The 60,948-nt window shown below is 36.7% G+C and overlaps 1 protein-coding gene across 1 annotated transcript; it reads right to left on the minus strand.

Annotated features, from left to right (window-relative positions):
• Window positions 1–6,514: 6,514 nt before the first annotated feature.
• Window positions 6,515–60,588, minus strand: PPP4R2 (protein phosphatase 4 regulatory subunit 2). Its single transcript, XM_058726216.1, has 9 exons — window positions 60,318–60,588; window positions 59,226–59,307; window positions 24,687–24,857; window positions 14,857–14,950; window positions 13,006–13,043; window positions 12,049–12,123; window positions 11,669–11,812; window positions 10,669–10,958; window positions 6,515–10,414 (listed from the first exon to the last, which is right to left on the minus strand). Exons 1-9 carry the CDS (start codon window positions 60,349–60,351, stop codon window positions 10,095–10,097), a joined length of 1,248 nt encoding a protein of 415 aa, XP_058582199.1. The 5' UTR covers window positions 60,352–60,588; the 3' UTR covers window positions 6,515–10,094.
• Window positions 60,589–60,948: the final 360 nt, after the last annotated feature.

Consider the following 60,948-nt stretch of genomic DNA (forward strand, 5'->3'; position numbering starts at 1 on the left):
TCGTGGGCCATACAGAAACAGGCAGTGGACCTGAAGTGGACCCACCCTTGAGTTAGAAAAATAAAATAGATAATGCACTCAGGAGCAAACTTAACAAGAAAAACACACAAACCTGTATGAAGAAATTTTTAAAAAATTTTAAGTCACAAAAGTAAACTTAAACAGAAAGATAAACCATGTTCTTTATTTTATCTTTCATTGTAAGTGTACTCTTTGATCCCCATCATGTTTCACTCATCCCCCCCAACCCACCTCCCACCTCCCCTCCGGTGACCAGGAGTTTGTTCTCTATAGTTAAGAATCTGTTTCTTGTTTGCCTCTCTTGCTCTTCTTTTCCCTTTGCTTGTTTTTGTTTTGTTTCTTGAATTCTACATATGAGTGAGATCATATGGCATTTGTCTTTCTCTGACTTATTTTGCTAAGCATAATACATTTTAGCTCTGTGTTGTTGCAAATGGCAAGATCTCATTCTTTTTTATGGCTGAGTAATTTTTCAGTGTGTGTGTGTGTGTGTGTGTGTGTGTGTGTATACACCACATCTTCTTTATCCATTCATCTATCGATGGACACTTGGGCTGCTTCCATAGTTTGCTACCGTAAGGCTGCAATAAACCTAAGAGTGCATGTATCCCTTTGAAATAGTGTTTTTGTACTTACGGGGTAAATAGTGCAATATTTGGATGGCAGGGTAGTCCTATTTTTAACTTTTTGAGGAAACTCCGCAGTGTTTTCCATAGTGGCTGCACCAATTGACATTCCCATCAACAGTACAAGAGGGTTCATTTTTCTCCACAGTCTTGCCAACACTTGTCTCTTGTATTTTTTGTTTTAGCCATTCTGACCAGGGCGAGGTGGTATCTCATTGTAGTTTTTATTTGCATTTCCCAGATGAGGAGTGATATTGAGCATCTTTTCATGTGTCTGTTGGCCATCTGGATGTCTTCTTTGGAGAAATGTCTATTCATGTCTTCTGCTCATTTTTACATGGATTATTTGGTTTTTGTGTGTTGAGTTGTATCAGTTCTTTATATACTTTCGATATTAACTCTTCACCTATGCCATTTGCAAGTATCTTCTCCCATTCAACAGTCTGATTTTAGTTTTATTGTTAATTTCCTTTGCTGTGCAGAAATTTTTTATTTTGATGTAGTCCCAAAAGTTTATTTTTGCTTTTATTTCCATTGCCCCAGGAGACATATCTAGAAAAAATGTGCTCTTTTCAAAGATTTTTATAGTTTCAGGTCTCACATTTAGACCTTTAACCCATTATGAGTTTTTGTGTATGGTGAAAGAAAGTGGTCCAGTTTCATTTTTTGCATGTGGCTGGCTGTCCAGTTTTCTGGGGAAGAGACAGTCTTTTTCCCATTGTGTATTCATTCCTCCTTTGTCAGAGATTAATTGACCATGTAAGTGTGGGTTGAGTTCTGGGTTTTCTGTTCTATTCCATTGATCTCCTCCTTTGTCAGAGATTAATTGACCATATAAGTGTGGGTTTAGTTCAGGGTTTTCTGTTCTATTCCATTGATCTATGTGTCTGTTTCTAGTGTCTGCCAGTACCATGCTGTTTTAATTACTACCACTTTGTAATATAACTTGAAATCTGGGATTGTGATACCTCCAATTTTGTTTTTCTTTTTCAAGATTGTTTTGGCTATTCAAGGTCTTTTGTGGTTCCATACAAATGTTAGGATTGTTTGTTCTAGCTCTGTGAAAAATGCTGGTGGTATTTTGGTAGGGATTGCACTGAATCTGTAGATTGCTTTGGGTCATACAGACATTTTAACAATATTTGTTCTTCCAATCCATGACCATGGCATGTCTCTCCAGTTTTTTGCATCATCTTGAACTTCTTTCATCAGTGTTTTATAGAGTACAGGTCTTTCACCTCTTTGGTTAAGTTTATTTCTAGACATTTTATTGCTTACAGTGCAATTGTAAAGGGACTGTTTTCTTAATGTCACTTTCCATTGTTTCATTATTAGTGTATAGGAAACCAACAGATTTCTGTACAGTGATTTTGTATCCTGTGACTTTACTGAATTGATTTATCAGCTCTACACCATGTTCTTAATTGGGAAGATTCAACATCATAAAGATGCCCTTCATTCCACACTTAATTTTAAAACGTAGTATGATCAAATTAAAGTACCGACAGATCATTTTTCTGGAATCACACCAGCTGATTTTAAAGTTCACATGATACAGCTAACAACTCTGTATTATATACTTGAAAGTGGTTAAGGAATAGGTATTAGATGTTCTCAACATAAAAAAAGAAAATGGCACAAATGACATATTTAACACAAATGTCATTGCAGAGACACCTGATTTAAAATAGAACTACCCTCCTTTATTCCCCATACTCCTCAGCTCCATAGCCTTCATCACAGTCTTACATATATTTCCACTTACCTTGTTTCTCTGTCTTGATTGCTGTACTCCCAGGCCCAGGCTCATCAGCAGTCTCTTAATAAACGCGTATGGATGACCAAAGAAGCAACAGATCGCCGTCTGGATTGATTGATGGCTGTTTCTGCGATGTTTGATGCTGGCCTGCCCTCGTCCGCTCAGAGCTCTGAGTGCATCCATCTCTCAAGAGCCCTGGGCCAGTGTGGTGGTGGCAGTGGTCACGAGACAGCATATGCAAAGTGGCCATCACCATTTCATACCGTTGTCACTCCAACTGAGCTCTGTGCATTTCTGGTACACGACATGGGTTGAAATTAATTGCTGCTGAAAATATCTTTAACTGACACTGTGATTCTACAATGAGACAAAAAGTTATCATGTCCCTTCAGGGGAAAAAAAATGTCGTGAAAGTCACAATAAAAGAGCAAGTAATTAGTAAACGACAGCAATTAGTAAAGCGAGTATTTGTCATTGTGGGAGACTAATTCCCTACTTTGTTGCCAAGTGACAACCAAGAGCTTAAAAAATGAAAATACCCACAAAGAGGTGGAGCTATGTTTTCCTTCATTACAGGATTGCCCATCACAAGCCAAAGCAGTACAAACAATGGAGAAATTACAAAATTCATCAAAAGAGATGAAAATGTCAAGCCAGGAGAGACTGTTGTGACCGACCCATGCCCTGTGCAGGAATATCACGAAGCATGTGTCATATTTCAGTGGGCAGCTAACGTCTTACTTCACGTAACAGTGTCTCCTACTATTTTCGATGGCTGGCAATTACAGCATGTGGTTTGCCTAACAGGTAATCCCCCATCCTCTCTTCCACCACATCCCAGGGACGAGGGCATCTATTTCACACATTACTTAATGATTCTTCTAAGGAATACTTCAAGTTCAGTGGCTGGTTGGCTATTTCTTCCCAGGGTGGGGGTAAGGAGAGAAGCTGACTTCATACGTCCCCATGTCAAACCGCTCAAACTGGGTGAACAGTGGCCACAAGTCAAAGCTTCGTGAGGTCTCTTAAAGGGAAGCTGGTTAAACTAAGCATGGTTCATCTATAGGCTCACGTACTAATGCGGCTGTTAAAATGACTGGGGTGGCTTTCTAGGTACTGATGCAGACATATTACAAAACCGTATTAAACAGGGCAGGAAAGTGCCTCTCACTGTGGACAGGAAGTCAGGGGAGACCACTGGAGAGTGAGGATCTCTTGTAGTGGTCACACCCTGAGGTTGGGACCTCATTCTCGTCTTAGAGATGCGATGTGCGATCACACAGACAACATATGGCAGAGCTGGGATTCAAATCCAGGCAATCTGGCTCCGGGATCTTTGCTGTCAAGCACTATGGCCCACCTAGTGAGAGCACTTACCTCAGGGTTGAGGCGGGAGGATATAACTGAGAGGTATGGGAGCAAGGGTGGTAGGACTAAAACAATTCAGTATATGCTATTTTGTTTGAATTTTTGCCAGGTGTGCATTAACTTTTAAAATAGTGTACTCAAAACGTCTCGTGGAAAATCATGGGTGATAGAAAAAAATAAAATGAACAGAAAACAGTGAAGTACATGGAGTGTGAAACCAAGTGCTTTGGGTCTGTTGACTGGCAAAGCCCTTTGATGCATCTGAATGTGACAGTCTAGGTGGATCTGAGAATCCTTGGACACCTGGAACAGCTCCCTTCCTGGCCTTCCAAGACTGGAAGGGATCTGAGCATAATGGTAAACAAGCAAACAACAACAACAACAACAAAAACCACTGTTTTTTTTTTTTAGAGTCAGAGCCCCTAATTCTCATTCTGACTTTCTACTTTCAAAGGGTCCCTGGGACTCTTGGTCTATAAAATGAGGATATTATTCCACACCTCATAGGGTTGATGGGAATGTTAAAAGAGGTGACATGTGCTGAGGATAAGGAGGGACATAAAGTAAGTGCTCAATTAGTGCTTGCGATTATTATCCTGTTATTGACCAGGATTGAAACCTCAACTTCGATTCTGGTAAAACGGTTGTCATCCCCAGGAACAATACAGAGCTTCCCCTCCATGTTTCTCCTTAAAAGAAATGTCAGATCCTGAACCAGATCTAGTTTTATACCCCTAATTGCAGTGAATGCCCAAAGAGTACTGCCAGGCAGATATTATTTCCCCATTTCAACAATGAGGACACTACGGCTCAAAGAAATACTGTTACCTACCCACAGTGCCTCAGCTGGGCTTAACGCTTATCACTGCCAACTCCTATGCCCTTCTATTCTGACCATTACACCTTGCTACCTCCCTGTCCTGTTCCATCTTTCGAGGCCAAATCTGAGAAGCCTTCCCACACAGACACAAGTGCACTCAGGTATCTCTCCTGTACATCTCAATTCTCAGACCACCTTGAATTAAAAACTTCTTCTCCAAAAGTGACTAAATCCCTCAAAGGTCACAAAAGGGCTGAGTCTACTCTGTTGAGCCTCCCCCTCTCCCCGCAAATACACAGCTCACACAAGTTGCCACCCAACTTAATTTCAGGTACCTAATCAAGTTGAAAAGTGGAAGGTTGTGTGCATTCCTAAATGCAGATGGCAATTGTTGGGTCATCACCTAACCTGACCTTTCCATGCTGTAGCACTGCAAGCCAGGCAAAGAAAAACATCTGAAGATAGCCCAATACCACATATCTCATCCTCAAATTCTCAGCAAATATAAGCAGCATTAACACTTGCAAGCCTATCCAACTGCAAACATTTCTTGATAGAACTATTAGTTACATTTAATATTATTTATTACTAATACCAGTAGTAACCAAATATCAAGTCCCGTTATACCACATTAAAGCAGGACTGGGCCTGTTTGACTACTCAACGTCCGGGTCAGAGGAACACTGTCCCCTATTCAGGTGAGGGTGTGTTGTTCCTTGCTCTAGGCCAGGTCTTGCAGACACCAGGTCTTGTGTCATCAGCATGCTTATCTCCTGGTGATACAAACTGCTCGTGGAGCTCCAGTCAAGAGCGTCCAACTGTGTGTACTGCTCCCAATACCATAAGCCTCACTGCAAAGACAGGTTTCAGGGATGAACACAGAACCCTTCAAGTGGGCAAAGAGTAATCAAAAGATTAGTAAAATTTAGGAATCTCACAGTGGACTGTGTAGACAGTATCCACAAGCCCAGTTGATTTCAACTGTCCACCACTCGGCAAGCACAGGACTAGCTTGTCCAAGTATAAAAGTGAGAAGAGCAGAGTGTGCAGACTGGATAACACAGGATTGCTGACATTTCTTTTTTTTTTTTTTTAAGCTAAAAAATCAATTGCCTTTGGAAGAAAAAGTCTGGAAGTTTATAAATCCCAGACCACAAACTCTACTGCTCAATTTTAAACAAGAAAAAAATGTCTGTTGCTCTTAAACTGTGACAACAGAAAATAGTATACTCTTCGTTCTAGATTAGGGTAAGGGCCCACCATTGGGCTTCTTCCTAGTTAGGGCAAGAATCAGTCTTCCTTACCCAAACAAAACTCGTACTACCAATTCCATTTACTAAATAATAAAGTTGCCTGGGGGCAAATTAGGTATCCTATAAAGAAGCTGAAACTCAAAAATTTTTTAAATCAGACACATGCTAGTTAATTAGTACTATCTTCTGAATCCAAAGCCCCAAGTGTTACTATTTACTATCACCTATTGTGCAGTACATATTAAGAAACAAAAACCCGAATAGAAAACAGAACCCATCCTCTTCTTTCAGGGCAATTCTACATTTCTAGCCACGGTAGTTGTCTGAAAGAGGCAGTTCTAAAAGAATTCTAACACAAATGTTATAGATCTGTGCATGCAAATTAGTGCCATATTATTCCCAAAGAGAAATTTTTATAAGGTAAATCAGGATTTTATCAGATACCAGGTTTGAACTGTCCATTCGACACAGTTGCACCCTCCACACAGAAATACCATTATCACTCAAGAAACAGAGCTGCAATAAAGTCACGCATTAGGCTTTTCCCCCTATAGACCAGGAAATAAATGCTTATGGATCCTACACCATCTGAAGTGACTAGGGGAGGAGGAGTTGGGAGAGAGGAAGTGTGAACTATTATGGCAAATAAAGGAATTCCACACAAAGATACTCTTCTAATTTATATTTTATTGCATTATGAAAATAATACATTTGGCAAAGTAATCTAGGCTCCAAATTGAAATAAAATAAAATTCAGAAGGAAGTGTACTGATTTTTTAAATGTGAACTATTTGATGTATTCTAACCAATACATACTAGCATCCTTATTAGGCCAATAATCCAATAAACCTAATTATAATAATTCCACATAAAATTACAAGGTGTTTTTGCATTCATCCATTTTATTAGCACAAATCTCGAGAGAAGTGAGCTTCGTTTGATCAAAACCAATGTAATTAAACTCCTGTTCAGAAGACAATTTGAAACACTACCCAAAATGTGTATTTCCTTTGGTTCTACAAGTTGCATTTCATTCTTATCACGTTACATTTCTCATAATCAAACATTGTAGCAGCTATAGATTCTGCCCAGTACCTTTAAAAGTAATCTAGTATATTACATTTACATTATTTGAAAAATTACTGATTTTACAAATGCAAAAATGCATAAATACATGCCTATCTACACCACCAAGACAAAGTACTCTGAACCTCCATGCTTTCACGGGCTATACCTTCTGGCGCAGGATTTCTGGGACGCCTTCCCAAGCCAAAGGGTGACAGCCCCCTGATGGGGAATCCCACTGCTCTCTGTCCACACGTGTGAAAGGTGTAGTTACAATAAACCCTAACTGGATTAAACTTATTTAATAATCAACATTTAAAATAGGACATTTTCCACTACTCGTCTCTGTTCTGCTACATTTTCAGACCTGAAAAGATGTATTTTCAAAAATGTACTAGGATAATGTTTTCACTTTTTTAAAACGGGAAAGTGCTAAAAACATCGTACATATACACTCTGTATCCTCATCAGCACTGAAAGTCCTTTTCACATGTTGGGTTCAGAGTCTAGATTCTAACAGGTAAACAATCTGCTCAAGGCCAAAAAAAGAAAATTATTTTTAATCACTGAGGTCTTGATGCTTCATTTAGATCTTTTAATGACTTTGCTGATGTGTGTTAAGAAAATGTGCCTAAAATTAGCCTTTAAAAGATTCACATCTCAATCAGTTATTATTAAAACTCGTATTTTCATTAAGCAAAGTCTGTGTAAGTGCACCTATGCATACTTGCGGAAATCTACTTCCAAATGGGCATCAATATCTTAAACCAGCTGAACAAGGTTTCCCAGTTTAACTACAGAAGTATTCCACCTATCCTAAAGAATATATCCCATGAGCATTCTACAATTATCTGTATAAACAGCAACAAGTTTGATCTATGATCAACATATGAATATCTAATAAATATTAAAACTATTAAACTATAGATTAAAATGCAGATCTCTCATAGAGTTAAATGATGGCATTTTGGTACATTCACCATTATTGTACTTTATTTAATAAAGAAATACATTTGCCCTTGCAAAAATAGCAATTGCAAGTTTACAAATAAAACCACAGACCTTAAAATCATGTTGCTAAATCTTCAACTTATAACCAACAAAAGTAAACTGATTTGTTTACAAATGGTCCATGGCACAATTAAAACAAAAAATATCAAAGGTCACAGGATCTTAAAGAATAGGTTTATTGACAATAATTTCATAAATATTCTAAAGAAAAGTTTAAAATTTCTAAACTTAAAATGTTTAAAATCTGTTCTCATTGGCAAAATATCCCTCAACAAAATAATAAGTCACTACAAATGAATGTCACATTTAAAATTTGCTTCATTTTAACATTTTTGCAAAAAATTTTCTAAAAATTTACAATGTGTGATTTTTTTCTCCCCTCCTGGACACAGTAAATCAGTATGTAGTTTTTATGTCAACTATTAGACATATTCATAAATATATCATCTAGCTGCTGTGAACCTGACAGTCAAGTCAGTCAGTAGTATATTACCCTATAAACATAAACGGAGCCCAATTTGGTAATTATAGCAATTTAAGTAGTCAAAATGCAAAAGTTGTAATTGCCACCCATATCACCCCAAGGATTATGATACAGTGTCAGAAACTGTTTGCATCAGTTTTCTAAGTTCATTTGTGTAATTCAGATATCTGAAACTAAAAAAGGGATTCTTTTGTATTTTGATAAAAATGTACTCGAATATTTCATAACATTAATATTTATTGCTTTATATGAATACTGTATTGAAAGCCCAAGCATTCAGTTTACACACAGAAATTATACAATTATATACCGCTTCACAAAGGCAGTGAACACATTACATTCTACAAAATCTACTTTACAGAAATTTAAAAATTCTAAATATCAAAAGGTACAGCTGAAGAAACAGGTATAAATTTGGCAGCCAGTAATTTTGACAGGGAAGTTGCAGCTTGCATGACTTTAAATATGTGAATTTGAAAATATTGAGTTTAGAGTAATCATTGTGCTTTGTGTTAATCTGAAAAATATAACACTGGCTGTCGAAGAAGCATGTTCAAAAATATTTAATTCACTTCAAAATGTCATACAAATTATGGTGGTTTCTATGCACCCCTAAAGCTTCAGCCATTTAGCTCCAGTACATTACTATAGTAATATATTAATTCTTCCAGTACAGTGGGGTTTCACACCAATGACATTTGCATACTCTAGAATAATTTAGAAAGAAATGTGTAATATTCACAATGTTCAGAAAAGCAAGCAAAAGGTCAAGGAACCTGCCGGGTTCTTTTGAGATGGTCTCATGTCAGCATTCATTCTACAAAATAGTAAGCTAATGTTTGAACAGTTTCCAAGATAAAGCATATTTTCTCATAAATAGTGAAGTCTTTTTCTCAGGCACCTCAGAAGTATACAAAAGAATTTTAGTTTGAACAGATCTCTTGGAATGTGTTTAACCTGGTATTTCAACAGACTTATTTCCAGGGTTTCACAAGGGCCAGATTTTACTTGAATTACTCAGAAGAGAAACTGAAACTGTCTTCTGAAAGAGGTGAACTCAATCATTACCAATAGAAAAAGTATCCACTGTATTCATCTCTTATAGAAACAGAAAAATATAACATTTCCCCCCTTAGAATAATATATATATATGTGTATATATATATATGTATATATATATATATATATATATGTATATATGACTTAAAGTTCCATTGTACATAGTCAAACAATAAAATCTGGAAACCAGAATGAAACCCTATAATTCACATGTTAAAATGTTGAAACTATGACCAAAATATGAAAACTGCTAGAGCTGTCAGAAAGAGACAAGACAAAAAGACTTCTTGCATATGTATAAACTAAATGTGATCATCTCCAAAAGGTTTTCAAAATTATAATTATTACCTTCCAGTTTAAAAACTTTAATTAAAAAAAAAAAAAATCTATACACAAACCACTGATTTGACCAGACTGAAAAAAAAAGTCAGCGGTAAGCAGGACCCAGAGGAGCTGATATTCACAGTTCTTACATGTACAACTCTTTCAGGATTTATCCCATAAAGTACTTTATTTTACAACCTGCTTCTCTTGTAAAAACTAGAGGTCCATTTTATTACATAAAAGTTTTATACAGTGTAAAACCAGAACTGTATGTAAAATACTGCATCTACATGTTTCTAAATAGTTAGTCTTGTTCCATTGGTTCATCTGTGACTTCTGTGGCTTCTTCGTCGTTTTCCATAGATGATTCTGAGAGAATCTCTCCAGTTTTACTGGAATTGGATCCTACTAATTCTTCTGTCTCATGGCAATCAGAACCACTACTTACAGGGCCTGTATTTTCACTACCTTCAGAATGTAAATCTTTCTCAGCTTGAGTCAGATCAGATTCCTCCATTTGATTATTTTCCTCAGAAGTCTCTTCATTCACAGTTAAGGCATCATCAGATTCTTTTTCTTGATTTTTTCTTTCTGGAATCATTTCTCTTGATGTCATAAAAGACTCTAAAAATAAGCAAATGTTGTTGTAGTTAAATTTTATTTTCAAAATACCTCCACAGTTAAGTTTCATGAATTCTGATATTCTACAGTTCAAATCCTATCCCCTGAAACTCAGCAGCAACTACATACAGGTGGCAGAAAAGCCCAACATCAGCATTATAAGGAGTTCCATTACGTTAAATTCTTTCACGCAAAAATGAAGTACAAGAATTTGAGGATCTCCTTACTCCACCCTTTTACAGATGGTCTCTAAATACCTTCTTCTTCCTCTTCATCCTCTTCTTCATCCTCTTCTGTACAGTGCTGTCTGGTACAACTACTTTCCTTGTCTTTATCCTGAGATGATGACGATGTTTCTGTTTCTTCTACCATAACCGAAGAAATTTCACTGGAAGATGTTTGGCTGGCTGTCTCTCTGACTTCACTTTCTTTGTCAAACCTGAGTCTTTTTACCTCATGCCCCTCAGCCTCCACAGAATCTTCATCTGGGTGTTTATTTTTTATAGGGCTCACTGAGGAACCTTCGGATTCAGCAGTCACAGAGTCACTGTAAATGTTTTTTTTAAAATGCCATTAGTAACATTTTCTTCAACTTCCACATTCTCATCTCATTTTTAAGGTCTAGTAATTTTTAAAACTGTATTTCACTGTCAAAGTTAAACTGTACCATCTGGGCAAAGAGAAACATAACACAATAATTTCGAGGGAACCTCAACTGTTTAATGAGTATTTCCCACTAGAACCGGTCAACAAGCTGCATGACATTTCTGTTAAATTCTGCAGTAAATGGCTTCCCATAACATAACTATAAGTCCTCCAGACAGATATACTCACTAAGATCGGTCACTTGTTTTGTCTGCTTTCCCTTAATGTGTTACAGAAAATGTGAAATGGGATATAAACAAAAGGTTTCCTTTAATAATCTATAATGAGAAATAACTCACTAAATTTCAACATTTCAGGTTACTTGCAAAAACAAGAAATAAAAAATATCATGACCACTTTACTTTCTTAAGACCCTACTATAAGTAGGATCTCCCCAAATTAGCAGTTTTCAGCCTTTTCTATGATCATCTTCATCATATACTAATACTGGAAACTTCCAGAAGCCACAGACTGCTCCTGTAAAACACACTAAAACCTTTCTGTGTTCCTCAAAACAACAGTAAATAGTAAATAATGAGTGCTGAAAACAATCAATAAACTTCAACCTTTTTTGAAAACATGTTTGTTTTAAAATATAAATCACATACAAACCTGTGATTTTTGTCCTCATTTTGCTGTAAGTTTGACTCTTTGCTGTCTGCGCTCTCAGGCAAGCCATTTGTTGTCATGGGGACTGACAAAGAAACCTTTGGTCGATTAAGCGGCCTGGGTGTTCCAGGCCCATTTATATTAGACCTACGGTAAGATAAATGAACATCATTTTCTCATTTTTGTAAGAGGTCGCCCTCCCAAAGTTTGCTTATATACACACATCACAGAAGTATTTAACTTTGACTTTTAGATTTTGGGTTACCAAATTAATTTATCCTGTATCTTCCACAAAATGCCCAATTTGTAACAAAGTATACTGAACCTGCTGCTCAAAATTAGGAAAATGCAATCTCTCTGGATATTAAAATCAATAACCTCACCGTTCAGTGTAACTTGGTGAATTTCCAGGAAACATAACACCATTCATTCGATTTAAACTACTGGAATTGTTTTTCCTAGGAGAAAATTAAAAAAAACACTGTTACATATCATCTAGTTCTTTAATTTTGGTAAGAGCCATGGACCTAAAACATCTTTTAAGTAAGATCTCATGGTCACAGAACCAAACAAAAAGACTTCTGTGAGAAACAACCTAATTATGGGATTACCTTAATATCTCATTTTCCACAGGTTCATTCTTGTGAGAATTCTAAAAACAAACTCACTGTTACTGCCTATGGAATCACAGACGTTTTATAAACCCAGTGTTTCTCAACAGGAGGCAACATCATTCTCGCAGCTCTCCTTCCTCCAGCCCACAGCCCCAGGAGACTTCCAACAACGTCTGAAGACATTCTTTGAGGAAGGAGAAGGACCCTACAGGCATCCAGTGGGTAGAAGCCAAGGACAGGGCTTAACTGCTGTAATTCCCAGGACATCCACTCAAAACAAAGGATCAATAGTGCCAAAGACTATGTCTTAAACTGATACATTAATTTGTTATATAAATCTTGACAACTGGAAATACTTCTCCATTATGAAGAGGAAACTCAACAAGTAGCTATCCCAAACCTAGGAGTTTTGCCCTACAAACACCATGGTAAGGTATCTAGAATGGGATCTCAGGGTTCTGAGCACCCTGACAGTAGACAAATCCACAAATGTAAAGATTACAGTAAATTATCAAATCACTTTAATCCACATCTCTTTATCAGAAAAACATAGAGGTAATGTCATTGGTAATATTCTACTTGGGGGACTGGGTAGTAGGTTCACAAGTATTTATAAATGTTATCAAGCTTCATTACATCTAAAGTAAATATAACCTATTTTAAAGACTAATAGAAATGATACAATTATTAGAATATACAGAAATGCAAAAATCTATATATACTTACTCTGAAGAAGGGTATACACAGCTAACAACCATCACATTCTGTAATAACAAAAGTTCTTGCTTTAATGTGAGGGAAAGCACTACAACATAAAGTTTAATCATTTGTTTTTAATTTCTCAGAATCCCCCTGACAGATTAAGTTCCTATCTATTCCAATTTTACTAATACAAGGAAATAAATGGTTAGAAAGGATTAATCAAACTAGAGAAACTGAAACAATAACAGACTATTTTTTTAATATTTATTTATTGTGAGAGAGCACGTATGTGCATGTGAGCAGGAGAGGGGCAAAGAGAGATGGAGAAAATCTCAAGTAGCCTCCATGCTGCCAGCACAGAGCCTGATGCAAAGCTGGATCCCATGAATCCACAAACCATGAGATCATAACCTGAGCCAAAATCAAGAGCTGGGCGCTTAATCAACTGACCCACCCAGGCATCCCCAGACTAAATCTAATATAACCTACTAAACCATTTGCTTTTTCTGCCAGTATTATTTTAACTCTACTCTAGCTACTTTGGAGTCCTGACAGTATATATACCAATTATACAGTGGAGCCACACTCTTACATTACACTGAAATCACTCCAAGATATTTAGAGATTCAAATACTTAGGCCAAGTATAATGAATTTCCTTATAGAGCAGTACCCAATCAGAAGCCTGATGTGTAGTAGCATCATATACCAAAAAAGAGCCTAAGAACTTTTTAAGAGTATAATCTTCCTGGTAATACGAACCTTATTAATAGTCAATATTCATTAAATGTGTACTGAGCCAGAGTAAGCACTTTACATTTGATCCCCTCCAGAACCCTGTTATTATCCATACTTTACAGATGAGAAACTGAGACTTGGGTTATATAACTAGTCTATGGTCACCCAAATCAAACACTGTAGCCCTGATTTGGTGAGAGGGCTACCCCTGGTACAACTGCTACAACTGCCTCTTCACCCAAAGATAGCCAAAATCTAATTGCTAAAAGTCCATAGGCTGAAAATAAGTACTGACGAATCATCTCAGTTTCCTGCCCTTCAGGAAGCTTATTAAATTGAGGGCATGGAAGCTGCAACAAAATACATTAATCCAGTAAGGCCCTAAGATCTATTGTAAATCACTAAGAAATGGTTTTGGATTCCTGCTCCAAGGGTAAAATAAATTGAATCTGAATTAACTATGAACACTGAACTATGTTTTAGGATCAATCACAGGGAATTATAAACCCACTGGTCCAATCTTGGTTCTCATGGGGTTTCTTCACTGGTTCTTTACTCCAGACAAGTCAATTTCCTACTTTTCATTTCCTCAAACACCTTGATGTCTTTGTTCATCACACTGTTTCCTTTGTCCAAAATACCCTTCTCTTATAACTAACATCCCCCCTACCCACAAAAAAACCCAATGCTTTCCTCATTCTTAAGTCTGATCTACATCTTTCTCAATATCTAACTTAAATTTTTGCATCAGATTTTCCAAAGTTGTGCACCTCTGAAAGCCAGAAATAAAGAAATGAATTCCATGGGTAAACAAGTGTGCAAAACACAACTGAAGTTAAAATATCAATGCTAGAATTTTGCAGAGCCTTTAATGTGAATGCATACCATGAACTCTGAAAAGACAGTAAGGTGCTTTCCCCAAACTTAAGTGATCACAAGCCCTCTCTCTATGCCCCTCCTATTAAATCTTTCTCCAAAACTTAGTTTTTCCCAAATTAGGAAAACAACTTGGAAAAACTTTAGGTAGGTTTCAGGAAGCCTATCCGAAGAAAAGATGCCTAAAACAGCACTTACTCAATACTCTCTTCTGAAATACATTAGGCTAAGTTTAATATAATTCCAAAAATAAAATAAATACCTTTTCTACTCCTCTGAGAAATTTGTCTGTTCCTGTATAGTTTCTCCTTGGATCTGTTAGCAACTCACATAGTCGCTGAATAGTAAAAGGGATACTGCAAAAGAATATGATTTTATAGTTTGAGATCATTAATTATTAAGAGAATCAGGAACATCATTAATCTTGCTATTTAAAGATTTATCTAGTCATCTGGTATTAAGTGACAAAAGAAAATGTTACAATAGGAAGATGAATAGATGAGTGACTTAAAAATAAGCAAGACAATAAGTACACCTGTCTTTTTAATAAGAAAATCCCTTGCCTTAAAAGTAATTAAAAAAAAGAAAGAAATTTTTGAAAGTTTCAAAACTAATTGAGAAAAAAATTTTAACATTCTGAATATAATTGAATTTTAAGTTTACAAGAGAGGCAACACAAGTAATAATCAAGTTAGTTTATTAAACACAGAAACTTTTCCTCAAGCATTCCTTTGCACACAAAGATTTCTGTACAGTGTCCCCCCCGCAAAAATGTAAATGTTTTGTTATCGGATGGAACAAAGCAAACGATTCAATAAAAAGGTATTATAAATAAGGTCCCGCTCCATAATTACAGTTTTATATACAATGTGTGTTTCATCAGACATAAAATACAAATACCATCATTATTTTGATAAGTGCCCTATTAACTTTACCAAATACTTCAACCACAATCACATTTTCACTTGATCATACCAAATACAAAACTGATATACGTTGGACTAGTATCATTATATAAATGTAAAAAAATTCATCTCACATACTATTAGCATTCCTTAGAATTACAGTGTGAACAGCAAACATAAAAGCATTAGGATAAACAGCTAAAAAGTACAAACATAAATTTCAGACTTCAGTATTTGCCATTCAAACCTACTTATTCTCCTTAAAAACAGAATTACAAAACCTCGAATTAAGACTTAACATTCACAAAGTTCTTTACTGAGTAGAGGCATTTTGACACAGTACTCTCCCCAACAAGGGAAAGCAGTGAGTGAGTAACAGTGCCAGGACTCAAACCCAGTATCTCTAACTTGAAATCCCTTGTCTTCCCTTTCCACTATTCCAAACATACTTAAAATTTTGTTAATTGTCTAAATGGACAAACTATATTTGGTTCTCTTATTTTTAGCATTAATACTACCCTTATGTTCTTATAAAAAGTCAATATAAGACTTAGAACCTATTTTGAAAAAATATACATTTATCCATATGAAAACATTTTACATATAAGAAGCCAAGACTCAATCTTCTCTCAAGTAGCATCAAAACCTAAAACTGAGAAAGCTATCATTCTGCCAACAAAAGACTGAGCACGAACTAAAAGATGTGTGTGGCTGATGTCGCAAATACTCAGAAGGAGCTAGAAATTACAGAACTTCTCTGATGTCATCATGAATGCTAAAGGAAATGCCTTTGATTTCTGAGAAAGACCATTTCTTCCTTTTGAAAATACAGAGTGGAGTATACAGTCCAAATTAAGAATCTTTAAAACGGAAAAAGGAAACAAGGCACATCAACATTACTAGAAACAAGACAGTAAGCTTACACATGTGTTTTATTCATTTCTATAAAGACAACACAACTGAAAACCTACATATAGCTAATACACAAAACTGTTAACTACATTTAAAAAATTAAAAAAAAAAAACATCTCCCAAGCTACATATATAATAAACAACATAAATTTACAATTTGTCTTTCCTCAGATTTAACTGAAAGCTTAAGGGCAGGATCTCCTCCTACATATTAGGTTCAATATGTAAGTTATTTGTACACATATATATCTGAAATGCATTACCATCAGGGATTTCTGAATATTAATAGTATCTCTGTACATCAGCCCCTCTTCAAGTTCATTACTTCCCAAACCTTGAACACAGTCCACCTATGCTATTCCCTAATTAAGTAACAGTGACACTATAACTGAGTGGGTAAGTTATTAAAAAGAAGCAAAATAGCACCCAAAGTTAAGAACAAACAATACTTAACTGACAACTACTTAAATAGATGTTATATCTAGCTATCTTTTCCTCCGACTACATTTCTTTCAAGAACCAAAACCAGTATATTCTCTTAAATTAAAAATAGCTTTATGGGCACCTGGGTGGCTCAGTTGGTTAAGCATCCAACTCTTGATTTTGGCTCAAGTCATAATCTCGGATTCCTGAGACTGAGCCTGCTTGGGATGCTCTCTCTCTCCCTCCCCCACTCACACTTTCTCTCTCATAAATAAACTTTTTTCTTTAAATGGAAAAAAAATAAAGAAATAGCTTTAAAACATAAATATCTTTAAGCTGTTTGTTAACAATGTTTACCCTAAATGTTCTGCCTATTTTCTTTAGGAAGGTAAGTAAAAGTGTAGCCAATTAACAACACTGCATATGTTGGTAAATAATACTACTTTGGGGGGGGGGGGGAGTGTATTATATCTGCATAGCAATGTTTGCAATAATAGCCTGTGATAAAATGAGTTTACTTCTTAGGCACCTTCTGGAGCTTTAAGAGTTATTTTACCAAGTGTCCAACAGATGGCACTAAAATGTCATATAACACCCCTATACTCCTTACCTGAACAGGCTAAAATATAAATATTACTTGTAAATAAAAGTATGCACTGGAAACATTAATATAATCTTGATAACTCCAATGAAGGTCTCTTTACACACAGTTGTACTTTTTAAGTAAATATAAGCTAGAAATATATACTCAGTAGCAGAGCATATAAGTCATTACAGTAAATGCTAATAAAATTTTGTACACAATGCTATCAGGATAAGCTGTATGCCAAGGAAGCAAGCATGAACCTGGGAACACTTCATCTGAGTTAGGCTTTAAAAAAGAGGCCTAAGAATAAACCAGAGAAATCCAAAATGAATGTTTGCTACAAAAACTGTTACAAAAAGCTTGCCTTCGGTTACTTGTTTTCTTTTCTTAAGTAGGGCTCAGGCCCAACATGGAGACCAGTGCGGGACTTGAACTCATGACCCTGACATCAAGACCAGAGGTGAAATCAAGAGCCAGATGCTTAACTGACTAAGCCACCCCGGCATCCCTCTTCTGTTACTCTTGAGACATAGCAAACAAAACCATTTATTCTAGCTCCTGTAAGTAAAGTTTTTTTCCAATAAAAATCACTAAACATGCTCGCTTCGGCAGCACATATACCAATAAAAATCACTAACTTAAGACCCCTGTGCTAAGAAGAAAAAAGCAAAAATGCACACAATGAAAAACCTAAACCAGAATCCCTAAATTTGGGGAAATGGGGTAAGGATATTCAATGGAACAATATACTGTAAAATATAAAATTTAGCAGAAAAATCTTTGTGAGGCAGGGAGTGCCTGGGTGGCTCAGCTGGTTAGGCATCAGATTTCAGCTCAGGTCATGATCCCACTGTTCCTGAGTTCAAGCCCCACGTAGGGCTCTGTGCTGACAGCTCAGAGCCTGGAGCCCACTTCAGATTCTGCCTCCCTCTCTCTGCCCCTCTCCCGCTCACTCTGCCTGTCTCAAAAATAAACATTAAAAAATTTTTCAAAAAAAAAAAAAATCTTTGGGGTAATTTGAAATAAAAATGTATTCAGTTTACTCTGCAATGTATTACCTTATCTGCCCACCAAAGATAAAAACAAAGAATACATAAGGAACTGGGGGGGGGGGGGGCAGGACTTTTAAAAAGAACATGATTAGCTAGCATTTTCCACTGTAAAAAGAAAAAAAAAAGGTGTCTACAAAATCCAGCAAAACTTAAAAAACCACATTAAAGATGCAAAAGTGACAGGTTCTTTCAAAATGGCAATACTCAGAAACACTAGAGAACATTGTCAACCAGTCTACTTTTGATGTACAAAATTATATAGTGTAGTTAAAAAAGCATATTTGATAGCCCACTGGGAGACCATGTCCAAGCATGTGTATACACACACACACACACAAAATATAACATAACATAATGTATATAAACCACTTAACAACGCCTGAAATATTTTATAAGGTGGTCATAAAATCTTAGGTTCCATCATCATCCTGATCCCTTTCAATAATTAATAGAGACTAGAAAGCACAAACACTCTAAAGACCAACTACAGAGAAACAAAATCAAAAGTTTATCTGTCTTTAAAAATATTCCTTTTAATTCCAAGGAGAGCAACTAACCCTGATTAAAGAGGATCACACATTTTATATTAGCTACAGAGTATATCTTAATTTGACTGCAATCTGTTCCCATTCACTGAATTAAAAAAAAAAAAACAAAGGTATCAAGTCCTACAGACCTGAAAGCTGTGAGAATTCAAGTATCAGGAAAGGGGCTGTACATGAGAAAAACATCTAAGCGAAAATTAGCAATTCAATGTTAGTTTTAAAAGAAAGAAATTTTAAATAAAGCCAACACCTAAAGGAAGAATTTCCTACCTTATATTTTAACCTGAGATTGTAGTTTGATTAAAACTTATCTTACTTAGTATGTTTAAATGTTTTTATCACTAAGATGTACAAATATTCTGAATGCATACCAAGGTATTCAGTTGGAAAGAATGCATTCAGAAAAAGAAAATGCACATTTTATTCAGGATCTAAGATAAGAATCAGGTAACTTATTATCTTACTCTTGTAATACAATAAACTTTCCTCATGAAGAAGACAAAGGAATATAAAATATAACACAGGCCATTCAAGTAAAAAAACTAAGCGATAACCATAAAATCAGACACCCTATTATGAAAAATGCTAAAAGAGCCAGCTCGCTTTTATTTTGTGCATAAAGATGTGGTTTTTACTGTCTTTTATTTTCTATTAATGGCTACATTCAGTTAACAGAATTACTTAAATCTGACCTGAACTATTTAGATAAAAACTAACTTAAATATATCTTAATTTATCAAAGGCTAAACAGGTTGTTTGGTTTACTCTTAGGTCCTACAAAAGTCAGAAATACCACATGACATTACCTTTTTACAGAAAGATGCTCTACCTGTACTCAGGCTTTAATATTTGTATAAATATACACATAAACATTCTTAGGTATATATTTTCTATCTCAAATCCAACGTTAGAAATCCTGATACTGAAAACATCAAGGTAAAATTATAAGTACAAACAATTAAGAAAACGAAGAATTAGCCTCTTAAAATAATGCTGAGTAATCCTAAACTAGTATATGCACCATTCCCATCCCAAACTAAGTCCATAGCAACTGTCAACACTTTTAATCAAGTTAAACCATCTTTTACAGTGCCTACAGCAGGCTGATTTGTCACTGTACTTTCATCAAATAGAAAATGTCAAGAAAAAATGAAGAGTTCTGCTATATCCTACCTTTCGATTTAAAACATTTTATTAGACATCAAATCAAACGTTATTACCAAAGGACAAGACAAAGTGGTGGTTGAGCAAGGAGGGTAGGTTACTAAATAATTTCAATTCTCAACTAGTTATGCTAAGTGAAAGAGATCAAAGAAAATAAACACAGCTACAAGATTTAATGTGCTCAACACAAAAAAAATGCAAAAACTTTTTTTTCCCCTAACTAGAGAAGAAAATTCAGCAACCAACAGGTCAAAGTAAGAGAACAAAGTAACAAAAGACTAGAACCCAAGTTCTCATCCCTGAGTAATCTCAAGCTAACTGTAAAGCAACAATACAAAATCAAAACAGGAGTGTGTTTCACATCTATGATGCAGACAGAAGAGTGTAAAAATCTCATATACAACCTTTAAAAAAGGTATGAAGAGGGGCGCCTGGATGGCACAGTCGGTTAAGCGTCCGACTTCAGCCAGGTCACGATCTCGCGGTCCGTGAGTTCGAGCCCCGCGTCAGGCTCTGGGGCTGATGGCTCGGAGCCTGGAGCCTGCTTCCGATTCTGTGTCTCCCTCTCTCTCTGCCCCTCCCCCGTTCATGCTCTGTCTCTCTCTGTCCCAAAAATAAATAAAAAACGTTGAAAAAAAATTTTTTTTTAAATAAAATAAAAAAGGTATGAAGAGGCACACACTCAAGTGCAGAAACTGACAAGAGATATCTTGTATGTATGCAACCTACACGTAAAACAATTAGTGTGAAGTTTTTAGGACTAAGAAAAATCTGGTCAGTCATGTATGTTAAAGTAACTTTAGAGAACAAATTCAATATTCAGAAAGACTATCATGTCAAAAGTTGAAAAGCACTCCTCCGTTGTAACTGACTGTACCTGCCTTACAGATGATAGAACAATTAAAAGATTTTTTTAGGCATCAAATGGTTATGTATTTTTTCCAGACATGCTCATAAATACATAGCCATACTATATTAGTCAACTACCCACAATTAACTGAAACTCACTGCTTATTTTAGAAAGGCCTTAGATCTAACACCATTGACAAAGGAGAAGCAAAGACACACAGTTAATTTGTATTCATTATTCTTCCACTTCAGTCATTTAGAGGACATATAACTATCTTTTTTAAAACTACCAGAAATGTAAATTACATTCTTTCTACCCCTTGAAGTCCCTGTGTACTATTATAGGAATGAACTACCAGAAACAAAATATAAATACAGAAGCATGCTTTTGTTCTTTTCATCCATTTATTCAGTACTTGTTTGAAAACCTACTATGTTCAGGCATTGACTGTTCTAGGCCTTGTATGGAAGACACTTAACCCTGTGTCTGTAACCCCTTACAGTTCAAGAAATCAAGCCAACAAGTCAATCGACAATTACCACTTCAAAGAGGGAAAATTTAAGTGCTGACAATATAGTGAAATAATTTTGGAAAACGGATACTCTATTTTAAAATATAGCTAAATACTATGAACCATTTACAACAGAGCTTTTACTAATTAAAAGCAAAACCAAAACAATAAACTTACCAGTGAGAAAACCACCTCAAAGTAAGAAAAACAAGGGTATGAAACAACAATTTATAAGAGCCAATAAACACTTAATAAGATGTTCAATTTCACTTGCAGTCAAAGACACACAAGCCTATGCATATATACACACAAACTAGTGAATAATTACAGTATCTGCACTTTCTCACACATGGAATGACAAATTAACACATTTTGTGAGGTTAATTTGGCAGGATCAGTAAAAATTTAGGTATGCATACACTCTGACCTATCAATTCCATTTCTATAAATCAAAAGAAAAAGCAACAATCTACATATACATTCAATGTGTGACATTCATCAACACAAGAAGGTATGTATACAGATGCTCACTACAAGCACTACCTGTAGAAGTCAAAAACACCCACCACCAATGGAAATAAGGCAAATGAATTTTAACTCGCTTGTATAATAAAAAATAATGCAGTTATTTCAAATACATAGACAACTATAAATGCACTGAGACAGTGATAATCAAAGCTCTTAGAAAGGAAAATACAAATAGCATGACATGATCCTACTTTTTTTTTTATGGACTACTCCTATGACACCTGAGGATCTTTTTGAAACCATGACCAAGTATCATTTTTGTTACTTAAAAGATGACCTATTATAATAGCAAAAAGGTATACTAGAAAGGACAAATCCTCAATCTGGCTGAAAAAGGCCAAAGTGCAATTTTAGCCACCATTCATAGCAAAATTTTTAAAACAGCATTTATATGTATTCAAAGCATGAAAATAAAATTGAGAAAAACCATAAACACATTTCAATATGCCAATATATGATAATATAGACAAAAAAGCTTAAGGAAAAACTGAAAATTATTTACCACTGATTAATAAGACTTGGATCCTGCCTAATTAGGGAAAAGGATTCATAACTACTATTCTGAAACATCAAATTAAAAACAAGGTAAGTTCAAAATACTTACAGTTCAAGGATGACAAATGTTTTAAAAGCAATTACGTCTTAAGTATACTTAGGTATTTAAATGATTGCTCAAATCATTTTCAGAAGTAAGTCAATCACCTATTTTATAGACTAAGAGATTATAAATATTTAGATTTATTTAATAACCTACCTATCCAGTCCATCTTAATTTGAAAGAAATAAAAATGGTATTACTGAGAATCAAAAGTAAGTTAGCTTAACATTAACAATGCAGTAGTATATGTGGTATCACTTGTTTTACCTCAACTCTTATTTTTATTTTTTTAATTTTTTTTTTTAACGTTTATTTATTTTTGAGACAGAGAGAGACAGAGCATGAACGGGGGAGGGGCAGAGAGAGAGGGAGACACAGAATCGGAAGCAGGCTCCAGGCTCTGAGCCATCAGCCCAAAGCCTGACGTGGGGCTCGAACTCACGGACCGTGAGATCGTGACCTGAGCTGAAGTCGGACGCTTAACCGACTGAGCCACCCAGGCACCCCACAACTCTTATTTTTAAATGGTAGCCATAACTTACCAAAATAAAAGTTACCCTAACATGTAAATACTATCTACCTATACACTATTTATAAATATCCCCAAAAAGCATTCTTACCGTAACTCAGATCAAGAATAAATCTTATGCAACATACTTCTAATATATAGCATGTAACTTTCTTTGGTATAAGCATTTAAAATATACTATTATTAAAAAAGAAATTAATGAATACAGATCAGTAATTTTCAGTACAGTACAAAAGTACAACAGGGTACAAAGTCAAAATATGTCTCCCTCCCACCCCAAACCCACAAAGGCAGTTCAAACATACTACCGTAAATTCTACCCCCAAGGAAGTATGTGACTTATCTCAAACCAAAGCCGAAGGATGTGTTATTTTAAGCAAAACTCAAAGGCACAAAAACATAACATATAAAGAATTAACTGAATTACACTATCTTGGTGCAAATCCATGTGTTTAAATATCTGAAGGGAAAAAATGAGACTGTTTATGCTACCTAAAAATACTTACAAATCAAACTCCCTACCCCAAATATGAATTCAGTTAACATATCCACAGTTCATTAAATTTGGTATTGCCAACCCACACTCCAAACTGCTATTGCCAATGTAAATACTGAACAATTCAACTTCACAAATACTTCTTCCCTTCAAAAGGAACCCCAATACAAAGTCCTAAAAAGAAAAATATTAAAATGACACAGAATATGACATGCAGCAACATTTTTTAAAATAGTAGTTTTATTTTAGTGCAGTGTATCTTTTCAATGCAATGTTTTACAAAGGGCTAAGAACAGTTATTTGTTACTTGGGAGTAAAAGGGGAACTCCAAAAAAAATTTTTTAAGTAAAAAGTTCCAAGGGGAATATGTACATAAATTGTTATTTTTCATTTTCAAAAAGGTGTCATTTATCTCAATGATATACAGGTTCTAGATAAAGTCTAATGACTTATAGTATCACATATAAAATGGAAAGCAAAAACTAACATATTTCCTCAATGTTTTCACTGTCATACCCATTTAAAGTTCAAATGCCAATGATACCCATAAAGGCAGTTCAAGTTAAACAAATTAAATACATTAAAATGCTGTAATTATTTTAAATACTTGTAAGCTAAAAATCAGTAACTACTAAATGTCACCAAAGACACAGAACTTATTTAATGGATAATCAATGAACAAAGCGTAAATAAAAATCCATAATGTTCTGCTAAAAAGTAAACCTTTAAAATAGTATTAAGTGCAGGGGCGCCTGGGTGGCGCAGTCGGTTAAGCGTCCGACTTCAGCCAGGTCACGATCTCGCGGTCCGTGAGTTTGAGCCCCGCGTCAGGCTCTGGGCTGATGGCTCGGAGCCTGGAGCCTGTTTCCGATTCTGTGTCTCCCTCTCTCTCTGCCCCTCCCCCGTTCATGCTCTGTCTCTCTCTGTCCCAAAAATAAATAAAAAACGTTGAAAAAAAAAATTTAAAAAAAAAAAATAGTATTAAGTGCATACCCATTAAATCCAGTGACAATTTTCAGTATTCTTTCCTTCATTTCATCAAAGGGAATATATTCGACATTAGGGTTGGGAGGACCTCTTGGTTCAGGAGCTGAAGTTCGAAAATCATCCATCACTTTCTCCAGTTTGAAAATAAAATAGCCTTTAAATTGGGACCACTGAATCCTATAAGCAAAAAAAAAGAAAAACAAAACAAACAAACAGTATCATGTAGCTTTATAACTCTTCAACACAAACAACAAACACAGAATTTATCATGACACGAATGGTAACAAAATGAAGATCTGAATAAGTAGCAGTGAGAGTATCTTTTTCAGTAACATATACCAGGACTGCATCTGATGAATTTGACTCAGAAGCTCCAAACTATTTATGTCCAATTCTCCCCACTCCTGACTCAAACGACACCCAAATCTCTAATAAAAAGCTTTAAAAAGAACTACCTCAGGTTGAAAGGCTACTGTGTGCTATGTCTCATTACTAGCATTTTAAAACAGTTTTGTTTTGACTCTACTGCTCATAACAAACCTAACCAGGGAGGTGTTACTGTCCCATCTTAAATAGGTTATTAGAAATTAGAGCAAGTTCACATTTGTAATTTTAAATAAAGAAGTCAAAATGACTACACTCTAAGCTTCTTGTCTTTTATCTATGTTAAACAGCAAAATAAACTTCAATTTCTCCTTTAACTTTCAGCTAGTATTTTCAGAATCTTATGTCTTTTAACAAAGTATATATATCACAGGTTCTATACAATATGTATCTACAAAGTAAAAATACATAATTTCTTTATGTGCTTTTAATATCTATTCATTTACTAATATAAATATATTTTTATTCCTGTCCTCTCACATTTTCCCACTAATATAAAAAAAAAAATGGGATGCTACCTGCCTAAATAGTCTAAATTCCAGGAGATCCAAAAATCAGGAATGTGAACCAATTCCCCACACAGAAAGTAAAACCATTAGTGGCAGCAGATCAATCTTAAGCAAAATAAGGGGGATGCTAATCTGCGATCACCTTTCCCTTCCATCCACAATCCTAAAAACCAGGACAGCTATTCTCAAAGTATAGTCGAAGAGGCCAAACTTTTTTTTTGTTTTTACCGTGTTAATATTTGTCTTGGTGGTGCAAAAAGAGCAGTGGGAAAATGAAGATACTTAAGCACAAATCAAGGTAACAGTACAAAACTTGTATCTACTAGTAGTCATCATCTTCTTCACCACCAAATTCACAGTAAAACAAAAACCCTTTCACTTAATGTTTAATAAAACAAAAAAATTACTCATTTTATTAATTCTCAACCTTTGAATACACATCTTTCTAATATTCCGAGTAACAAAATGAAAAGTATACATAAAAAAACTGCTGCTGCATAGGAAAATACTACAGACACGTCAAGGAACAACAGCTGAATACTGTTGCCAGTGGAACTAGCTGCTATCATAGAAGGCCATTTTTGCTTGAAAGGACTGTCAAACAAATAAGGCTATTTCAGAACAAGAGAATGTGGTGGACATTTTCTCAAAAATGAATGACTTGAAGAGAAAGAACTAAAATATTTGTGGTCAACAATAAAATGTGAACTTCAAAACAAAAAATGAAAATTCTAGAAAATGCTTTTCAGTGTGAGCTGAGGTTTCGTATACATTCCCAAGACGTTTCAAAATCAGTCACTGTTGACGTCAACAATATTATGTGACAGCAAAAAAAAAAAAAAAAAAAAAAAAAAAAAAAATTACACTACATCAAAATCAAAACCTTTTTGTGTCTCAAAGGACATTATCAACAAAAGTGAAAATGCAACCCACAACATGGAAGAAAATACTTGCAAATAATCTCCCCCATGAGGTATTATTACTATCCAGGAGGTAAAAACAACTCCTACAACTCAGCAGGGAAAGGGCCACAATCCAGTGAAAACATGGGTGAAGTATTTGAGTAGATATTTCTCCAAAAATATACCAATGACCCATAAGCACACGGAAAGATGCTCAGCATCACTAATCATTACGATAACATACATCAAAACCATGAGACAGAACTTCACATCCATTAGGGTGACTGCATTCCAAAAAAACAAAAACAAAAACAGAAAATAACAAGTATCTCTGGCTGAAGATGTAGAGAAACTGGAAACCTTGTGCACTGGCTGGTGGGCATGCAAAATGATGCAGCCACCGTGGCATAGGACGGTGATTTCTCAAAAAAAACAAACAAACAAACAAACAAACAAAAAAAAAAAAAACAAAGAGTTATTGGATGATTAGTTATTCCATTTCTGAGTAGATACCCAAAAGATGTTTGTACACCAACTCACAAAGCAGCAATACTCACAACAGCCAAAAGGTAGAAACTACCATCAGTCAACAGAAGAATGGATAAACAAAATGTGGTATATATACAAACAATGGCATATTATTAGGACTTAAACTAGAAGGAAATTTTGGCACATGCTACAACTTTGATTAATCTTGAACATAATATGCTACATGAAATAAGACAGACACAAAACAACAAATTTTATGGTTTCACTTATATGAGGGATCTAAAATGAATTCAAAGAGGCAAGGAGCAGAAAGGCATTAGCCAAGAGCTGGGGGAAGGGAAGGGTGAGGTGTTACTGTTACATGGGAACAGGGTGTCAGTTTGGCAAGACAAAAAAGGCTTGGACATGGATAATGAAGATGGTGGCACAAGCTCTGAATGTATTTAAAGTCACCAAATTATACACTTAAAATACTAAAATTTTTATGTATATTTTACACCAAGTGTTAGAAAATGAACAAAAGACCCAAATAGGCATTTCTCCAAAGAAGATAAATGGCCAAAAAAACATGTTAAAAGATGTTTAACATTATTATCCATTAGGGAAACACAAATCAAAACCACAAGACACTATTTCACATCCACTAAGGGGTGTATAATGAAAACAGATGGACAATAACAAGTGTTGGGGAGGATGTAAGGAAATTGGAAATCTATACATTGTTGGAGGGAATGCAAAATGCTATAGCCACTGTGGGAAAATAGTTTGGCAGTACCTCAAAAAGTTAAACACAGAGTTAACACATGACCTGACAATTCCATTCTATTAAATGAGTTAAATTACATGGTATATAAATGGAATTGATACTAAAAATTTTGTTGAGGATGATTAACAAAAGCTATTTGCACGATCACCTTTCTTCCATTCCCTGGTCTATTTTGGGAAGGGGAAATCAAGGTTTAACGAGCAGAGGCAGCATATTATAATTTTTGACAGGCCTTATATTAATTTCTGATTAACATACAATTGCCAGTGGTTACTACAATTTATCTCTAAATTTCACTAGGCTCCCCAGAGGCATTCAACTAAAACACACCAAGGAAGATTACTGAAAGAGAACACTTATGCTTTTTATTTCTTAAATTAAAATTTTTTATACTTTTAATAAAGCCACTAAGTAATAATCTACTTTATGAATTAGGATTTCTATACACACAAGAGTTTTTCCCCCCATCTTTCCATTAACCACTTGTCAATCCACCCAAGATTTAAAAAACAAAAACAAAAAAACCCAAAAAACCCACAAACAAACCCCAAAAAACAGCCACACACATTAATGGAAAAGATACAGCCCACACAAGCAAACTATGGGGACCTTCAAAAAGTATATTAACTTACCAGCCAAGAATAAGTCCCATAATCTAAATTTTGTAAATACTGTATTTTAAGAATTAGATCCAAGAGATGCAATTCAGAAGTTACTACACCATATAAAGATGAAAAACCACTTCTGCAGAATGTTGAAAGATGCAATTTTTTGTTTCACTACAACTACATGATTAAAAACAAAAACACGGGGCGCCTGGGTGGCTCAGTCGGTTAAGCGGCTGACTTCGGCTCAGGTCATGATCTTGCGGTATGTGGGTTCGTGCCCCGCGTCAGGCTCTGTGCTGACTGCTCAGAGCCTAGAACCTGTTTCAGATTCTGTGTCTCCCTCTCTCTCTGACCCTCCCCCGTTCATGCTCTGACTCTGTCTCAAAAATAAATAAACGTTAAAAAAAAATTAAAAAAACAAAAACAGAAAATGCTTCCCTGAATATTATATAATTTGACCACAAAAAACAGGCCATGATCAAATCAATTAAGAATATGGCAACAAAAAAATTTTTTTTATTCAGAATGTACTCACTGGTTGAGTAGAAACTAGAAATGAACAACAAAAACACCTTATTTTTCAAATGAAAATAAAATTGTTCTAAACAGATGCTCACGAAACAAACACATTTTCAACTTTAGAATCAATTCCTCCACGTTAAAATTTCCAAAGAATAAAATACAATTTAATCTACTTTGCTAAGATTAACTCTAGAATTTACTGAAATTTATTACTCTTTTTAAAGTAACCTCATCTCCCTTCATTTTCTTTTATCTTTCCATTTTTCTCTTTATGCAGTTTCTCTTCTAGAAAGGCACAACTCACATCACTAATGAAGATATCCCTCAATAAAACATCACACACTTTTTTTTCTCTATAGGAACTTACAAGTCTATTCCAAAACAAACATGTTTCCCTCACAATTCTCGAGTTAAAGGTATTTTTTAGAGGCTCAAGGGCAGAAAAGTCATCTCTTATTTTCTCAGCTGGTTCTAAAACATTTTAGTGACCAGTGACCACCATCTTTTAATTTGCTGCCTCTTACAGTTCCAAATTCTATTAAGATCACTCCTACTCAGCCTCACTGGTTGCCACACAATGTGTGGGAAGCTAACGCAAGACAGCACAGGAGAGGCCTATTACCTCCAAGGGATACCAAATATTACACCATTTGGAAATATCAAAAGGGAATATGGGAAGAATGAATAAAAACAAAAAAATTAAGGAGGCTGATCTATCACACAAGGTGACAGGCTTATAAAACAATCTTCAAAAGGCAGCTATTTAAGTCAGGTGACAAAGTGTCAGAATTTTTGCATGACAGGAGAGAGCAAAACTAAGTAAATTTAATCTGAATATTCAATCACATGAGCAAAAACACATGGCAAAAATAAGAGTACATTGTGAACTGCTTACAGAAAATGACAAGATTTTTAAGAACTTTAAAATACAAATTACTAGTTCAAGAGAACCTTCCCTTTTCATCATGATTACACCATATATTATACTTCATCAATTAACTGAGCGAATAAAATACAGAAGAGAGACCAGACATAGACGCAACACAAAAGGAAACTAGGTATATGGGAAAGGACAGATTAATCAGGAAATACCCTAAGAAATTATAGGACTAGTATCAAATTTTACTAGAGTGTAAAAACAATTTTTTCTGATCAATGGTAGTCATAAAAAATTAGAAAACAGAAAATAAAATGAAAACTGCCCATAAACTGCTCATTAATCATTATTAAAGTACATTTTAGTGTATTTTTCACCAAACTTTGTTCTACTCATTTATTAAAATTTGGCATCCTTAGTTTGATATCCTTCTTTCCCTCCTTATTCACTATATAGGTATTGTCACATGATCAACAGTCTTTGAAAGGATTTTTAATCTGTATCACATATAGTTGCACTATTATTTATTTAATTGCCACCATTTTAAGAAGAGTTAGGTTTGTTTCCAGCTCATTACAATGAGAAGTAATTGTGATTAACATCCTAAAGGAGGGATCTGTTTTATTACTTTAGGATAGATTACCATAAGTGGAATTACGGAGTCAAAACTTTAAAATATAAATAGCAACTTTTGATACATACTTTCAAGAGCCTCTCAGAAATGCTGTACTACTGTATAGGGCCAACAGTATATTAACACCTATTTCGCTCAAATATTAAAATCTTTCAAAACTCCTGTTAATTTAATAGTAGAAAAACACTTTAATATGCACTTCATTCACTGCTAGTAAACCTGAGTATTTTAACCTATGTTCACTGTTGACAAAAACATTCTTTTGTGTTTGAACAGGTTCTCTGCAATCCTCTCATCCTGGGGTTCTCAACTTTGGCTTCAATGACACTGTGAGCCTGATCATTCTTGGTCACAGGGGAATGTCCTGTGTATTATAGGATGTTGAGCAGCATCCGTGGCCTCTACCGCTAGAAGTCAGTAGTACCCAATCCCCACTCTCAGAAGTTGTGACAACCATAAACGTCTAAAAATATTACCAAATGTTACCTAGAAGACAAAAATTATTCCCAATCAAGAACCACTGTCCCTCCCTATCCCTTTAAAATATATTTTTCTTACTCACAGAAAAAGGAAATTACTATGTGACATTAAGTGTGAACATAACTTTCAGATTCCCATTCTGTACTGACTGCTTAAAATAATGAAAACTGGGGGCGCCTGGGTGGCGCAGTCGGTTAAGCGTCCGACTTCAGCCAGGTCACGATCTCGCGGTCTGTGAGTTTGAGCCCCGCGTCAGGCTCTGGGCTGATGGCTCGGAGCCTGGAGCCTGTTTCCCATTCTGTGTCTCCCTCTCTCTCCGCCCCTCCCCCGTTCATGCTCTGTCTCTCTCTGTCCCAAAAATAAATTAAAAAAAAAAAAAAAAAAAAAAAGAAAACTGTTTTTATATAAATTTTGAAGTGACACTAAAATATTTATCTAATTGTTCCTATTTTGAAATTACCCTTCAAATGTTACACATTTTGTTGCACAAACACTTATCTGAAGGTGGCATGATATGTACCTGTTCCAAAGCAATACATTTCTTTCTAACACAAACACTGAAAAGTGAATCTTTCAAATTAAGAGTACTAAATATCTCAGGTCGCCTGGGTGGCTCAGCTGAGATGTTTAAGCTTCCGACTTGACTCTCGATTTCAGCTCTGATCATGATCTCACCACGGTGAGATCAAGCCCTATGCTGAACCTGCTTGGGATTCTCTCTCTCTCTCTGCCCCTCCCCTACATGCACGTGTTCTTTCTCTCAAAATAAACATTAAGAAAAAAGAGTACTAAAAATCTCATGATAGTTGTACACATCAAGGATCCAATCTGATGGAAAAAAAAAGCTTCAAGAGGTAACACAAACGTTCAGGTAATACCTCAGCATGAACTTGGGTTTCTTCTTTGGCAACTTTTACATTCAATGATAAGGATTCTAACATGTCTAAACAGTCAAGTTACTTTCCTCCACTCACCCATCTCTCCCTACCAATTAAAACAAAAAGCTGAAGAAACAGTGTATTCTGATTAACTTGATTTATGCTTAACTCTGAGCTAACCTTTAACCCCTTACTGAAAATCTTTCTAAAATTTATTACTATACAAACATGAACCCTTCACTCTCCCATAAAAACAGCTAAATCAAACAAAAATACATCTCTAACAGCACAGCTCAGGCTGAAGAAAGCCAATTCAGAACTCAGAGGGTACTGAGGTTTTCTAATAGCCCTAGCTTAATGGCTGAGGTGGATCTACTCTGCCCCTTCTAGGAGGGGGTGGTCACTCTTCTCTCCACTTTCACCACTACTGCTATCACTTTCACCACAATTCATAAATTAACAACTCCAAATTCCCATCCACAGGAAATGGTCCTTTGTTCCACTGCTACATTTGCCAGAGCCTAGGTAGGCCCTGGGCCCTTTTTTCATTCTACCAACTCATACTATACATCTAAGTCAACAACAGTTAGCCCAGAAAAAATACAACCTGAACTTCCACTAATATGACTTTAGAAAACAAGATACAATGACAATAAACAAATAAGACATCAGAAACTACTGGTTGTAGAGATTTAGTGATGGTACAACAGGATCTAAAGAAAGGAAACATGAAATGTAGGCTTAGAGCTATCTAGGAAAAGCTTCAGGACAAAGTGGGACTGTAAGCTAGACCTTAGAAGGATGGATGAGTGGAGTATGGAAAAACAAAGTGGAAAGATACAGGACCTAAAAGTAGAGGACACTTTAATGAGATCAAATTTCTCAAACTTACCATTAGTGACATTTTGGGCTAGACAGTTCCAAGTTATAACAGAACTTCCTGTAGCACTCCCACCCTGAGTGATCACAACCAAAAAGGTCCCCAGACAATGCCAAATGAACCGGGGGGGGGGGGGGGGGGGGACACACGACTGCCCCCTCAACAAACACACTTAGTACTAATGCAATACACAATTCCTTTTTTTGAGGACTACATTGGTTCCTGAAATTTAGTAAGGCTGGAAAATGGTAACTGCAAGATCAAAGACTCACAAAATTTGAAGAATAAAATAATATGCATATATATTTTTCAATGGCAGAGATAATTTCTAAAATGCAGAGGATTCATTTAAGAAATGAATAAAATGTTCTTTAACATTAAAATCTACTCATGAGTCACTTCCAACTGTACAGGAAAATGTGCTGTGAAGATCTGACCTTACTTTTTTTTCTCAGGTGTAGTCTTCTGCATATTGAGAAAGGTAGAGGTAAAAAACCAACAACAAATCTTTCTACCTCGACTCAGAGACAAACTCATGTGCTGCAAAACAAAGAATCAGTAATTGTTTGGGTTTTTTCTAAGAAGACTGCAATATATTCTATACAGTAAATGATAAAGGCTTTACAATTTGTTATTGAAATATAAAAATGAGGTTACACATCCACAGGTGGCAGGAGATTACTGTACATTTTAGTACACAGGTTTCATCTTGGAGAATCTTTTAAAAAATTTTTTTAATGTTTATATATTTTTGAAAGAGAGAGACAGCACATGAACAGGGGAGGGCAGACAGAGAGGGAGACACAGAATCCCTAAGCAGGCTCCAGGCTCTGAGGTGTCAGCACAGAGCCCGACACGGGGCTTAAACTCACAAATGGCGAGATCATGAACTGAGCTGAAGTCAGACACTTAACCGACTGAGCCACCCAGGCGCCCCTCATCTTGGGAGAATCTTGAGTTTGAAGATGAGGCTCAAACAGTCTTAAACAGTATTTGCAATAGTGGCTTTTAATTGTCTGATACGTGTCTATTTTGTGCTGTATCACATACAGATTATTTTACTCATGTTTTGAAATATGCCCCAGAGTTATGTGCTACTCTAAAATTACTAATTAAATAAAAATCTAATTACTTAGCATTTTTCTATTTTCTATTTTCTACATACTCCCCAAAGGAAGAAAAAACATCATTAAAAGCACAGCATCTAGTGCAAGAACAATGTATACTCTGGTCCAAGAACTGTCTCAACGTGTGGAAAACAAACACATGACACTGAAATAGACAACCCTTCTTGAGAATGTCAACCTATATATAATGAAACCAAGAAAATAAACTGGAAGCTAGGCTGAGTTCAAGTTTCAGCTCAGACTTTTCACTTCATCTAAGACAGATAATCCCTCCTTTGTTTCCCCATCTGTAAAATGGAAATTACTGTACCTACTTCACAGAACTGCTGTAAGGATTAACATTACTGTAAGTAGAGTGCTTGTTAGCAAAGTAACGCACACCTAGGAAACAATGATTGTTTTTCCTCAAGAAACTTGAACAGGGAGAGCACCTGCGAATAACAGCAGAGCCGTGCAGAGAGCTTTCCAGGTGGCATTTACTAAGAAAGAACTGGAACAGTGAGCAAGACCTCTGTTAGACTATAACAAAATGGCTGGGCTAAATCTTATGTACTACCACATAATAGATTATAACAATTTCAGGCAATCTCTCTGGCCTAAGAATATGTCTTTATTCCCTTCATCAGAGACAGGAAAAATTTTTTAACCAATATTCCTCCCACCATTAACTATTTCCTTAAAGAAACTAAATAAATGAAGTGTTGCAGCTAACAGATAAGAATAGAGAATAGGAAAAAATAATCTATATGTCACCTAGCATTGTCAAACCTTAGCTAGTTATATTTTTTACAGTTCTTGATGAACTAGAAAATATTTCATATATTACATTTGCTCCAAAAATTCTGATTCCACCATGATCTCCAATCCACCAATCCTACCACTTTGATATCCTCCCCTGGATATCCTCCCCTTTGACATTCTCTTCATTACCCAGGTTAAATTATAATACTCATTATAATCACCCCCTTAGATACAGTTGACTCTCTAGTTTCTCTTTGCCTTCATTGTACTCACAAAATCAACTCCACTGATTAAAGGTAATCCCCACCACATGTGTGCCCGTTCATCGGTGCACAGAAAGAGGAAGACAAAAGTTATAGAAAAATGCACCACCATGCTGGTTAGACTCAAGTACACTATTAACGCTGACAGATAATATATTTCCCTAGTTTATTCACTCTCAGACCCTTATAGATAACTATTTTATATCTTCTCTCTTCAAATCCCCATCGAGTTCTTCACCATCAAAGACTCTTCCTGTTTTACTTACAAAACTGAAGCAGTTAACAAAATTTCCAAAGTTCTACCACATTTAACCACCTACTATCAGGATCATATACACACACCTCGAATTCCCTCCTGTAATCACAGATGAACTATACATTCTCTCCTCTATTAACTTACCAGATTCTCCATGTGTGCACCTAAAAGCATCACTCATGTAATTCCATCTTTCTCCTACTAACTACATTTATATCTACTTTTTAATATCTAATAATTTCCACTATACCATGGAAATATATCAGTATTTCTCCCATCTCAAAAATAGCCTCTTTCCTCCACTGACCCACCTATCCCCCACATCATTTATTTGTTTTCCTTGGCAGGAAAATTCCTTAAGAGTTGTCTCCCTCTCTCTCTCAAATTCACTCCAATCAAGCTTTCAGCCACACCACTAAAATTAATCTGATCTTAACAAAGTCATCAATGACTTCCATATGGCTAAATCCAAAGTTCAATTCTCACACTTCATCCTTAGTTGCCCTAAAAGAGTATTTCACACAGCTGATCACTGTTTCCTAATTATTTTCTTGGGTTTTCTTTTAACTCACTGGTCTTTGCTGCTCATTTTCCTTTGCAAGTTTCCCAAACTGCTTAATTCTGGAGTGATCCAAAGCTCAGACTATCTCTTCTATCTACATTTGGTGATCTGATCCAGTCTGGAGATTTTAAATACCATCTATATGCCAAAACTATACCTCCTGATCTCCACAGTCATCCATCCAAGCACCTGCTCCACATTAACATAACATTCAGCATGTCCAAAACTGAACATGCTTATCTTTCCCAAATATTGCCCCTGCCACAGCCTTTTCCATTTCAGGTGTAACGAAATTCCATCTTCTATGCTTAGGGGAAACCCTTGAGTCATTCTTGACTCCATTCTTTCTCTCATACGCCACAGCCTATCTACAAGGAATCTTGTCAGTTAAACCTTCCAGATATATATTACATATATATATCCCCACACACATATATATATATATATATAAAATGAAGGTGACTAATCCTCACCACCTCTTGCTACCCAAGCTACTATCAATCTTCAATAACCTGTGCTTCTAGCTTATTTTACATAAAGTGCATTTTCAGCACAGCCGTTTGTAAAACAATCCTAACACTTAAGTCTGATAATGTCACTTCTCTGTTCAAAACTACACAATGTCTTCCAATTTCAGTCACAGTAATGGCCGAAGTCCTTACAATGGTCCACACTGCCTTACATAAGCTAACTCCAATCCCCTTTACGTCTCTGACCTCCTCTCTCTGGTCAGTCTACTCCAGTAGCCTCCTTATTAGTCTGTGAAAAGGCAGGACACACTCTTAAGGACTTGTGCACTGGAAGATTCCTCTCCCTGGAATGCTCTTCTTCTATGAGGCTTATTTTGACCACTGCATTTAAAATTACAAGTACCTCTTGGGGCCCCTGGGTGGCTCAGTCGGTTGAGTGTCTGACTTCAGCTCAGGTCATGATCTCACTGTTTCGTGAGTTCAAGCCCCACATCAGGCTCTGTGCTGACAGCTCAAGAGCCTGGAGCCTGCTTCCAATTCTGTGTCTCCCTCTCTCCGTGTCTCTCTCCCCCTCACACTGCCTCTTACTCTCAAAAATAAATAAACGTTAAAAAAATAAATAAAATTACAAGTACCTCTTGACCCTTAACTCTCATTTCCCTTACTCTTATTCTTCCATTGCCCTTACAATCACATAACATGCAATTTACTACATGTACTATGTGCCCACATATTTCTTCACCTAAATATATATCACAACTACGAGAAATATGTTTGACAAATAGTTCAGGGTTCAGTAATTATTTGGTGAATATCCTGAAGCATGCTTTGGTGGGAATAATGCAACCCAACTACAGTATGGAAAAAATCAGGAAAAGACCACTTTCCAAACAGATTTGGAAGCACTATATGTGCAACTGTTTTTCAAAAGGAATACATATTCATATGTGAACTGCAATATATAATAAAAACACACAACCACCAATGTCAGACACTGGTCTAAGCACTTTGGACATATTAATTCAATCCTTACAACCACCCTATGAATTAGGCAGTATTATTTCATCAATCTTATCATCAGCAGGCAACTAAGAAACAAAGATGTTTAATAACCGGCCCATGGTTGCACAACTAGTAAGTGGCAGAGCCAGGATTTTAACCTAGGCATTTGGCTTCAAAATCCATACTCCTAGAAAGTCAGGACATCTAGTTACAGGCAAAGAAGAAAAAAAAAAAAAAGAGAGAAGAAAAGAAAGAACGTAAGAAAGGCAATGCAAATATGCATCTGTATGGTACTGTGCAGTAGGAAAAGATACAAAAAAAAAAAGTCTAGATGCCTCATAGAATTCACAATCTAAGCAAAAAAGACAGCAAAGCAAAATCTACATGCAATAATGATGGAAGTAATCACAAAGTACTGGAAGTGGGCTAAAGACTTATCTACCTGGAGTAAAGTTTTCCAGACTTAGTACAGATCTTAAAAAGATGAGCACAAAGGAAAAGAGACTGTTCCAGGGAGAGGCAATAGTAAGCAAAGTCACTGAGATGAGACAGCATGATCCACCAGAGAACTGTAAGTAGTTTAGCAAAGCAGAAAAAAACAAAGGGAGCAAATTGGGGAATATCACGCTAAGCAGAGACACAATCATATGCATCTTAAAACATAATAAAGATCTTGAATTTTAACTTAAGCAAGGAGGAGGGTGCATAAAAATTTTAAGCAGGGAAATAACATGTTATTTACGTTGTAGCACGCCCATGGCTAGTAGCATAGATTAGACACTAAACAGGGCAAGCAAAACTGCATTTTAAGAAACCATTTAGAAAAGCCTATACAGAAACTCAGGCAAGATGAGAATGATGGATAATGTCTACAGAACCATAACCCAATGTTTGAGAATCTCCCATGTCCATTCCCACTAACACTGCCCTATTTCAAGCTCTTGTTTCCTCTATCTTAAAGTCCAGTAACTCACCTGAATTAGACACTAGTTTCCCCAAGGCAAAGCTCTGCTTTCTCTCTCTTCTGCTAAAAAAAAAAAAACCTTCAATAATTTCTAAGGTCTCTCTACATGCAAAATTCTATGAATCGGCAAGATACTCTGATTTGTCCCAAATATACCTTCATAACCATTCACTTTTTCCTATCCCTTTGCTTATTGTTCCCTCTAGCGGAATTGAGCTTAATTGCCTCTGGTATCAAAGTTTTCCCTAATCCTCAGAAATCAACTTGTTACTCTACTTCTCTCAAAGCATTTTTATTACTCCCTTAAAGCAACTATTTACGTTCTGCCCCAGACCATTTTTCCCCCTTAAGAGGTACTAAGAAGCTAAGCATCATGCAAGAGAATTTATCTTTGGGGAGGGAACTGTCTTTTGTTATGAGAACATTCTGGTAAGAACTTAAGCAAAAGCTATCCTTCAAATTGTAAGCATTTCAACAATTCAGAGATCCTGGTAAGGACAATGAATTTCTCATAATAAAAGAACAGTTGTTTCCCCCAAGTCACAGTTATAATCTCCTACCAGTTTTAAGGTAATAATTTTAATACTTTACCTGTATAATGAACTGGGGATACTGTATATGCACATATGCTGATTATAGCATACACCAATTGAGTTGGTTCCCCAGCCACTTTCTAGGAAAGGGATGTAATACACAAAGATGGGCCTCCAAGAACCAACTGTTTCCCTGTCCATGTTACCTGCCTCCTCCTCTAAAAAAGAAATGGATTAATCCTGGGTTAGGCCAACTGGACATTTTCCTCCAGAAATGTGAAATATGGCGAGAACACACAATGGAAGTTATTGGACTAAATCACCCGTTTGGCAGGAATCCGAAGGAGAGATCCAGCAACTTCTATGGCTGAGGCCCCCAAGGTACCCCATCGTCCTATCCTTGGCTTGGTAGTTTAACTCTCCCTGTGATTCTAAATTCTAGCTACCTCAGTATCTTTCCAAAAAATCTTTCTCTTCCTTTCTCACTTTATTTTGGGCTTAAGAGAACCAAAATCAGTTTGTCCTGCTTGCAAGCAAGATAGTTTTAAATGAATCTGATGCTTTCAAACAGCTATTTTTCTTTTGAGGACTACATCCTTAATGCTCTATCTTTAAGTAGAAATCTGAGCTGAGAAAAAAGTCTCTTCGGTATTTTCAAACTACAACTTAAAAGTTTACTTCTTATGGTGTAATATTTAAAATGCTATGACACTAAAAAATTAATTCAAGTCTAAGGGGACGTCCCCAAATGAACCATTTGATCATTCAATCTAGCAGCCTACCCACGGTATTCAGGCAATTTGGGTTTTAGTTTTGTTCTCTGCATGTAACCCTCCAGAATGTCAAAGATCCTGTATGTTGTTATATACACTGACCACCTCTGTATGACAGATTACTGCCAATAAAGTAACTTTATTGCTATTTGCTTCTTTATTTGCACCTTATCCCTTGATTATGGTTTGAATTTTATCTTTTCCAATATAAATATCCAGTGTTCAAAATACATAAGGTTGGGGCGCCTGGGTGGCGCAGTCGGTTAAGCGTCCGGCTTCAGCCAGGTCACGATCTTGCGGTCCGTGAGTTCGAGCCCCACGTCGGGCTCTGGGCTGATGGCTCGGAGCCTGGAGCCTGTTTCCGATTCTGTGTCTCCCTCTCTCTCTGCCCCTCCCCCATTCATGCTCTCTCTCTGTCCCAAAAATAAATTAAAAAAACAAAAAAAAAAAAACCAAAAAAAAAAACCAAAATACATAAGGTTCCTGCATCAGCCCTAAAAACATGATTCTCCTAGATCAGAAATTATAGCTGAATTCATAAATGAATTCATATTTATGAATTTATTAAGTATGAAGAAGGTTGTACATTTCAGCCAATCGTATCTATGTTTTTTTCTTTTGAAGGGAAGTATAAAAAGGTTAATTGCTTAAAGTCAACAAAATTATAAACTGAATTAAGCTGAAACTTTCTGAGAAATAAAAATATTCAAACTGAGTATTAGAAAGCAAAGTTGATCCTAGCAGTATTTTTAAAGGGCTATTCATGAATAATATGAATTTAATTCCTTAGAAAACAAAGGTTTACGTTCAAGTATGCTTCAGTTTTTCCTGGTGAATTTTCTCTTTTAAAGCTACTACTAAATTCTCACTTCCGTTTTGCATTTTACTGAAATGAATATAAAAATTCAACACATCTTGGGGCACAGAAATGGAAGGAACTGTCACTTCTTTCTTTTATGAATAACTGCACTGTTCAAATTGCTTTACAAGGGTATCCCACTTTTATAATAAAAACAATACATTTTAAATACCCAGCCACATTTCTTAACACTCCATGCCTAACATCAGTAAGAAAATCAGTTATTTTAAAAATTAGTCCATTTAGAAAACTTCATCCCATCAACATGATTCTGTAAAGTTTTGTACTGTTCAACTATAAATTTTTAGAAAGTAAAATCTCTTAACATTTACAAATAAGGGTATGATTTTATTCACAAATCCTCATAACTTAAAGAACTTTTGAAAACCACCAACTAAATATAAAAGCAATATAAACTTATGTTTCTTGTAACTTTTTATAACTTGAAATATGCCAATAATTAAATCAATCTTATACTGAATACTCAGACTCAACTTTGCTTTTCAAGAATGAATGATTCTTCCAAACTGTACGAGCTATCCAATACACTTAAATATGTGCTTTTCCTAAAACTTCAAAGAGGTAATAACAGGACTATATTCACCAAATCTAAGTCAGGATCAACTGTAAGATTCCCCATTATTTTAAGAATTCAACACCACTACTGGTGTTTGAAAGGCATTCAATTTCAGAGATATTAAAATATGGAAAAAAACATATCAATGAAAAAAATTCATTGAAATTTTATTCTTAAAATGTTTATTTGGGTAGCAAAGAAAATCTAAGGTTAAACCTTTATTTTAATAAAATTTGTAATTATGTCAAAATTTTGAGAAATATATGGAATTGATATATACATAGCAGAAAAAAGCAGAAATTTAAAGCAATTTCAATTTTACTCCCATGTAATCTAACAAAGTTCTACTGCACCTCATACATTATGAGGCTAGTATCTCTGGAAACTAAAACCTTTCCCTCCCTACCCAAAATTTAAATACAGAAATGTACGACAAAAATTATTATGGATTAACCTCTTCAATACCTAATTAGTCTTAGGCTCATAGCATAGGTTAATTCAGGAATCAAATGACAAAAATTACTAACTTAAGTAACTACATTTAAAGTTTCCACCTGTCCTAACTTTAAAAATGAAGTTAACGTACTTGATACACGGGAATGCTGATAAAAGCAACAAGCAAAGTATCATATAAATATAATACTTTACTGCCAAAATAATAAACATAAGCAACTGTGGTTTGTTTGCTCACTAATGCATTCCCAGCAACTAGCACAGTACCTAGCACAGATTATATGTTGAGTATTTGCTGACTTAAGTAACATCTCACAGAGATGTTAAGGAATGAAGGAACACTAAACAAAAAATGCACAATCAGAAATTACACAAAAACTAAGTGGTGAAAAAATAACAAAAGAACTTTTGCATTCAGTGAATTTCACACCAGCATATCTTATACAGAATGTCACACAGTATGGATTATCACACAGTATGTTTTCAATAAATCCCAGTCCCTTCTCTTTCCCATTTTCCTTTAAAGAGAATGTACCTAAAACATTTACTTCACAAAACTGAAAGAAAATTCAAAAACTTCAAGAATGTATCTCTATAAAACAATCCACACCTGAATTCAATCAGTAGATATAAAAACAGAAAGATGCACTAATTGCACAAATCAGTTGCAAATGTTATGGACTGATGTGTTCACCCAAAATTTTTATGTTGAAACCCTAACATATAAACTTACAGTATTTAGAGATAAGGTCTTTGGGAGGCAATTAGGTATAGATGAAACCGTGAGGATGCGACCCTAATGATGGGGAAGGGGATGGGAGGGGGGAACAGCAAGCTATTACGCCTCCCTTATCCTCTCTTGCCACAGTGCATCTGAGGACAAAGCAAGAAGGTGGCCTTCTGCAAGCCAGAAGACAGCCCTCAACCGAAGCCCAAATATGCTGGCACCTTGATCTCAGATATCCAGACTCCATAACTATGAGAAAATAATTTGTTATTGAAGCCATGTGATCTATATTTTGTTCTCGTAACCCAAAATAAGACAGCAAGTCTATTACTGAAGAAACAGTGACATATGACACAGAAGGATATAAAGATCAAAAACCAAATTATGATCTCTAAAGAGCCTACCTAGCTAGCCAGGAGAAATAATATCTGTATTAATAAATCCATAATACACAGCAGAAAATGGTAAATGGAGAATTTATAACAGCAAAGTTACTATCTTTTGAAAACCTGGGAAGGCTTAGACACAAGCAAAGGTGACAAAGGATAAATAGAATCTAGACATAGGGAAAATTAAAAGGGAAGAGAAAGCAAGCTTCTCTCTCTCTTACACAAACCTTATGATTTGGAAACAATAGTTTCTATTATTTTCTCAAGTGAAAATATTTAACAGAAGAAGACACCATTTTGATTTTTCTTCCATTTACATATTTAATCCAGCTCCTATTTCGTGCCACATTCTCAGAAAGGGAATTTCAGCCCCCTCAACACTTGGGGAACCACAAGTATAAACAGATTAGTAAGCAAACAGCTAAACAGAAACGTGATCAATGCATGTCAGAAATACGGTAGTTTCTATTAAGAAAAAGGAATCTGAGAAAAGCTTTTCAGCAGATTGCTATGTATTTGAATTGAGCTATCTGAACAATGTTAAAAGACAAGTGGAGGTCATGCCACGAGGAAGAACAGAGGCAACCAACAGGAAGATGCTATTAGAATTTAATACTACTAGCAAAAGAGAGCACTGCATATTCAGTGAAATGCAAATAATTTGGAGAAGTTACAAATGGTGGCTAAAGACTGAAAAGGTAAGATGAACCCAAATCAATAATTTTAAAGAATAAGACAGGATTTGCCTCAATGAAAGAATGATAAAGAAGGAATGATATTAACTAGTAATGCTAAGAAGGGTGACTTCAAAGGGAACAATGGAGAATGACCATACATCCTAGTTAGAAGAGTCCTGGTCTACATCTGTTCATCCGGTGTTCCATCCAGTTTACCATTTGTACTGTATTTAATGAAGTATTAGTAATTACATTAAAATATGCAGGTTTAGTAGGCCTCTTCACTTTGTACTTCCAGCTGCTGCTATGATCTTGTCAGCCTGTTTATGAAATGCATGTATAACGAACAAAGGCTTCACTTTAATGTGCAGTTAAATTTGAAAGATGACAAATAATTTACCTTTCACTTACCCCTTTCTGATTCAATGTACCTAACCCTACCCTCTCAAGGTATATGCAGAGTAGCTAATGTTAACACACAAAGCCAGGGGCACCTGGATGGCTCAGTTGGTTAAGCGTCCGACTTCAGCTCAGGTCACACGATCTCACAGTCTGTGAGTTCGAGCCCCCCATTGGGCTCTGTGCTGACAGCTCAGAGCTGGAGCCTGCTTCAGATTCTGCGTCTCCCTCTCTCTCTGCCCCTTCCCCGCTCATGCTCTGTCTCTCTCTGTCTCAAAACTAAATAAAAACATTAAAAAAAAAATTAATAAAAAAAAAAAACACACACACACACACAAAGCCAGTACGGTACCCTTTTAATGAAGTGAGGAATTAAAGCTTCTCTCTCCCCTATGTATATGAGTCCCATGAAGCCAATGGATGTATTTGTGAAATTTATATAGGTCTCCGCCCCTAATTCCTAACAGAGCTCCTAAAACCCTTGAAAATAGGGGTATTAGGACAATCTTTTGTTCTACTATTTAGTCTTTTGCCCCAGTTCCCAATATAGAGCTCCTAAAATCTTCAGAATTTCCTGAATAACAGAAACCGTTTTTGTTCTGTTAAAAATTTTTAACATTTATTTATTCTTGAGGGAGAGAGAACATGAGCAGGGGAAGCGCAGAGAAAGAGAGGGAGACACAGCATCTGAAGCAGGATCCAGGCTCTGAACTGTAAGTAAGCATAAAGCTGAGTGTGGGGCTTGAACTCACCAACTAACTAACGATCATGGTCTGAGCCAAAATTGGACACTTAACCAACTGAGCCACCCAGGCACCTGAAACAGCTAAGGTAATCTTGGTGGGCACCTGGTTGGGGGTGTGTCATCACAAAGACCAAGTTGGGATTAGAAGCTGGGAACTTTCAAAAAAAAAAAAAAAAAAAAAAGAAGTTGGGAACTTTCAGCACCGCCCCCTCCCTATTATCCAGAGAGGGGAAAGGGGCTAGAAGTGGAGTGAATAATCAATCAGGTCTACATTATGGAGCCTCCATAAAAACCTACAAACTATGGATTCCAAGAGCTTCCAGAATCATGAACAAGAATGCATCCACATGCTGGGAGGGTGATGCACCCCACACTCCATGGGGACAGAAGCTTCTATGTTCAGGACCCTGCTGGACTTCGCCCACTGTATCTCTTCATTTGTATCCTTCAATACCCAGTGTAATAAACTGGTCATCTAGTTAAGTAAACAGTTTTTTTGAATTCTGTGAGCAGCCACTCTAGTGCATTAATGGAACCCAAGGAGCAAGCCATGAAAACCTCTGTTTAGCCTGCTACTCAGAAGCATGGGTAACAAGCTGAATGCTGATTGCCATCTGAAACGGGAGAGAGAGTCTGAACTGAATTGAATTGTAGGACACTCCGCGGTGTCACAGAATTGCTCGGTGTGGAGAAGAAAGCCCACACACGTAGTGTCAGAAGTGTTTTGAGGCTGAGAGTAAAGGAGAAACAGAATTTTCTGGGCAACATTTGATTAAAGACATAACTTTTAAGATTTCCATCTACTGAACATCAAAAAAGCTAACACTTTAATAATTAGACTGTAACTCTTTCTCAAGTAGTATCTACTTCTCAAATTAAAGTTTATGAAGTTTCTCAAACAGAATTCTGAAAGGTAAAGCTAGAAGCTTTGGTTAAACATCTTGATCCTACCCACCACTGTTTTTATTTTACAGGTGAAAGAACTATAAAACACATTAAAAACAATTTTTTAAAAATATTTATTTAGTTTTGAGAGAGAGACAGACAGACAGCAGAGTATGAGCAGGGTAAGGGCAGAGAGAAAAGGAAACACAGATCCAAAACAGACCCCAGGCTCTGAGCTGTCAGCACAGGGCCCGAAGCGAGGCTCGAACTCATGAACCACCAGATCATGACCTGTGTTGAAGTCGGACGCTCAAACGACTGAGCCACCCAGGTGCCCCTAAGACACATTTTAAAGTTTGATGTATGCTATTTCCTATGAAGCAGAATCTTTCAATCTCAGCATCATTGACATTTTGGATCTGATAAAACTTTGTTGTTGGGAGTTATCTTCAGCAGCAACCTTGGCCACTACTCATTCCATGCCAGTAGCATTCCCCCACTAGTAACAACCAAAAATGTCTCCAGTCATTATCATGGTAGGCTAAGAACAACTGATGTATATTTTTAAAAAGGTAAGTGAAGACATATATTATAGAATTAAATGCAAATTCAAAGAAAAAGCCCACATCTCAAAATCTCAAACATCTGCAATTACTTTTACTTCTAATTATTGCAAAATCCTATAAGCTTAAACACCACAGGTAAGATTAAATATTTTACTTACATTTAAAAAAAGTATGTATTCATTCAAAACTAAAGTTAAGATAGTAGGAACAATCTTAAGACATGTCCATTTTTGTGAGAAATAATTTCATTCTTTCTGCTTGAGTATGACTGACATTTGAGATCTCAGAATGCCCTCAGTATTCAGTCAACCTAAGAGCAGAATATAAGTTTTTTTTCCCTTAAGCTAAGTGGTTTGTTTTGGCCAATTCACAAAGAAACAGGCGAGAACCATACTGCGAAAAAAAATTTATAAGGACAAAATTTCAAACACAGTCATTAAAATTGAAGACACTGCTCAGACTATATATTTGAAGTCACTGTTACTGATAAATATGACTACCTGTCTAGAGAGTGTAACTAATAAGACAAACACCAGAAATAACAATTCAATCCACCAACCATAACAAAGACTATTCTTTGCTATACAGTCATGACCATCTTTTTAACGTTTATTTATTTTTGAGACAGAGAGAGACAACGCATGAATGGGGGAGGGGCAGAGAGAGAGGGAGACACAGAATCGGAAGCAGGCTCCAGGCTCTGAGCCATCAGCCCAGAGCCCGACGCGGGGCTCGAACTCACGGACCACGAGATCGTGACCTGAGCTAAAGTCGGACGCTTAACCAACTGAGACACCCAGGCGCCCCCATGACCATCTTTTTAAAACAACTTGCTGCTTGAGACTCTTAAACTCAAATTATTCCTAACACAATAAAATGTATAATTATTTAGGGTCACCTGGGTGGCTCAGTCGGTTAAGCATCTGACTCTTGATTTCAGCTCAGGTCATGCTCTCGTGGTTCCAGTGTGTGAGTTCTAGCCCCATGTTGGGTGTCACACTGACAGCAGACAGCCTGCTTGGGACTCTCTCTGTTCAACCCCAACCAGAATGTGTACTTTCTCTCTCTCTCTCAAAATACATAAACTTTAAAAGTATAATTATTTAGAATCAACTTTATCAGGATACTTATTTTTATCAATAAAAATCGGAAAACCAAATCATAACTTCATAAATGAGGACAGAAACTATAAATGATAACAAATGGAAAGATGCAGACACAAAATAAAACAAGTTAAAGTTAGATACTATTTTTTATCTATCAGATTTTCATATTTAAAAGCCTAGTAATGCTCAGTGCTGTCTGCGGTAGAGAGATAATCTGCACACCCTGTTGGTATAAGCATAGGTTGAAAAAATTTTTGGGAAGGCCAACTGGCAATACCTGTCAAAATAATAATATAGACTTCAACCTATAGATCCCATTCTTGCATCTGTGCCAGCATAAATATGCTCACTTAAACACTGTTTGAACTGTCTGTAAATATAAACAACCTAAAGAATCATCAAAGGGCAGGTTAAATTAATTACAGTATACCCCAAACAAAGTACTAGTATGCAACCCATAAAAACAATAAGGTAAACTTAAGTGTTTTGATAAGAAAAGACAGCCAATACAGCAAGTATTCTGCAAACTGCAGATGTTTGATATTAGGTGGTTTTTTTTTAAAGAATCAACACATACATTTATATAACATAGAAAAATTCTGTTAATATAGAAGAAGCGGGTTAAAGGTACAGTTTGATTTTTTTCTTATTGTTAGTGCTTTGAATAAAAAAATTTTTAATGAGACAGGCTTATCTAAAGCAGTACTGATTTCCATAATCTGTGTACCTGACTTTTTTTTTTACAGTATGGAGACAATAAGTATTTAATTCATGTGATCCATTCAACTCAATATGCAGTTATTCTCACTTTCTCCTTAACTAAAATGGGAACAGAACAGTATGATGATAGTCTCCATATTAAGATACTTAAAATATGAAAGACTGAAAGTTTTAAGTATTTAAAATTTACCACCTATTCACTCATCTAAATTTTGTCAGAAAATAATTTTTAAAGTGGCCACATCCTGACTGTTGCATTGATTTCTGTCATATCCTCTAACAACTAAGAAAGCAAAATCAAATACCACAGACAATATTTACAAAAAAACCAGATACAGTGACAGGTGTCCTCATGAACCCTCTAATATAAACAGGGCAAGACAAGAGAGTTATCAGTATCTATATAGGAGGAAGAGAAAGACTACTTGTCTTACAACAACAGCTCATGCCCAGGAAAACCCTGAATTCACTAACAATACTTAATTGGGGAAAAAAGAAAACTGGGCCACATTCTACCCCCATTTAAGATTACTCCTTGCAGAAATATCCTATTGTTCAAAATCCCTAGAAAAGTTGGACCTGTCTCCAGATAAAGAACCACTTTGATGGGGTGCCTGGGTGACTCAGTCAGGTAAGCATTGGACTTCAGCTCAGGTCATGACTTTGCAGTCTGTGAGTTCAATCCCCATGTCAGGCTCTGTGCTAACAGCTCAGAGCCTGGAGCCTGCTTCAGATTCTCTGTCTCCTTCTCTCTCTGCCCCTCCCTAAATTATGCTCCATGTCTCAAAAATGAATAAATGTTTAAAAAATAATTTTTTTTTTTTTTTTTAAAGAACCACTTTGAGACAGAACAGCCATAATCTCAAAAGTCACCCTGCAGTCGCCATGGACAATATCCCTAAAATAAGACCAAAATAAGACAACTTCCAAAATATAAAATTTACAACATACAATTCTGAATATTTCATCAGTTAAAAAAAAAAGCTCTCAGCCTCCTTCTATGAGATACCCAATAGCACACACTACAAATGCACTTGTAACAGCTCTTATACTTCTCAAATTTCAAATTCTTCTACAGCATATTTTTTTCCAGTTTCATCACCAGTAAATGAAAATATTACCACCTAACCTGCAAGGTTAATATTTTTGGTTGACTAAGAATAACAAATCCAAAATGCATACATTAAAAAGAAAATTAGGCTCATACTTTCAATTTAAATATACATCAATCACATTACCTATATGCTTCAAATTTGCACCTCTGCAAAATTATAATTACTACAAGTTTTCAACTTTTGAAGTTACTGGAAATAGTCTAACTTACACATGTTAAGGGTATATCAAATATATACTTCTTTACCTTACTGATGCTCTTGACATAGATTTTGATTTTCTTAAGTCCCAAACTACCACACCCAACCTCACCATTCTTGCCACAATTCCCAGGCAACTATCCATGGTCTCAGGGCTTAGAAGATCACACTATAGTATGCTACAATGCAGGGAAAGCAGGACAGGTGCCTCAGATCAGGATTAGATAAGCAGCAAGAAAATCTCAGAAATAATTAGTAACAGATTCCTATCAAAAGCATAGTTTCAAATTCTAATGATTTTAAAAAGATTCTCAGATTTCTTCAGTAAAGAGGAAAGATGTGAAGACAACAATGAAGATTTAGACGCTCAACCAACTGAGCCATCCAGGCACAAGGGACAAGGGGTATAAAAAAGTAAGAGTTATGAGAGAACCTAAAGTCGGTATGGTATGCCTGAGTTAAATTCCAATTCTGTCACTCACCAGATGCACAACCTTAAAACTTTCAAGTTCTCTAAGCCTCAGAATCCTCTTTTATTTTTTAATTTATATGAGGCCTCGAGATAGAGCAAGCTAGCCTCTCAAGAGCAGGGAGGGAGGGAGAGAGATAAAATATGCTAAGCAGGCTCTATGCTCAACTTGATCCCCGGGATAGTGACCTAAGCTGAAATATTTAGATGCTCAACCAACTGAGCCATCCAGGCACCCTCGGTACCCTCTTTTTAAAAAAATGTTTGTTTATTTATTTAGAGACAGCCAAAGACAGAGAGGACAGAAAGCAGGGGAGGGGCAGAGAGAATTTCAAGCAGGCTCCACACCCAGCCCTTGGATCTCAGAGCCTCAAAATCATGACCTGAGCTGAAATCAAGAGTTGGATGCTCAACTGAGCACCCCAGTATCATCTTTTAAAAAGCAGAGATACCTACTTCAGACAGTAGTTGTAAAGACCAAATTAAGATAGACATATGAAATATTTGACAGTGTCTGGCACAAAATAAATGTTTACTACAAGTTTGCCTTTTAAGCAGATAAAAGAACTTTAACCCAAAACAGAAGTGAAAATTCTAGTCCCTTATAAATCCCAGTTTCAGGTTCACGATTTTAAAATCAATCAAAGATTCTATGTAGGAGTACTGAGAAGCACCACATGCAAGTAACAAAAGGAGAATAACACTTTAGGAGGATCAAAAATAGGGGCACCTGGGTAGCTCAGTCAGTTAAGCATCCAACTTCGGCTCATTGGAGCCCCACACCGGGCTCTATGCTGACAGCTCAGAGCCTGGAGCCTGCTTAGGATTCTGTCTCCCTTTCTCTCTCTCTGCTCCACCCTCCCCCACTCACATTCTTTCTCTCTCCCTCAAAAATGAATATTAAAAATTTTTTTAATGTTTATTTTTGAGGGAGAGAGAGAGAGACAGAGCATGAGCAGGGGAGGAGCAGAGAGAGAGGGAGACACAGAATCTGAAGCAGGCTCCAGGCTCTGAGCTGTCAGCACAGAGCCCCCACGCGGGGCCCGAACCCACGGACCGGGAGATCATGACCTGAGCCGAAGTCGGACGCTCAACCGACTGAGCCACCCAGGCGCCCCTTAAGTGTACTTTTTAAAAAAATATTTTTATTTACTGATTCTGAGATAGAGAGAGCACAAGTGGGGAATGGGCAGAGAGACAGAGGGAGAGAGAATCCCAACCAGGCTCTGAACTCTAAGCGCAGAGCCCCAGTGTGGGGCTTGAACTCACAAACCGTGAGATCACAACCTGAACCGAAATTGAACGCTTAACACACTGAGGCACCCAGGTGCCCCTCATTGGTTATTTTTAAAGTAAAATTCTTTCACACACATATGTATTAAATGAAATAACAGCCAACGTTCTCCTCCTCAACTGTCTATACTGTTTTAGTCACTGAATACATGTATCGGTTGGTTTTTTGTCTGTTTTTGCTACTGATACTGAAACTTGATTTTGGTATAGAAAGAAAAGATAAAGACAGCAGAGGGAGGCAGACAGACACACTCATTCACCTCAATGACAAACTCCTATATCATTAAGGTAAAAGATCTACAGTCCACAAAACAGAGGGAAAGCACAGTAAATTCTAGATCATAAATTCCTTAATTTCTTATTAATAAGATGTTCTGAAGCAGCATGAAGTTTTTCACAAACTTCCAGTAATAGACCATCAGCATTTTGAACTCATGCATTAATTGGCAAGCAGAGAGGATCTCTGGATACAGATAAAAACCACACATGTATACAGGGTACACTATGAATGGCATTCTGTGAACGAACCTCTTTGTGGCTCTAATAAATTAAGTGGTAACAATGACTGATCTTTCTCATCTAAGTATACAAAACCAATTCTCCATTTTTTTTTTTTTTGGTCTGGAAACCATTCACCTCTGCAACATACTCCCAACAGTTAACATCTTTCACCATCGGCAGATATTTTTAACTTCAACGACTATCACTGTGCCCCATTTCCACCCTTAATCATTATTACTGCAATACCACCCCCAGATAACTACATAACTACTGCCTCAACAGGCTCCTATAAGCTTTTCAAGCTGGGAGGAACCTTGGAGGTCATCTATTACAAGCCCCTCAGTCTGTATCAGAGCAAATTGTGTCCCTTAGTAACTTAGATGATTTAAATAATGGTAAGTAAAATAGTTACAGCAGCTTCCATTTAAAGGATGGCGGTGGGAGGGGGCTGTCATTGTGTGCCAGTCATTGTATCAAAAACTTTAGATGTATAAAGCCACTGAATCCCCACAACACACCTTGAGATAGATTTTATTACTCATATTTTACAGATGAGGAAATTAGGGCACAGAGAAGTCAGCCTGAGCCACAGACTAACGGGTAGAGGCAGGAATTCAAACCCAGGTGTTGGGTGTTCTGACTCAAACCAGAGCTCCTTCCACGGGATAAAGTACCTCAGGCTTGTTTCTTAAGCCCAAATCATTGAATTTATGCCCAACATACAGACAATTCTAATTTTTACTCCCAAATGTTAGTATTTATAGCTACATACTTTCATTTATTTGAGTCCTCACAAGAGCTGAGACAACTATAGAGTATAAGCTCCATTCTTCAAATGAGGAACAAGCTCACAAATAATGTGCCCAAATTCACACAGAGAAATCGCCAAGCTGAATTCAGAACTCAAGCCATGTTTCTTCCAAGAATGATATTACCACATGCTAACTCTCATGAAATTATGGGACTGGCCAACTACTAATAAAAATCTTAACATGGAAAATATGAGCTCACTTGCACACCAAAGAGATTGAAGATCTGAAGTTAACTGTACTCAAAAAACAAAGGTGACAGGTCTATCTTCCAATGCACCAATCAATAAATTTTGTGCAGTGTAGAAGACACATCCAGATTACAGCATGATGTGATGAAAGAAATGAAAACGACTATAATTTTATTCATGTTCATACCTTAATCACTGCAGTTATTGTAATATTTGAAACAAAAAGAGCATTCACTTAACTAATATTTATTGAAAATCTACTGTGCCTCCTGTGTACCACTGTGACGGTGGTACATGAGGACTTTAGGTGGCACATGGAAAACTCATATTAGGTATGTATTTTAGTACTTACAGATTTTAAAGAAACTTTAAAAGATAGAACTAATGCAACAAACCAGTGGTTTCAGATCTTGTTTCTTACAAGGGGAATAAAATTAACATAGTGATATATTTATGGGGAAGGGCAAAATGAGCGCTTAACTTCTGTAATATTTTTCTATTTTCAAAAAAGTCTGAAAAGAGGCGCCTGGCTGGCTCATTTGGAAGAACATGCAACTCTTGATCTTGGGGTCATGATTACTTAATAAAACTTAAAAACAAATCTGAAAAAAAGCAAGCCAACATAGAGAAGAGTGTTAATTATACAGAAGTTAGAAAGATGTGGCAAAAATCAGGAAGGCAGTATAGGAGAATGACATTTTAGAAACTATGCTGACAAAACAAAATCTCCTCCTTTAAGAAACTCACAGAAGAAAGATCTAACAGCCTCATTCATAAGGAGATTTTCAATAATGCAGATTTTATTTTCAATGTAAGATTTTATAATTCAATTGTTTTCAATAATTAGTTATTGATAACTACTTTTAAGCAACTTAACTTTTATTTTCCTAATCATATGTCAAAATCGCTCAACACAGAGAACTTGAAATTTCAGGGAGGGGGTGGGGGGACAAAGCAGACTCAACATAAGCAGTGTCAACACAGGAATGACGACTATTTATTGAGCATTTAGGCAAACAGTGTGCTAAGTTTTCCCTGTATTAACTACTTATACTAGGAGATGCTACTATTATTCCCATTTTATACTTGACAATACTAGTAACAGTTTTCAGAGGAAGTGTAATTATGAGAGGGTAACAGTGCTGCTACAGTTTTCCATGTCTCCAAAACTCTATCAGACTTAACTAGACACAAAGCGAAAAGCCAATTAACAAAAATAAAGTTACAAAAATGAACTTATAATAAAACTAGCTGGAAAACAAAAAAAAACCTAGCTGACCACGTAGTCAATTTCTCAAACCCCAAAGAGTAAAACAGGTGAGAAAAATGAGTTACATGACCTGTACCATATCAGGTTCCGAGGAAGAGAAAGCAGAAACAAGTCATGGTGTACCTGAAGGGCCTAGGAACAGAACCACACAACAGCCAACAAGCATTCACTAGAAATCATGATACGCCAATCTGAGAACAGCAGCTGAAACTGAAAAGGGTTTTGCCCACTCCACTGCAGAGAAAACGGAAGGGACCCACAATGAGAGCTGAAGGACAGCAGCAGTCTTGCTCCCATGTGCTCTTAAAAATGACTAACCAGAGCTCCTATTCAGAGATGACCCCAGTATAAGAAGACGACAATAAAGATGAAGGAAAAGACAGGATCCAAATAAAGCAGAAATTGGAAAAGGGAAGCTGGAAATTTCAGAAAGCAAGCTCCATGTTCTTAAACACTACAAACAACAAGAGAGCTCCAAGTTAGGAATGCTACTGAGCCCTATCTCGTTCTCAAGGGTCAGGAAAACTTATTTCACGTAAAAGAGTACAAGAGAAAAATATCAAGGTTAAATCCTGTACAAGGTGATTATAAGGGAAAAAAAAGAGAGTAAGGAGAACAAACGTCCCTACAGACAATGAGAGGAATCCACAAAGACTCGTACAAAAACAAACAAATTCTGTATAATATTTATAAATGAGCTAAAGACACTTACAAAATGATAGAAGTCAGAATTAGAGAAACTCAGAAAATGAAGCAATAGAATTCGGAAACCAATTAGGTAGAAACTTAAAAATTACTTCAGGAAATAAACTAGAAAGTACGGGAGAACAAAAGAACCTAAGAGGTAGTAACGCAGTAAGAGTTCTTCAAAGGAAGGTATTTTTAAAAATCGAAATAGAATTAAATTAGAAATTTCAGGAGCACTTGGGTGGCTCATTCAGTTAAGCATCCGACTCTTGATTTCAGCTCAGGTCTTGATCTCACGTTTGTGGGATCAAGCCTCACATCAGGCTTCATGCTGAACCTGCAGCCTGCTTGTCAGTCTGTCTGTCTGTGTCTGTCTGTCTGTCTGTCTCTCTCTCTCTCTCTCTCCCTCCCCCTCCCTGTTATCTGCTCCTCCCTTGACCCTCCCCTACACACTCTGGCTCTCTCAAAATAATAATAAAAATAAAGTTCATTCTTTAAAACAAAAAAAAATTAGAAATTTCACTTTGAAAAACACTATCAAGAGAATGAAAACCCACACTGTTATAGCAAGTATTTGCATATCATATCAGATAAAGGTCTTTTATCTGTAACATATAAAGAACTCTCAAAAACCAGTAAGAAAACAACTCAATTTTTAAATGGGCAAGATTTGAAGAACCAATTTACCAAAGATGATAGACATACAGCAAACACATGAAAAGATATGCAACATCATTAGTCATTAGGGAAGTACAAATTAAAACCACTATGCAATATGTGCCTATTAGAATGACTAACACAAAAAAGAATGGCCATACTAAATGTTGGAAAGGACGTGGAGAACTGGAACTCAACTCCCAAAGTACTGCTGGGAATACAAACTGGTGCAATCACTCTGGAAAACAGTTTGGCAATTTCTCAAGAAGTTAAACATATATCCACCACATGATCCAGCCATTCCACACCTAGGTTTTTATCCAAAAGAACACTTATGTCCACATACAGATTTGTACACAAATGTTCATAGCAGCTTTTGTAACAGAAAAAACTGAAAATAATCCAAATGTCCATCACAAACGATTGTATTAAAAAAAACTGTAGGGCATCAATATAATGAATACTACTCAAAAAGGAATGAGCTGCTATTATCCAAACCTGGATCTCGGTTGAGTAAAAGAAGGCAAAGGATACAAACTGTATGATTCCATTTAGATACAATTTAGAACAAGCAAACTAATCTAAAGTGATGGAAAGTAAATCATTACTTGCCTGAGGGCAGGGGAAGCATACACAGGGAAGAAAGATTACAATGGGGCATGAGGCAACTTCTAGGAGTAATGAATGGATATGTTCACAATGTTGAGTGTGGTCACTGTTTGAATGTGGGTATCAAAATTTAGCAAACTACATATTTTCAACAAATGAAGTTTACTGCATATAAATTATACCTTAATAAAACTGTTTTTTTTTTTAAACAGGAATAAGGAAAAAGAATTCAACAAAATGACAAAATACTGAAGACATGCAAGATGATTTGACAAATAAGAATACAAGGGGGGGCGGGGAGGACAACAAAAACCAAAGGACATAATTTGATTTCCTGAAATTAAAAAAAAAAAAGGTATAAAAAATCTGAAAATACAGATTGAAGGAGCACACCACATACCTGAGTTTACTGACCCAAAAATGCCCAATACTAAAACAAAGTCCAAAAAAATTACTGCACCTAACAGAAAAAAAAAGTTCTTTGGGAATCTAGGCAAAAAGTGTAGATGACTTAACAAGGTAAAGAAAATTAGATTATCATCAGATTTTTGATAGTAACTTTGAGTTGCAGGAAAATGGAATTAACACATTTACACTACCAATTATTTTATTTCCAACCCCACTGACCTTCAAGAACAAAGGGCACAAACTCTTAAAAATATACAAGAACTCAGGAATGCTCCCATGAGCTCTGCCTAAAGAATCTAGTACAGAACGAACTCCAGACAACCAAACTGACTACAGATATTGACCTAAGGACTAGGGTGAGCATCTGAAATAGAGCCACTATAAAAGATTAAGTGATGGTTAAGAGAGACTTCTGTAATTGTTACATGTTCAGATAATGTAGATACAACTAATTTCTTAAATGGGGGCTACAAACTGGAAGAGATATGAAATATATTTAATGTCCTCAATAATTACATTGGTGATATTATTAGACTTTTCCCCTGTGTCCTTGGAACCAAAACTGTGGAAGAAATAAAACACTGTAGTCCTGATTTTGAATTGGAACCATCAGTATGAATCATTAAGTATTTCATTAGCTTCTATCCACTGAAGAGGCTTGAAACAATGACCAACTCAGTAATAATAAGCAGCTCTACTCTCCAGTTTGTACTCTTTAAAGACCATTTCCCACTAAAAGAAGGCATGACTTCTTGAGAAATGGCTGATTCCAGGTCTGGGCAGGAATGAGCTCAGATCATACCAGGGAGTTATTAAGTCAAAGGACTCTGGAATCAAATTAAAGAAGCTCCCACAGGATGAACATGGGACAATATGCCCACCAAAAAGAGTAACTGCAACTAAGTTTATCAAATAAGTTTAAATCTACAACTGAAACCCATCAAATGTTTAAATTCATGACTGAAACCCACCACATATGTTTGTTTATCCAACACATAGTATATACTTGGCATTAAGTTACAAACTGTTACCTTCAGAAAAGTTTTGTTCAAGGTAATGTCCCATTATCAACATAAATACAATTTTTTCAAGTAGCCAAAACCAACAAATTTGGTGATTGTTTTAGATAATCTCTGTATTCATAACAGTTTAGTACACCATGTCTTGGCATCTTTCCCAACTTCCTATATTAGATGTTTATAGGTAATTTTTAATAGACCAGAAAGCAAAATTGTTCCAGGGCTAATTTTCCTACAACCTCCTGCTCAGTAAAAACCTATACTTCGAATTCTAAATTGTTTAGAAATCAAATTGTTTAGAAAACAAATCAATTGTTTTCTTTTTGTATGAAAAATAAACAGCCTAAGTTGTCACTAATTTTCATCCATAAACAAAGTTCAAATATTTTTTTTGTTAATAATGTTACTATAACGTATCAATGAAGATAAAAACAGAACTACGTAATTTTTATCTTAAGCAACCTATCCTAAAACACTAAAGAGACCTGATCTGCTGTTCTTTACGTTTTCTTGTTAAAATCTTAGAAGTTACATAAAGCTCAATTTAACAATAAATGAATGACAGAAACTTTGCAAATTTCAGAATCAAAAGTTAAGAGGCACCTGAGTGGCTCAGTGGGTTAAGTGTCATCGGACTTCGGCTCAGGTCACGATCTTGCCGTTGCCGATCCTGTTAGAACCCAGTACCCCGGCTCTGTGCTGACAGCTCAGAGCCTGGAGCCTGCTTCAGATTCCGTGTCTCTCTCTCTCTCTCTCTCTCTCTCTCTCTCTCTCTCTCTGCCCTTCCCCGACTCACACTGTCTGTCCCTCTCTCAAAAATAAACATTAAAAAAAAAAAAAATAAGGCATGCTCATGATAAGCAACAAAGGCTAAAACTTTGTAAACACCAGCTGCTTTAGTAACTCTAAAAATATTTTCCAAATGCTATAAAAAATCTAACACCACCATTTTAATACAAAATACTATTAGTAAATGTAAAAAGGTTGGAGGGGGGAGAGGGAGTAAGGTGGTGGACCTTAAGACCTCTATCAAGACAAAATAATTATCCACAAAAATCAGGTTAAATTTTCCTACCCACCTGGTGATCCAAACAGGATATTAAAAAACATTTCTTTCAGAAGTTTTCAACTATTTACACATTTACAGCCAATGAAAGTTATCAAAAGAGAAGACAGTTTGTACAGACCTGATAAGGAGAAGAGGTTTTAAGTATTTATCTCCCAATAATTTGATATAATCTTGTGTATCAAAACTCTGAAAGTAAAAAGCTTTTCCTCCTGATATTGTACAGAGATAAGTTTGGACCAAGTAACAATTCAAAAGACAGTGGCAATCAGAGTATTTACCATTTAGGGATTAATTTCTTTTTGAGACCTGGCATCTAGTCATTTTTAAGCTTATCTACATAAATACTAGTGAGTTATGTTCCATCAATTTTTAAAAGATGCTCTAAGAGTAATTCAGAGGCAAAAATGATTTTTCCCCTAAAGGATTCCATTTTTTAAGTGGAATAAATAAAAATGTAAGATTGAATACATCAGATTCTTAAGCTGATGATAATTTTAATAAAGCACTACAGAGACTCAGTTTGTCTACATGACCACTCAATCAGAGTATCTTTTTCCTTTCTAAATTAGGCTAGTTATTAAAAGGCTACACACACTAGAGCCACAAGCCAATCTTGTGAGAAATGAACACTGGCTAATAAAGCCAAAGAAAGCAGTTATCACTTGCTAAACCTTACACTCTTATAGTAGGCCTCAAAAGAAACTGTACAAAAAGGACATAAGGGAGCCAAAAGAACGCTCACTTATTAACACTGCACCCAAAGAAATCTCTCTCCTTCCTGCTCCCCACCCCTTACCCAAAGAGAAGAGTACAAGGAAGTCACAAATCTGCACTACTTTCTACAAATTAACTTGGTGATGGTGAAAACAACTCCTGCAACATAAACTACACACACAATGAGATGGAAGGATCCTTTTGAAAATAAACTTCATAGTTTAAGTTTCAGATTCACAACATTTGGAAACAAGCCTAATAAAATGCTGAGCATATGTAACAAGTTAGCTATCCTAGAAAGTTTACAGGACAGTCAAAACTGTAGCATCTGGAAATTGTCAGATAATCACCAGAAGTCCTCAAGAGAATAAATAGAAATGACACTTCAAACACTCAAATATATAAATATGACAACAAATGGTTGGATACAGGACAATATTGGAAAATACCACCACCAACAAAAAAATTTGAGACAGAATCAAAGCCACAAAATTTTGGAAATAAGTCTGTTTGTTATAGCCAAAAGGGTCATAACAGACGGGATAGGCATTCTTTTCTCTAGCTCTTCAGACTAATAAATTCTAAATGTACAAAAGCATAGATAGAAAGAAAATTTTAACATATTTTTAAAACTCATTACAGAGTATACATAAAGCAACTAAAGTATATGCATTTAGTAAATGCTTTAATAACTGCAGCTTGTACACTTTGGACACACGTGTTATTCACTTCTTCTGAAATACAGTTTTTTCCCTTTCCTAAGCAATTCTGAATGATACACAGGACCATAACTAATACGTGTTTTCAACTCACATTGTTTCTCCAGTCTTGGCTACATGACAAAGAAACTGATCCAGGACAGGACAAACTTCCTTTTTTCCCCTCTTCTCAAAATCTAGATAAGGGAAAAAAGAAAAGTTATCAGTGTTTCTCAAAGGCCATCAACCATTTCCAAAGCACTACAAAAACAAACTTTCCTCCCAGTCCTTCCTCAAATATTAAGAAGCAATTATTTAAAAAAAAAAAAAAAAATCAGCCTCTCAACCAACTAGCTACCTCTGACTCCCAAAGTTCTAGTTCCAACATTTGTCTCCTCACACGTAACAAGAATCCCCCTAAAGGGGGCACTCAACCTCTCCACAAAGCATTAATGTGGTGTTTCTCAAAGTGTGGTCCGGAGGAACACCAACATCACATTTATCTGGGAAACCAGTTAAAATACAAATCCCAGGCCCCAACTTCCACAAGCTGTTTATCTACGTTAAGTTCATAAACCTGCGTCTTAAGAAACTGCAGCTACCTAACGTAGCCGTTCCCAAATGATTTTGGAGGTCAATTCATAATTCCGAAAATGCTGAAATCACACGGTATTCGAAGTTTGAGAACCACGGTTCTCAAGCCTGTTGCGTGGAAGGAGACCACCTTAGAATCAGGGCGCGTGGAGGAATGACTTCAGAAGCTCTGAAAAAGACTTCCTGAGACTCTATTTAAAGTTGCTCTACCGCCCTCTCCCCGCCACCCCCACCCCCCCAAACCTTCTACTTTTTCTCTTAGCCCGACGCCTGGCGAACGGGGGCCTGACAGAGAACGGAGCCTGCCTGGAACGGGGCTGCGGGCCCACGACCTCACCCCAGAGGGGTCGGCGAGAGGCTGGGGCCCCTACCAGAGCTTCCCCGGCTCCCCTCCCCCAGCCCAGACGCCGGCGGCCGACACAAAGCCCAGAGCGGGGTGGGAGGGAGCTGCCCACAGGGCTCCCCGCCCCTGGGGAAGTGGGAGGGGGATGGGAGCCGGGGAAGCGCAACCCCCCCTCCCCCGGCCCGGCCCCTCGGAGCCCCCAGCCCAGAAAAAACAGGAGAAGGAGCTGTAGAGGGTAACGAGGAAGGGAGAGGGGGCAGCTACCCCCACCTTTCAGCGCCTCCTGCAGCCTCTCGACGTCCATGGCTTCCCGGAGTCCCTCGCAGCCTCCGCCTCCCTCCGCGGGTCTCCCGAGGACCGGAACGCCTCCCCCCACCCCCCCGACGCCCTCCCCCTCCCTCGCACACACTCCGGCACGCAGGCGACCGGGGGGGGCACCGAAGGGAGCCGGGGGAAGCGAGCGAGAGAGCGAGACCGAGAGAGCGAACACCTCCCTGAGCCGCTACCACCAGCCCTCCAACATGGCGCCCGGCACGTCACCGCGCGCACGCTCCCTGCCGCCGTCCTCGCGCCCGCCGCGCGCCCCGAGCCGAGCCCGAGAGCGCGTGCGCGGCGGAGGCGGGCCGCCAGGGCTGTCCCATAGACCCGGCAGGCGCCCGCCGCCCCGCCTCTCCACTGGTGATGGCCCGCCGCGCCCCTGTTCCAGCTAGAGTGGTCGCGGCGGGGTGCTCCTGGCCAGTTCCCAGGATTTGAGTACTTACCTTTGCTAGCTGTGTGATATTGAGCAATTTACAGAGCCTCTCTGAGCCTTACTTTCCCCGCCCGTGTGAGGATGGCACTAGTACCGACCACCTTGTACAGGTGCTGGGAGATTGAGTGTATACACACAGCGGTCAGAGTA

This window comes from Neofelis nebulosa, chromosome 4, assembly GCF_028018385.1.
Source record: "Neofelis nebulosa isolate mNeoNeb1 chromosome 4, mNeoNeb1.pri, whole genome shotgun sequence".
In the NCBI taxonomy this organism is placed as follows: domain Eukaryota; kingdom Metazoa; phylum Chordata; class Mammalia; order Carnivora; family Felidae; genus Neofelis; species Neofelis nebulosa.

Coding starts and splice junctions, on each gene's coding strand:
- PPP4R2 (XM_058726216.1), bottom strand. CDS start 60,351: ATGGACGTCGAGAGGCTGCAGGAGGCGCTGAAAG. Junction 59,308..60,317: donor GCTGCAGGAGGCGCTGAAAG/GTGGGGGTAGCT, acceptor TCCCTTATCTAG/ATTTTGAGAAGAGGGGAAAA. Junction 14,951..24,686: donor ATTGTCACTGGATTTAATGG/GTATGCACTTAA, acceptor ATTCTTTTGCAG/TATCCCTTTTACTATTCAGC.